The sequence below is a fragment of the Vigna umbellata genome, chromosome 2 (genome assembly GCF_029865625.1).
Source record: "Vigna umbellata cultivar VRB3 chromosome 2, Vumbellata_1.0, whole genome shotgun sequence".
NCBI classification, from domain to species: domain Eukaryota; kingdom Viridiplantae; phylum Streptophyta; class Magnoliopsida; order Fabales; family Fabaceae; genus Vigna; species Vigna umbellata.
The window spans coordinates 23,107,693-23,179,781 of record NC_142166.1 but is presented as its reverse complement, the minus strand read 5'-3'; the positions used below and the strand labels follow the sequence as shown (position 1 = coordinate 23,179,781).

Genomic DNA, 72,089 nt, shown 5'->3' with positions numbered 1-72,089 from the left:
TAATTTGTATGAAATTCATTGGCCATGCCACAAATGTACCTATTGCTTGACCTATTGTCATCATGCCATCATCATCAATTGGTATAGGCAAGGATACATTTGGCTCCAAAGCAATATCTATACTAACTTTGACATGTCCCTTAGGTAGAGGTCTACCATGTAGTGTATCACTTTTAAAATTATGCAATTTTCCATGGGCAACCAAGCAAAGTGATGGTGATAATGTAAACAATTTACAACTTGAGACCCCCTACATTATAAAACATAATTATAAGACAATCTTCAATGTGATTTCTATGAAAGTTTAAAGTAAGCAAATAAAAGTAATAATGAAAGTAATTTAGATAAGTTAATTACCTCGGGAAAACTATTTGATGACAATGTGCAACTCCCTTGGCCACTATTAATATTAGCTTCTTTAGTAGTATTTGGCGTGCCATTTTTTCGAAGAATCTAATTTTTCATTCGTGCAATTCTTTCCGACATGTCTTTCAATTGAGCAATTAATTTATCATGCTCATGGTGTGTATGTGATAACAGTTGAAAAACTGTTATTTTTATACTTAATTTTGACCTTAAAGACAACCTTTATGACTTAGAAATTAGCTTCAATCATGCTTCTGCTTAAGTTTTGGAAATAAGAGAATGGGATGGGTTTTATGCTTCGTTTCCTTGTTTTTGCAGGAATTAAGATGAATTAGATGAAAGAAGTTGAAGTAATAAGGAGCTGGACTCAGCAAAGGAAGTGAAAGTGCACAAAAGAAGAGCCGTAGTCACCGCTGAGCGCCAATTTTACCGCTGAGCGGCATTCTGAAGTCCCACAGTCACCGCTGAGGGCCAAAACTGCAGCTAAACGTTAATTCTGAAGACCCACACTTACCGTTGAGCGGCAAAAGTGCCGCTGAGCGCCATTTATTTGGGCTTAGGCCTATTTTCTGTAATTTTTAGGAAACTATATAAGGGTTTAGTCGAATTAGGGTTAGTATCTTTGGACAGAAAGAGGCGAAATCACACTTTATTCACCCCTTGGAGGAGGATTTTGGATGCTCAAGCTCTATTCTTCAACTTCTAGGGCTCTATCTTTCATTCTTTCATTGTTTTTCATCTAGTTTCACCGTGTCTATGGTGAACTAAACTTTCATTGTTGTTGGGGAACCGATGTAATCCTTTGAAACTCTCATGTATTGAATTGATTCTTTAATTTATATGCTTTCTTTCATTAATTGTTAGGGTTTTTCTTTTATACTCTATGCATGCTTTGTTTAACTCATTCAATTGCATGATCATTGATGTTATTTGTATGTACACATATAAGTACATCTAGAACTGAGGAAATTCTCCCAAGAGCAATATTACTTAGACATAGGGATAGGAGGATTGGTTACCTTTAAGCTTTTGTGCGAATGTAATGCATGATTAATTGCTAGGGAGACAAGACATTGTAAACTAGTGATTAGGAGTAGGCTTTCTTCACCGAGACATCGGATTTAAGGTAAATTAGAAAGTGACATTAACATTAATGAAGAATGATGAATTCTTGAATACATGAGAGTGAATAGGATGAATCGGAAACCCCAACAACATAATCATTCATATTCTACATCAATTGTTTTTGCATCTTTCAATTCCATTGATCAAAACCTTGCGTTCATGTTTATTTTTCGTAATTCAACAACAATGTTTTCGTTTACAAGTCTAATTTAATCAACAAATCACATAATTGTCTAGGCCGTGAGTCGTTTAGGAAACGATAATTGGTCTTACCATTTTATTATTACTGGATACGATTCGGTACACTTGCCGAGTGTTAACAAGTTTTTGGCGCCGGTTCCTTGGACTCGTGGTTTAACTATTCTATTTGTGTGATTATTGTTTAGCTTTGACTTGATTTTTATTTTTTTATCTTTTTATCTTTTATTTTATCTTTTTATCTTTTTATTGTTTTTATCCTTTCATCATTTTATCTTTTCATCTTTTCATCTTTTCATCTTTTTATCTTTCTATCTTTTCATCTTTTTATCTTTTCATCTTTTCATATTTTCATTTTTTATATTTTCATCATTTTATCTTTTTATCTTTTATATCTTTTTGTGCTAACAAATGTTTTCTAGGGTTTTGTGCCTAATGCCCTGTAGGATGCAATTCGGACAAGAATTTAACTATATGGGCACTCAATTCTACCAAGGTAGTCTCAACCATTGAAGGGAATCTCACTCAAGCATGGATCAAAGTCAATTTTGGCAAGCTGCCAGACAATTTGAGAGACTACCAACACAACAATGGCAGCAACAAAGCTCTCTATCAATGGCAAAGCTGGATGACGTCTTCCAACAATTTATGCAAGAGTCCATCTCCACTCAGAAAAGATTGAAGGATCATGTAAAAGGATGGAGATGCAGATTGGTCACTTAATTGAGAGATTGAAAGATTTTGGGGTTGAAACTGAAGTTAACCCTAGGGAGGAATGTCAAGCCATTATCACTGGAAGTGACAAGACTTTAGATGAGAAAGAGATAGAGAGAAAAGAAAAAGAGAGTTGAGTGAGAAAGGTAAAGATGTAGAAAAAGAAAGAGAAGTGGTTGAGAGAGAAGAGAGAAAGAAAATTTGTCTGAAGATTAAGAAAGTGCATGGAAAAAGAGAAGGAAAAAAGAAAGTGAGAGAAAAGAAAAAGAGGATGAGAGGAAAAAAGAAAGAATCATATGAAAAACCCCTTCCTCCTCCAAAGAAGTATCATAGGAAGGAGAAGGAATTTGAGCGCTTTATGGAGATCTTCAAGAAATTGGAGATTAAAGTTCCTATGATTGAAACACTGAAACAGGTTCCTGGTTTTATCAAATTCCTGAAGAAATTCAGCAAAAAGAAGAAAAGATGGAACTTTACCTTTATTGGGTCAAGCTAGTGACGTTAAAAGAGTGCTTGCTGGGAGGCAACCCAGTGATTTTAGAACTTTTAATTTTTGTTTGGTGATGTAATTTTGAACTTTTGGTATTTTTGTTTTAGTTATAAGTTTGTTACAGGGTTTACATCTACTGATGAATGTTAGGTGGAAGAGTATCTACTGAAGGATACTATGTTTGTATATACCCACTGATGGGTGTTGGTAAGAAATATTTGCACTTACTGAAGGGTGCTGGAGGATTTTGGGTCAGGCTCGTGACGTTAAACAAGCGCTACCTGGGAGGCAACCCAGTTGATTGACTTTATTTTGTTGTTTGTGTTGATTTTGATATAGTTGAATTATAGGGATTGAATGTTTGAGTGATGTGAGAAACTAAATGCATTGGGGTAATGAGAGACATTGGTAAAGGACACCTAGGGCAACCTAGGAAGAAGAAGAGTTGGTGTCGCAAATGCCGCTCAGCGGTAATTACCGCTGAGCGCGACCGCTGCAAATTGGGTGGACTGTTTTGTTTTAATTGGGCTCAACGGGATTTGGCCCATTAGGTCTCTTTCATACTCTAGGGCACGTCTTGGCCGCCACTTTCAGATCCCATTCTTCCCACACACTCTCAAGCACTCTCCAAAGAGTTCTCTTCACTTTTCCTTTCTCCCCCCTTCACAAAACCTCCCTTCCATTCACTTTTGCATTAAGTTTCCATCCAAGTTTGGGGTTTGGTGAGAGCATTGTTGTTGGGGGCTGATTTCTTCACATTCCTAGAGCATTTTTCACTCATCTAGCATCTCCACCCAAGTAAGTACAAGCATTTTACATTCTAGGGTTTTTGAAAGCATGAATTGGTATGAATATGGTTGTCTAAGCATGATTCTTGAGGGATTTTAATTTTTATGCATGATTAGATGAATCAATTACTATTTGGAACGATTAAATTGCTTGATCTAGGTCTGGAACTTCGAAGATTTCATTTGGGTGGAGATTAGAACATTTTTAGGGCATTTTGCAAAATCTGCAAAATCGCCGCTCAGTGGAAATTTCCCCTGAGCGCGATTCTGGCAGAATGGTGGTTTTGGTCTTTTTGCTTGCTGGTTTTGCTGCACAGGTTGCGCTGAGGGGCTCTGTTTGCCCTTAGCAGTGATAGGAATCATTTTAAGGAGTTGTTTGTGGTTTACTAATGCTTAATGATGTTTCTTGTGGTTTTGTGAATTGTGTTTGATCTTGGGATGACCTCCTCATCGAGCAAGAGGATCAAGACTTTGGGATCAAAGAGGAAGGATAAGGAATCAGACCGCTCCTATTCCAACAAGTTCCTTTCCCGCAAGCATGAGTGCCACTTCAATGTTGTCCAAGATAGGAGGCTATTAATGGAAAGGAAGGTTGGACTGATACCTGGTTTTGCTCCACAGTTTGGAGAGCAATTGGAGAACAGGAACTGGGGGAGGCTAGGCACTTACCCTACACCAGCTAACATAGTAGTGGTGAAAGAATTCTACACCAACGCAAGGAGGTTGGGTGATCATCCTGCTGAGGATTATTTGAGCAATGTTAGAGGACACGCCATTTGGTATGACCCTGATTCTATCAACATATTTTTAGATACTGAATGGGCTGGTGAGTAGTGTCAGTTTTCTCTAAATATGGAAGAAGAAGCAGACTTTGGTGATGTGGAGAGTGTGCTATGTGTGCCTGGAGGGCACTTTCAGAGAAATAGGAATGATGCAGTTGTGAACATTAGGAGATCTGATTTGACTCCTCTAGCAAAGTATTGGACGACATTTTTTCATGCTAACATCTAGTCGTGCTCACATGTTTCAGATATTACTGTCAGTAGGGCGCTTCTTTTGTACTGTGTGCTCAGAGGGATGAGCATTAACATTGGCCAGGTCATAGCCAATGAGATACAGGTGTGTGCAAATACCATGAACAACAAGGCAACTTTAGGGCATCCCTCTTTGATTACACACATATGTGAGCTAGTTGGAGTAAATATCTCTACACCGTCATTTGAGAGGCCTAGGAAGGCAATTGATAAGGCCTACTACAGACAGTATTGTGGCGGAGATGAGGCAGCTCAGCCAGTACCACCACGTCATCCTCGTAGAGGAAGAGGACCACCACAGACATCTGCACAACCTCATGATGCAGAGCCGTTTCAGATGAGAGATATGTATATGTCTCTTATAGATGCTAGGATGCATTCCATCCACAGAGGGTAGGTGGCCACAACAGAGATGATCATTGGAATGCATGATACACCCCCAGGACATCGGTGGACCATGGATGAGTTCAACAATGTGGTGGCATGGACAGAGGAGCAAGCTTAGGGAGCTGGAGTAGCTGAAGCTCCAGCTATGGATGTTGATGAGGATGATGATGATGAATTTGAAGATGTTGAAGATAAAGGAGAGGAGGAAGATTCAGATGACAACATGGGTTGATGAGGAGCTAAGATAACACCTACTGATGGATGTTATCACTTAGAGCAGGAATTTTTCTATCTTTTGTTTGGTACTGTTGAGCTTATTTGCTTCTGTTATTAGAATAGGTTGTGATGTACTTAGTGAGAAACTTTATCTGCTATGATGGTTTGCTTGTGATTTTTGTATGATGAGTATTCCTTGATGATGCTTGGATATAGATTGATGTTGAGATTGTGCACTATATGTTGATATACAGGTGGTTGTTCACAAGCTATGTGAACAGATCCATGATGTTGTGATTGTGATTATGATGCTGTTAATACCCAATTTCGTCCGGGTAGTTGAAAAATATATATAGAGTTAAGAAGGGGTAATAAAATAAAATAAACGGGCAAAGATAAATTTAATACGAAGTCTCAAAAAATGATTTGTGTTCCGTTTTCCTTTTTTTATTTTTGTTCTTTTATTTCTACTTTGTTTCGTTTTATTCATTTTCTCTCCTGTTTATATTTTATTTTGCTTCATTCTATTTTTTATTTTTACTTCATTTGGTTTTATTTTATTTTGTTTTTTTTTTCTTTTTTCTTTTTTTTATGTTATTCCATTTTGCTTTATTTTATTTTATTTTATTTTTTTATTTTCGTTTTTCAGGGTTTATTTTTATGTATTTTACTTTTTATTTTTTATGTTTTTTTTGTTTCCCTTTTAATTTCGTTTTTTATTTCTATTTTTTTTTTAAAAAAAAAATTTAAGAAAAGGTTATTGTTTTCATAAAAATTTGCACTGCAATGCTGACATATATAAAATAAAATATATAAAAAAAAAGGGAAAAAAGGAAGTCAACTAGGTTCCCTCCTTCTGAAGCCATCCTTTACAGTGATCAAGCATAGAGAATGCTTAAAATGTGCTTACACGGTGGCAGCGTAAAAAGGTATTTGCTTTTCTTGCTGAAAATCCTTAAGCAGCAGGAGCCATACATGGAAGGGGAAAGATTTTTGAAAGAGCACCTGCCAACTGCAAAGTGGAGACATGAAGAAAGAAAAAAGACAAAGAAAATCCTGCGCCAGAGGATATCCGAGAGTTCCCAGGAAGCGCTACAATAGGAAGGAGGGGCTTTGGCTTTAGAAAAGGGGGGGATCAATCACATTGGAGAGGGGATCACTGGTCATCACCACGAGAGAGCAAGAGATTTGAGACTAGAGAGAAAGAAGGAGGACCGACGGTTGTGTGAACCTAGCTGCTCAGTTAACTTTACTTTCCGGCGCCTGCAAGATCATTTTTTGGGTACCAAAAGAGAAGTTCGGTCGAGGAAAGCAAAGGGGATTAGAACCGAAGAGGAAGTACGTCTTGAAGCTGCGAAGGTAAGTTTTCGTACATATAAGCTCTTTAATCATGATATGCTTTCCCTATGCGTGCTGAGTGCTGAGTGCCGAGAGACGAATGATCGATGTTTTGCGTTTGTTTATCTTCCCCTGTTAATCCAAACTGCACCCAAAATGCAGTTTCGGTGCCTGCAAACTTCAGTCTATTTTGCTAACAATAGAAAATAGGCATATACTCCCCAACATCAAAGCTTCAATACCCTTTAAACATCCAGAAAACATGTAATAAAAAATAAAACAGAAGCAGCAGAGATGTCTTCATACAAATTCTCATAAGAAAATAGAAAAGAGAAGTAGTTTTTCTTTCTTGTAAACCATGCACATGTCTGCCACAGCTGCCTTCCGTCTCAAGATCATATTTCACCTATAGTAAACACAATGAACAGACCAAATAATGAATCCCATGCCATTAGGTTCGGAGCTTGTCTTTTGGAACAACTCCCTCTATCTCCTGCTATATCCATTGCATTCAGGGCGAGATTAGCCACTGTCCCTATGTACTTGATCTTTCGCTTTTCCTTCTGATACCGGCACAGTACCCTTTAACCACAAATTCGCAAAAGCCAGTTTCCTGCAAAGACAACACAGCACAATTCACACAACAAAGTCACACCCTCCGAAACCAATTTCTCCGTCACGCACGTCCCAGAAACCTATCCCTTCACCCAATCTCCCACCGTCATCCATCCCTGTTGCTACAACCACCATTCATCTGCAAGAGACAAGAAACTCTTTCCTTCATCACAACCGGACCCATTACAGCGAGAAGATGAAGAAGAGAACCTAAGTGTGGTTTGCAAGGGTTGTTGGCGATGGCAGCCGCGAGAAGAAGAGGGAAAGGGCTTCCTCTGTTTGCAAGCGAGAAGGGAAGGAGGATGTTGACGTGGTGACCGGAGGCATCTCCGGAGACGACCGGTGACGCTAGCGGAGCCCTGGCCGGCGCGGTGGTCGAGCTCGCCCAAGAGGCGATTCACGAAAGAGGAGACGGTCTCTCTTGCGCGCGAGAAGAAGGGGAAGAGAGGAATTGGATTCCGTGGCCGGCGACGATCCTGACGGCGAGCGGCGGCGTTGGCGACGCCCTGGGTCGCGTCTCGCAGTGTCCGGTTTGGCGGAGCCAGCCGTATGCGCACGAAGAAACGGAGAAGAAGGAGAGAACTATCCCTCTCGCGCAGAAAGAGAAGAGGAAAAAGGGAACTCAACGGTGGCTCCGGTGACGACCGACGATGAGCGGCGGTGCCTGCGATGTCTCAGGCCGCAACTCGCGGCGGTCCGCTTGGTGGAGGCGGCAGAGCGCATGTGCAGGGCTAACCCCTTCCTGGGTTACCTCGGTCGGAAGAGAGACTCTAGGTCTCTATGCTAAGTTGAAGTGCAGAGAGAATGGGAGAACCCCTAAGGTTTCTGAGCCAATGAAAAGGCCTTGGGCCGGTTTTTGTTTTTTTTCTCTGACCCAGCCCTCCTTAAAACAAAAAATATATAATAAGAACCTTTTCTCTCTTTCGCGCACCCCTCGTTTCTCACCCGCACACCCTCTATTCATTTTGGTCTGGGCTCAGGCCCATTCTGTTACTAAAAAATAAAAAAAGGGAACTTCTTCCCCGCACCCCCTTTATCTCATTTTCGCACCCCGCTCCGCCTGGGCTTTGGCCCAGTTCGATTTTTTAAAGCACCCTTGTTTCTTACTCAGCACCTCCACACCTTTTTTTTTTTGACTTTATTTACTTATTATTTTACTTTAATTTTAGTTTATCCTTTTACTTTCTACTTTATTTTCATTATTTATTTATTTATCCTTTTATTTCATTTTCGTATTTTATTTTTATTTTTATTTTTATTTTTATTTTTATTTTCATTTTTATTTTTTATTTTATTTTATTTTCTCTCTCTTTTGTTTCCATTTTAAATGCGTTTTTATAAGAAATGATAAAAAATATATTTTAAAGGTTTAGGCACATGTGTGATCGAACGCATCGTCCTTGTGCTAAAACCTTTTCTTCTTCTTTTTTCAAAAAAAAAGAATAATAATAAAATATATTTTAAAGGTTTAGGCACATGTGTGATCGCACGCATCGTCCTTGTGCTAAGACCTTTTTCTTCTTCCCTTCTAAAAAATAGTAAAAATGTTTTTAAAGGTTAAGCACATGTGTGATCGCACGCATCGTCCTTGGGCTAATAACCTTTTCTGCTTATTTTATAAAATTACCAAAAAATAATAATATTTTAAAGGTTAAGCACATGTGTGATCGCACGCATCGTCCTTGTGGTAAAACCTTTTCTTCTTTTCTCCTAAAAAATAATAAAAATGTTTTAAAGGTTAAGCACATGTGTGATCGCACGCATCGTCCTTGTGCTAAAACCTTTTCTTCTTTTCCCCTAAAAAATAATAAAAATGTTTTAAAGGTTTAGGCACATGTGTGATCACACGCATCGTTCTTGTGCCAAAAACCTCTCTGTTCACTTCCCAAAAATCCAAAATCATTTCCAAACAAATTTTCAAACAATTTCCAAACAAATTTCTCAAACAGATTCAAAAGAACTACGTAACCCTGATTTCTCATTCTGAATGAGAATACGTAGGAGCAAGATCAATCCTTGTCGGGCCCAAAAAACTAAAAAATATGTTTTGTTTCTTTAGAGTTTTATTTTAGGGGATAATTAAACATTTTGAAAACCGCATCATATTCGCGTATTTAGTTAAAGGTACTGCCTTAGGGCAGACGTTGTAGGGTGCTAATACCTTCCCTACACGTAACCGACTCCCGAACCCAGAATCTGGTTCTTGTAGACCATGCTTTATCCTTTTATGGTTTTTCCGTAGTTTTCCATAATAAACTATGGTGGCGACTCCAAATCTCTTTTTCAAAAACCGTTTCTTTTTTTGGATCGTCGTCCCGTCGCGATTTTGGTTACGACAGATGCTAAGCAGGATGTGTATGTGGAATGATTGGATAAGCTTATGGGTGAGGTTTTGAAATCCAGAGTTTTTGTGATTGAGTGCTATTACATTGAAAGCATGAATGACTTTGCCCAGGTTTTTATGGTTGAATCACTTGCTTGTATGTGTCATATGATCAAGATCGTTTGTTGGTAACCCTTTATTAGCCAAATGCATGATTTTAGCCCAATTAAAGATAGCACAATGTGTTCTATCCTTTGAACCCTTAGCCTTGAACATGATACAAAATCCTTGTTGAAAATATCTTGTGGTATTGATAAAGGTTCAAGTTTGGGGTTGTTGGGAAGTCTAGAAAGGGAAAATAAAAAGCATTGAGCTAAGCATGTGAAAAGAAAAATAAAAAGGAAAGAAAAGAAAGAAAAAGAAAGGCTCAATGCAAAAGAAAGTTGGGAAGAAGGAAGAATGGTTGTGTTTAGATGATTCACTTAACTCAAGGATTTTGTGATCCAGAAAAACCAATTTTCTTGTTAGCCCAGCCACATTATAAGCCATAGAAAAGTCGTTGTGATGATACTTGCTTGTGAATGTGTTTGATTGTGGTTAAATGAAAGGCAAAGTTGATTCATGTGACATTGTGATAGCAGAGTGAATGAGTGACCTCTTATACACTTGTGTGTTTGAGTGAAACAATTTATCTGGTGAGGAAAGATTCCATGAGCACATGATTACATCTATGCTTAGTTAATTGATCATTCATGAGAATAGCATTTGTTGGATACTATATGATTATGTGAACACCAAAGCAGGTGTTCATCTTGACTAAATTCTTTGTGATGAGCTGATTTGAGTAATTACTTGTCTTGAAAGAAAGAGTTTTGAATGTGGTGAACCATTGTATGGATTGGTGGAAGACTGAGTTACATCTTGTTTGCTTGAGGACAAACAAAGTTCTAAGTTTGGGGTTGTGATAACAGTTGAAAAACTGTTATTTTTATACTTAATTTGGCTTTAAAGACAACCTTTATGACTTAGAAATTAGCTTGGAATCATGCTTCTGCTTAAGTTTTGAAAATAAAAGAGTTGGATGGGTTTTATGCTTGGTTTCCTTGTTTTCGCTGGAATTAAGATGAATTAGATAAAAGAAGTTGAAGTAGTAAGGAGCTGGACTCAGGAAAGGAAGTGAAAGTGCACAAAAGAAGAGCCGCAGTCATTGTTGAGCGCTAATTTTACTGCTGAGCGGCATTCCGAAGTCTCGCAGTCACCGCTGAGGGCCAACACTGTAGCTGAGCGTCAATTCTGAAGACTCACACTTACCGCTGAGCGGAAAAAGTGCCGCTGAGTGCCATTTATTTCGGCTTGGGCCTATTTTTTGTAATTTTTAGGAAACTATATAAGGTTTTAGTCGAATTAGGGTTAGTATCTTTGGACAGAAAGAGGCGAAATCACACTTTCTTCACCCCTTGGAAGAGGATTTTGGATGCTCAAGCTCTATTCTTCAACTTCTAGGGTTCTATCTTTCATTCTTTCATTGTTTTTCATCTAGTTTCACCATGTGTATGGTGAACTAAACTTTCATTGTTGTTGGGGAACCGATGTAATCCTTTGAAACTCTCATGTATTGAATTGATTCTTTAATTTATATGCTTTCTTTCATTAATTGTTAGGGTTTTTCTTCTCTACTCTATGCATTCTTTGTTTAACTCATTCAATTTCATGATCATTGATGTTATTTGTATGGACACATATAAGTACATCTAGAACTGAGGAAATTCTCCTAAGAGCAATATTACCTAGACATAGGGATAGAAGGATTGGTTGCCTTTAAGCTTCTGTGCGAATGTAATGCATGAATAATTGCTAGGGAGACAAGACATTGTAAACTAGTGATTAGGAGTAGGCTTTCTTCACCGAGACATCGAGTTTAAGGTAAATTAGAAAGTGGCATTAACATTAATGAAGAAAGATGAATTCTTGAATACATGAGAGGGGATAGGATGAATCGGAAAACCCAACAACATAATCATTCATATTCTACATCAACCGTTTTACATCTTTCAATTCCATTGATCAAAACCTTGCATTCATGTTTATTTTTCGTAATTCAACAACAATGTTTTTGTTTACAAGTCTTACTTAATCAACAAATCACATAACTATCTAGGCCGTGAGTCGTTTAGGAAACGATACTTGGTCTTACCATTTTATTATTACTTGATATGATTCGGTACACTTGCCGAGTGTTAACAGTATGACGCTTTTTGGACGGGAAATAACCTATATGACCGACTCCAAATCCCATTCCCCTAACACGACCTGGATACTCTGAGAGACATAAAGCTTGACTCAGAATGTCAGAGTAATCATTACTCGTCTCTTCTGAATTAGTTTGTGACAATTGAACCTAGACAAGAACCAAACATATCACATTTATTCTCATTTCACACAGACAAATATAATATGAAAACATATTACTTACACATTTATCCCAAACTTACTGAGTTTCTTCGTTTTCAAATGCCCCACTTTTGTTCACACGATCATGCTTCCACAATTCTTGACGGGGAATGTTATTAACATTTGATCCCAATTCGTTTATCTAATTATTGTCGAAAAGATCAAATTAGTTATAAAATTGTAATAACTGAAAACTAGCCATGCAAGTACGTTTTTATTTTGTTGGGTGAAAAGTGGCTATGCAAGGACTGTAGAGTACACGTGAAATATGAGAGAGAAAGGGAGAAATTAGATGTTGAAATGTGGGTACATGATAGGACTCTTAATAAGGATGGGCTTGTTAATCACCATGAAACAATTATAGAGGGAGCAAGGCCCAAAATATGGAAGGTTTACGTGAGAAGAAAGAAAATGGGGTTAGGAAAAGAAAGGGAAGTTAGTTAGAAAGGGGAATGACGTGTCAGGAATCCAGGGAAGGGGAATTCTGTTATAGGAGAGAGAATAGAGAGTGTGAAAGGGATACGGAGGAGAGGTGGTGAGTTGGTTAGGAGGAGAGTCATCCTCTGGTTAGGAGGTAGCATTGTTGTCCATGCCACCCAAAATGTCTGACCGAGTCGACGCATTGGAGGAAAGATTGTTAGCGATGGAAGTGTCTGTACGTGAGACGTTGGGGGAATTTCGCCAACTAATGTTGGAAGAGCTGACTAAGCTGCGTAACGAGCAAGCGGGAGAGCGTCGAGAATCTCCGTTTTCAGATATGGATTCAGGGGCAGAGTACAGGATGGGAGCAAAGAAGGTGGAATTGCCATCATTTGATGGTACTGACCCTGTGGGATGGATTACCAGGGCAGAGACATATTTTGAAGTGCACGGCTCTACAGAAGAGGTGAAGGTCCGATTGGCAAAACTAAGCATGGAAGGGGCAACCATTCATTAGTTTAATCTTCTACAAGAAGCAGAAGTGGGGTTGTCGTGGGCCAAGTTAAAAAGAGAGTTGATCGGTCGTTATGGTGGTCGTACTAGTGGTAATCCTTTCGAGGAGTTGAAAGATTTGTCGCAGACGGGCAGCGTAGATGAGTATCTAGCGGAGTTCGAATATATCTCCTCTCAAGTTTCTCGTTTACCAGAGGAGCAATATCTGGGTTACTTTATTGGAGGGTTGCGACCGGAGATTCGGCGGAGGGTTCGCACCTTCAACCCAATGAATCGTCTCCAAGCCATGCGCCTAGCTCAAGACGTGGAAGCAGAAGTGCAGGGAGAGGGATTTCAGCGTGGAGGAGGATTACGAGGGTGGAAAAGCAATCGTGATTGGGGTACGGGTCAGGGAGAGAAGTCTGGATCCGGGTCAGGTCAAGGCCCACATTTAGGGAAATTAGGCGTTGGGTTAGGCCCAACCCAGAGCATACCAAATAAACCATTATCGGCAACGGGCTCCAGCCTTCATGAGTCACGCTCGACGACGCAAGGCAGTCGCGTTTCAGGTGATCGTTTTTCGACCGCCGACCGAAACCGCGGTACGAAACATTTGTCGTATGCTGAATTGATGAACAGGAAAGCTCAAGGGCTTTGTTTTCGATGCGGTGAAAAGTATCACCCCTTGCATCGATGCACAGAGCGGCAACTGCGAATGGTGGTGTTAGCGGATGACAAAACAGTAAATGAAGCGGGGGAGGTGATCACGAGTGAGCCGCAAGAAGAGGAAGATGACCATAACTTGGAGTGTGGGTCTATGGGGCTGTTCGCAGAAGTTGAAGTACCATGGGGTGGTCGAAATAACCCTACAACTTAGCGCATAGAGGGTCTTCTCAATGGAGTAACCCTAGGAGTGCTGATTGATAGTGGGGCCAGTCACAATTTCATTTCTCCCCTTGTAGTGGCTGCTCTGGAGTTGAAAGTGGACAAAAGAAAACATATTGGTGTTCGTTTGGGAGATGGACATAGGGTGTCTACAGCGGGGAAATGTGAGAAGTTGGACATCCAATTAGGAGAATTCTCTACTACGGTAGAGCCATATGTGTTGGAATTGGGGGACGTGGAGATGATTTTGGGAGTTTCTTGGTTGCGAACGTTTGGAAAGGTTACTTTTGATTGGCAAGAGATGACGCTAAGTTTTTTTTGGCAGGACAAATATCTGGAGTTACAAGGTCAGAAACTGAGAAAACACGGACAACATATAGTGTTGATGACATCTTTCCAGGGTGTGGTGAAGGAGAATAGTTTGGGAGAAAAGTCCATTTCGAAGCAAAGCTTATCAAAGACACAAGTTGAAGATATACAACAGATTTTAGTGGGTTATGCGACTGTATTCCAAGAGCCACAGGGGCTGCCCCTTATAGAAATGTGGTGCATGTTATTACATTGCAGCCAGAAGCAAAAGCCGTGAGTGTGCGACCATATCGGTATCCACATCACCATAAAGAGGAGATTGAAAAACAGGTTGGAGAGATGTTGACACAAGGAGTTATCAGACCCAGTTCTAGCGCTTTTTCCAGCCCGGTAATTCTTGTTAAGAAGAAAGACGGTTCATGGCGCATGTGCGTGGATTATAGGGAGCTGAATAAAGTCACAATTCCCGACAAATACCCAATTCCAGTGGTAGAGGAGTTATTGGATGAGTTATATGGTGCTACTTATTTTTCTAAACTAGACTTGAAATCTGGGTATCATCAAATACGGATGGCGGAGGAAGATGTTCATAAAACAGCTTTCAGGACACATGAAGGTCACTATGAATTTTTAGTGATGCCCTTTGGTTTGACAAATGCCCCTGCGACTTTCCAGTCTACTATGAATCAGACTTTTAAGCCCTATTTGAGGAAATTTGTACTAGTATTCTTTGACGATATACTAGTTTACAGTAAAGGATGGGATGAACATTTGAAGCACTTAACGAGAGTCTTTGAGTTGCTGTGTGAACAATCTTTCATGGTCAATAGAAAAAAGTGTGTTTTTGGGAGTCGGCAAGTAGAATACTTGGGTCATCTAATTTCTGAGCAAGGAGTTGCAGTAGACCCAGAAAAAATTAAAAGCGTGATAAATTGGCCCATACCTCATAATGTCAAAGGTGTGAGGGGTTTTTTGGGATTAACGGGGTATTATCAAAAATTTATTGCGGGTTATGGTAAGATTGCTCGGCCCCTTACTGAATTGACGAAGAAGGATGGTTTCCATTGGGGTCCAAATGCATTATTGGCCTTTGAGGAATTAAAAAAGGTGATGACTCAAGCTCCCCTATTGGTTTTACCTAACTTTTCTAAACCGTTTGAAATTGAGTGCGACGCTTCAGGGGCAGGGATAGGAGCAGTATTGATGCAAGACCGACAACCGATAGCTTATTTTAGTAAAGCTTTGGCACCAACTAATGTTAACAAGTCAGCCTATGAGAAAGAATTAATGGCATTAGTGTTGGCGGTCCAACATTGGAGACCATACTTGATTGGAAGGAGTTTCAAGGTGTATTCAGATCAGAAGAGTTTAAGACACCTCTTACATCAAAAAATCACCACCGAAGCTCAACAAAATTGGCTGGCAAAGTTGTTAGGATATCAGTTTGAGGTGATTTACAAACCGGGCCCAGAGAATAAAGCTGCTGACTCACTATCAAGAATGTTCGAAGCGGGTGAATTGAGGGAGATTCAGTCTTTTCCATTATGGTTGCAGGAACAACATATCCAAGAGGAAGTGGAAGTAGATCCTTTCTTACAACAAGTGGTGCAGAAGTTACAACAGGAAGATGCATCTATTGCAGATTTCAGTTTGCAAAGAGGAGTATTATTTTACAAAGGACGCTTGGTATTGTCAGCTAAGTCAGATTTAATTCCTACTATCTTAAATGAGTTTCATTCTTCACCAGTAGGGGGTCACTCGGGTTTTTTAAGAACCTACAAACGTATCGCAGCAAATCTGTACTGGACGGGAATGAAGAAGATGATTCAAGAGTTTGTTAAAGCATGTGATGTGTGCCAACGACAGAAATATGAAGCAACGTCTCCAGTTGGATTACTACAGCCCCTGCCTATTCCAAATAGGATTTGGGAAGATATTTCCCTAGACTTCATTACGGGCTTACCAAAATCTAAGGGGTTTCAAGCTATATTTGTAGTGGTGGATCGATTGTCTAAATATGGCCACTTTATTTTACTGAAACATCCTTATACTACAAGGAAGATTGCTGAATTATTTGCTAAGGAGATTGTACGACTTCACGGCCTTCCGCAATCGATTGTTAGTGATCGAGACCCTCTGTTCATGAGTCTTTTTTGGCAGGAATTATTTCGATTACAGGGAATAACTTTAAAAATGAGTTCTTCTTATCATCCTGAGACTGATGGTCAAACGAAAGTGGTAAATCGATGTTTAGAAGCTTATTTACGGTGTTTTGTGTCGGAACAGCCCAAGAACTGGTCATACTAGGTACCTTGGGCAGAATTATGGTATAATACTACTTTTCATGGAGCAACAGGAAAGACCCCTTTTGAAATTGTGTATGGGAGAACACCACCTGCTTTAGTGCGTTTTACACAGGGCGAAACACGTGTGGAAGCTGTAGCCGCTGACTTGGTTGATAGAGATGAAGCTATTCGACAATTGAAATATCATCTGCTGCGAGCCCAGTAGAAAATGAAGAAATTTGCAGACAAAAAGCGGAGATTCATGCAGTTCAAGGTCGGAGAGTGGGTGTTTATTAAATTGCGTCCCCATAGACAAGTAACCATAGCCCAACGTATTAATCAGAAGTTGGCACCTCGGTATTATGGGCCTTTCTTAGTGGTGGAGAAGAAGGGAGAAGTGTCTTATAAGGTGCAGTTGCCGGAATCAGCAAAAGTACACCCGGTTTTTCATGTTTCTCAATTAAAAAAGGCTATTGGTAATCATGCGGTAGAACCCACTTTACCAACAGAGTTGAGTCTTGAAGAGGAAGATCAAGAAGAACCTGAGATAGTGTTAGCAACCAGGGAGATTCCTGAGGGTGGTACTATTACTAAACAATGGTTGGTTAAATGGAAGGGGAGAACAGAGGAGGAGGCAACTTGGGAAGATGAGGGACTATTGCAAAGTCAATTTCCTTATTTTAGCCTTGAGGACAAGGCTGTTGTTGCAGGAGGGAGTAATGATAGGACTCCTAATAAGGATGGGCCTGTTAATCAAAATCAAAAGAGAGTGTTGAAATTAGATGTTGAAATGTGGATTTTAAATAAAAAGAGAGTGTTAGTGGTAAAGTTAGGTGAACCTGGTGGAGATAATGAGTAAGAGTACTTGATGGGTTTATGGGAGAGAGTAGGTTTTGTATTAAATAAAATGGATTAAGGGATTTAATTAGGTTAGGTCACGTAAAGTACCTTTTGTTTTGATTGAATTGAAAAGTAAATAAAAGGAAAGAAATAAAACGTAAAGGTTGATTAAAAGAAAGAAAAGGAAAACTGCAACTTTATAAGGTATCATAATATGTTATATATATATATATATATATATATATATATATATATATATATATATATATATATATATATATATATATAAATTGACAATTAATTAAAAGAAAGAAACTAGGCAGAATGTGGTCCTGCACCAAGAAACATCACAGTTCACGAATTCTATAATGTATCATGTAAATAAGTAATAATATAACCTTTATTAGATGGATAAATTCATCATGTATAATGAAAGACACATTACTACAACATCATCATTATCTAACATACCCAATACCACACCTATATTTCACGCAAATGAGTATAAACAGCCCAACATTGCCTTTAATCACTCAAACATCAAGTCTTGGCAATGTACATACCAAGTCAGCACCTAAAACTTGAACATTTTACATAACTAATATGAAATTATCTTAATTAAAATTCAAAACAGATTCTGAGATTTTAAAATATCATGAAAGTTTTCCCTAGCAGCTGAAAATTACCTATAATTCATTTTTTTTAAACTGCACAGACACCATAACCATGCATATTCCATCATTTTAAAAACATTTGGCAACCCCAAAACACTTAGCCTAAACAAAACAAATAGTATAAAAAAAAACTGGGCAGCAAAGATGTTAATTCAGCAGCTTGCTTAAGTGCCACCATCATTACCCCCCTACATACATCCAACCAGAAAAGTTCTACACTCATAACCCAACTCATTTCCCTGTTTATACTGTGGACAAAAATTTCTAGCAGATCCTAACTCAAATTGAAATGTGCTCACGGCAGAAACAAAACCAGAAACCTTCCAAAAAGACTATCACTTGCCACTCTTAATCCCATCAAAACAGCCACTAAACATGCTTCATCAGTCCCAAAATAGTCCACTAATACCATTAATGTATTAAACATCATAACAGAATTAAAACACACAAGTGATCAACCAAAAAGTCTCCAAGTACTTCATACAATGAACTATCAAACACCACTCTTGTTTATGATAAAACCAATCACATTTTAGTTCTGCATATAAGGAGGGGGACTATAAGCGAGATAAGAGTTAGTTAAGTTTCCTTGGAGCTTTAGATCATTTAACTGAACTAGAGGCAATGGTTTATCGATGTTGGTGGGCCTTACAGGAAGTTATTTATACTTAAGAGAACTCCCTAGGTAATAGAGAGTCTGGTACAGAATCTAAGACTTAATAATTAACGTGACTAGTCCAAAGTACTTGGAATTAGTAAATTTATCTACTGGATTAATGTGGTTGAATTATATGGCAAGTGTTACATCTTTTTATGGTCTATTGATATGTTTGGCAGCAGTATAACCCTGATAAGCAAGTGTTCTACCTTTTAGCCAAGGAACTGAAGGTTTGTTCCGTGAAAGGGTGTGAGAGTGATATTTGTGATGGTTAATAGGTGCTTGTGATCATGTCTAGACTATGACTCAGAAAGAGAATTGTTTAATAGAGGGCATTAGGCAGGGCTGATAATGAACCAGACTCATGGTTGATGGATAATTGTAATAATGAATGCAAGCCCATGATTTGATTCAAAGGAAACACATAGCAGATCATGTTAACCTGTTGATGAATGGTTTCAGTATGGTTTAGTTTTTCTCTACAATCTATAACCTGATGTAGACTTGTAAGCTTAGTGGTGAAACTGAATTAATAGATAGAATGAAATTTTAAGAAGTAGGAATTTATCTTAAAATGATGAAAGCGACATTCTATAATATTGTGTTGTTTTGGGTTGACAAAAATAAATTACAAAACGATTGAATGTACCTTGGTGGAATAGTTTGGGATGGGGATAGCAGTTAAGTTACTCGGAGACCAAAACGTCTAGGTATATGACAATAGCTAAGAAGCAAAGTTAGGCAAGGTATTAATTATGAAACTGGTTTAGGAAGGGAGATCTTTTGTGCGGATACCAAGTACACTGGCGATAATCAAAGAGTTTAAATGACTGATTTGTTCCAAATAGTAACTTTAGGCCAATAAATCCTTCACAAGGTTGTTCCTTGCGTTGACTTAGGGCAGTACAGGGACATCGGAGAAAGTGTTATTGCCGCAGATATTGTCAGTGATTATATTGAGGAGGATATTTCCGAGGAGCATTATAAAGTACATAAAGAACAAGTTCGGCGAGATATTGCAACAGTTACTGAAGTTGAAAATGTTTTGCATGCTCCAGAATCAGAGCAGCTGGTTGAAGCAGGAAGCTTAGATATTGCTACAATTACTGGAGTTGAAAATGTTTTGGATGCTCCAGAACCAGAGGAAGTACTCAATATGGTAGAATCAGAGCAGCTGGCTGAAGTGGGAAACTTGGAAGAAAACCTGGCACAAGAAGTTGAGACTAAATTAAATGTTGAAAATCAACAAAGTTTGAATTCGGAGGTTGCTGAAATTAGTAATGAAGCTTATGACTCAGTTACAAGTCAGGCACAAGAATATGAGGTCAGCAAGCAAAGTTTGGATTCTGTAGGGTAAAAGCAAAATCAAAAGCTCCATGAAGCAACCTCTAGAGTTGCATAAGGTCTCCTTTCCATCTAATAACCAACAGATTTCGCCAGAGAAGTCACGTGGGCCCATAGAAATGGACGTGATTGAAGATTCTTCAGAAACGAGCAGCTTTCAGCAAAGCTCGTTCTACAGTGAAAATGTAGCAAACATGTATGACCAGAGTTATATAGGTTGAATCATTTATCACCTCTACAGAGCTAATAATTATTGTCCTTCAGAACAACAATACAACATCTAGCTATGGTTTATCATTATGTTTCTATTTTATTGGAACTATCATTCAAATAGTTATTTTTGAATGCTGAAATTTGACTCCAAAATCCAAATTCCTTTGACTGAACATGATCTACAACACTCATTAAATTCTCCTTGTCATTTTAAAAAGAACTTTATCATGTGGAGTTATGGTTGACATTTCCCAGCATCACTTCAACCAATTCTTATGCTCAAAACAGGGCCCTTAACCTTCAAATCTAATTAACGAAGTCAAAACTGAAACATATATCAAATTATTGTGGCCGAACAATGGTCACCTCAATAAAATATTTGCCTTTATTTATTTTCACACAACACAATCTTTTTAGTGAGAGGAAGAGATCATATACAATTCATATAATCAACAAAAAATTTGGAAAGGAAAAAATTAGGGTCAAGAAAACAAAAGGGCGAAATTGGCCTTTACAAAATAGAAGGAACGGGATTATGGGTCCTATAATTCAGATAGAAGGAACTAAAATCTGTCAATGTCGCAGTCCAAAGCGCCACTGTTGAAAACGGGAGTGCAATGAAGAAGCGAGCAAAGACGTACACGTCAAATTGACGGAGAACCGCCGAAGGAGCCCTAACGCACTGATGAAACGGAGGAGAAGGAGCCCTAACGCACTGATGAACGGAGGAGAAGGAGCCCTAACGCATTGATGAAACGGAGGAGAAGAGCCCTAACGCACTGATGAATGAGAGGAGCAACGCGAATGAAACGGAGGAGAAGCGCTAAGCAGTGATGAGTCAAATTGCAGGAGTAGTCCTAGTAGCGGGAAGGAAAATTTTTTAATCATAATAGATAACCCGTATCCTAAAAAGCGCTGTCTATTTTGTCTCGATAGGTAATTTAATTAAAAAAACGTATTCATATATAGCACTTTTTAAAGAAGCGTATATTTCAAATTATTAATTAAAAAAATAATATTAAATAATTATAGATAACACTTATTTAAAAAAGTGCTATTTATTGTCACAATTATAGATAACGTTTTTTTAAATATGTTATTTATTGTTCTGTAAACTAATAGATAGCGTTGTTTTAAAAAAAAATGTTATTTATTAAGCGCTGTTTATGATCAATTTTGTAGTAGTGTTGGTTCTAATTGATTGAAGAAATGAACTTATGCATGTATCCAATTCCATCTTCTCGTATTCGGTTACATTAGAGAGAAGAAGTGCAGTAAATGGTTGTATTTGGTTCCCTTTCATATTTCTCTCACATGTATTCGGGTATTCAGTTCCCCTCACATTGATTCGGTTCCATAAGCCTATAAAGATTTCGTTGATGGTTTCCTCCATGCAGTGATGCAATTGCAAGCTTAATAGCGCGCTGTGAACCGTGAGGAAGGGATCCTTGAGATTGAAGCTCCTTATACTAGGAGAGTAAAGTTGGTGGCCAAGAAATTGCTGAGATTTTTTCAATGTTATGAAGAAAGAAAGAGCATCAACATTAAAGATCCAGACTAAGCTTTATTGGGTCAAGCTAGTGACGTTAAAGAAGCGCTTACTAGGAGGCAACCCAGCGTTCTAAACCTTTCTTTTTAATCTTTTGTTTTGTTATTTGTTTTCTTTTTAATCAATTGCTTTGTTTTTTTACTTTGTTTTAATGAACTACACTGCTTTTATTCAACTGTGATGTGTTTTGTGATGAGTATTGCTTTGTGATATTCTAGTGTATTGATTGATGTAGAGATAATGCATGATGTGTTAGCTTAAAAAGTATGAAACAGGTGCTTGAGGTAAAATTTGATTGAGATACTAAGCAGGATGTTTTTCTGAATTCTAGGACTTGAGAGTTTACCTGTGTGAGTTTTGGGCTTCAGAGTTGTTGTGAATAATTGCTATTACTTTGGAATCATGAATGATTTTGCCCAAATTTTCTGTGATTGAACTACTTGCTTGCAGGTTTCATATGATCAAGGCCATCTTTTGTTATCACTTATTTTTTTAGCCTATTCATGAATTTTTCCAAATAAAAAGAGAACAATTTGTTCCGCCCTTTGAACCTTTAGCCTTAAGCATGTTTTTAAAACCCTGTTTTAAATTCTTTACCTTGAGTTGAGTTGAGAATATTTGTGAGGTATTGATAAAGGTTCAAGTTTGGGGTTGCAGGAAAATAAGCAATGAGCAAAAAGAAAAAGAAAAATCAAAAGAAAAGAAAAATGAAAAGAAAAATAAAAAGAAAGAAAAGAAAGCTCACTGCAAGGGAAAAAGGTTGGGAAAGATCTTCTTGAAAAGAGAACCTGTGTGTAATTGTTAATTTCATAAATATCTCTCTTAACTCAAGGACTTTGCATTCCTGAAAAACCATGTTTCTTCTTAGCCCAGCCAAGTTACAAGCCAAGAAAATCCCTTGTGATGAAAACCTGCTTGTGAGTATGTTTGATTATGGTTAAATGAAAGGCAAAGTTAATTTGTGTGACACTATGATAACAGAGTGATTGAGAGATCCCATTATACACCTGTGAGTTGACTGATACACTTTTGAGTGCTTGAGTGAAACACTTTATTTCGTGAGGAGTAGTTCTCTAAATTTCTAATTGCATCTCTGCTTGGTTGATTGTGTAAGATCCTTGAAAATATTTGTAAGTCAGATACTAGATAAAAAAAAAGTAAATAGTGAATAGTAAATTGTGAATAGTAAAAAGTGAATAGTAAAAAAAAATAAAAAAAAACAAAAAAAAATAAAAATTATTTTTGGAAAGGATAAGTGTTCCACGTAGCTTTGAGATCAGAATTCATCAATTTGCAAATAAAAAATTATTTTTGTAATAGTAAAATGAATAAAAAAATGAATAGTTAAAATGAATAGTAAATTTTTTTGCTATAAATAGCCAAAGGGGGGGAGGCTGAAAATTTACACCAAAGAACTTAGAAAAATTTTGAGAGAAGAGAGTTGGAAGAATTTCTAATTGCAAAGGGGATATTCTGGAAGTTTTCAGAGAGCGAGGAGATTAAGTCTGTGATAGAGGTAAGGGAAGCCACTCTTATACTTTGCTTTTCTCTAGTACTAAATTTTGAATATGTAGTATTTTGTTGTTGTATGGTCTTGAATTTTGAATAAGAACATTTATTTGTTTCTTTTGTATTTTTGGAAGGACGAGAAGTTGTCTAACCGGCTCTACCAGATTCAACTTCTTGTTTCCCCAAAGCTTTGGTTGTTTCTTATATCTTTATATTGTATTTTTGGAAGGACGAGAAGTTGTCTAACCGGCTCTGCCAGATTCAACTTCTTGTTTCCCCAAAGCTTTGGTTGTTGCTTATATCTTTATATTGTATTTTTGGAAGGACGAGAAGTTGTCTAACCGGCTCTGCCAGATTCAACTTCTTGTTTCCCCAAAGCTTTGGTTGTTTCTTATATCTTTATATTGTATTTTTGGAAGGACGAGAAGTTGTCTAACCGGCTCTGCCAGATTCAACTTCTTGTTTCCCCACACCTTTTATTTCTTATTTATATTGTATTTTTGGAAGGATGAGAAGTTGTCTAACCGGCTCTGCCAGATTCAACTTCTTGTTTCCCCAGAAATTTTATTGTTTTATCTATTTTTTTTATTGCATCTTTCTGGAAGGATGAGAAGTTGTCTAACCGGCTCTGCCAGATTCAACTTCTTGTTTCCCCTGAATTTTTATATTAATATTATTTTGATGGTAATGGGAGCTAATTATTTTTGTATGAATTTATTTTATAAAATATTTGCATATGAATGTTGAACTAGTGTGCTCTTGTGAAACTATTTATGACTTTTATTATATTGGGTGTGATAACTAAAACTGTGAAATTGTACATGTTGTGATGTGATGAATTTAATCTATTTTGAATGAGTTTGTTGGCTGAAATTGATCTTGTTGGAAGGTCTGGAGTAAGGGTTTTGTAATAGCTGGTATATGGGTATTAAATAGATGTACAGATATTGTTTGAGGTTGCTGTGAGAGGAAGTGAAAATATTAAAATTTGGCATTTCAAATTTAGAGCATAAGAGAACATGGTAGATAATTTAAATAAATCAATTGGTAATTATTGAGGGCCTTTCTTTGTTGGTAGGATAGAGGAACCTTAAAAACCTGAGTTGGCACATCCCTGATCATAGAGCAGCCCTGGTCTGGTCCAGTCAGTTGTGACTAGTCATATGTGATGGCGTCGAAGGTGAGTTTGATGCGTTCAGACATCTGGGTCCTCTCCGGTGACCAATTGGGGTAAAGAAAAATCTCTACTAGAATGAAAATAAAATAAAACAAGTTGATTGTAGATGCATAATATTATCATGGTAAAAACTTCATATATATTTTATTTATCATTACATTGAGCCCAGACTTTAATATGTAGTTCCTAAGATATGTTGATGTATTTTGGCTGATATATGATCTTTGATTGGTGAAAATATGTTGAGTTATACTCATTATGGGCAAATTGAGTTTATAATATGAAGTATGATATCTGACAATATGTTTAATTTATTGACACCAAAACGGGTTATTGTGAATTTATGATTAAAGAATGAACATGATTGAGTTAGGTGGATAAAAAGGGTATAAATTGTTGATTTTATGAAATGTTGGAGTGGATATGAGAAATCATTACTTATGAAATGATGTTTACTACTGGAGTAGTATGTTCGAGTTATACCATGAGAGCTTGATATAAGCAAAGTAACACCAGAGGTTTATGAAAGCAGGCAGAAAGTGGTCTGACCATAAGGCTTTGACATAAATATATGGTTCATAAGTTTTATAGAAGCAGGCAGAGAGAGGTCTGACCATAAGGCTTCAGAAAGTAAGACATAGTATATAGGTGAGGCTTAAGGAAGCAGGCAGAGAGCGGTCTGACCATAAGGCTTCGTGAGTAAGCATGGTACACTTGTAAGGTTTATGGAAATGAGAAAGATGATTTTGATAATGATGAATTAATGACATCGGAATAATGATATTTTATCAATTGCAGAAATACATGATTGGAATATTTTTATTACAAGTTTAATGATTTTATGATATGGTTGGCTTACCCTTATTTGTTTGTACTATGATCATATAACTCATGTTATATGTGAATAGATAATGTTGCAGATGCGGTTGAAAAAGCTTAGAGATGAGAGAGATGCGGGGGAAAACTTTCAGGGATTTTTGTAAAAAGAATAAATTTGTATTGGGAAAATTATGTTGTGTAAGACTTATAAGTTGAAAATTCAAATTTATGTTAAGTGGTGAAGACTATATTGTTTAAAGTTTGTAAGTTTGGTATTGTACTTTGGAGTAATTGAAATAAAGTTTGATTGTTTATATGAGATATCAAATTAATTTAGTCTCTACTATCAGTAATACCCTTTAAAATATTTGGGTGTTACAGATTGATCATTCTTAAGGATAGCATCTGCTGGAAACATATGAGCATCACATTGATTTTAATTGAATTAAGGCATCTGCACATCTTGACTGAGATCTTTATGCTGAATTGATAAAAGTGATTTCTTGTCTTAGAAGGAAAAGTTTTGAAAAATGTTGAGTCATTGTAGTGATTGTTCTGAAGAGTTGAGTTACATTTTGTTTTGCTTGAGGACAAGCAAAGTTCTAAGTTTGGGGTTGTGTTAACGGTTGAAAATATCGTTATTTGTGATGTAATTTTGATACTAAATACACCCTTTTTCACTTAGAAACTTGCTTGAACTCATGCTTTTTCATTAACTTGTGTGAATAAGAGAGTTGAGGTTGAATTTGATAATTTTATAACTAATATCCCTTGTTTTGATAGGTAATGAGAGAATGCGAAAAGCAGAGATGAAGTGCTAAGGAATTATAGCTCAGAAAGGCTTGAAAAACCACCTAAAGGAGGAACCGCATGAAGCTTGGGCGCCCTGTCCACCGCCCGGGCGCCCTAAATGGGGCGCCCGAGCGTCATGCGTCGCAGATCCGGCCCAGTTATTGCTCTGTTACGACTCTTTTGGACCGAGCCCTATTTTTACTCTTTTCCAACTTTACTTAAAGGACCCAGGCGCTCTAGGTTTTGTATCTCTGGCTGGAGCAACACAACAACACACTCTTCTACTCCCTCAAGGCGGATCTGGAGGCGCGAGCTTCCTCTTATACTCTTAGGGTTTCACTATCTCATGCTTTTCCATTATTCATATAGTTTCTCCATGTCTATGGGGAACTAAACTCTATTTGTTGTTGGAGAATGATGTAACCTTGTGAACTCTCATGTATTTGAATTGATTCTTAATTTATACGCTTTTTCATTAATTATTAGGGAACTCATCTGTTTCAATGCTTGCTCTATTTAACTCATTTAGTAGCATGATTTATGAATTGCATGAGTGTCAGGAGGTTCCTTACAATTCAGGTTCTTGTTGAATTCCCCCAAGGATAATATTTCTCAGGGATGAGGGTATGAGTACTTGGTCGTCTTAAGCTCTTGGTCTTCAGACTTAATTTTCTAGAACGCTAGGAATTGCATGAACTAGGAATTAAGGCATGCTTATTGCGCTGAGGGATCGAGTTCTAAGTAATTTAGTGAATGACGTTAATATTAATGTAAAAAGAAGAATTCTTATATACATGAGAGTAAACTTGGTGAAATCAAACCCTAACAACATATTCATCTCATATTAAACAAAATTCGTTCATCTCTTTGTTACTCTACTATTGATCAATTTGCATTCATATTTAATTTTATGTTTTTGCATTTGAAACCAACAATCTCGTTATATTTAAGTCTTAATTAATCGAGTCATCACACAACTGTTTAGTGTCGAGAGTCTTCTGAGATACGATACTTGGTCTTATCATTTTATATTACTTGTGTGATTCGGTACACATGCCGATTCATCAACAAGATTTTGGCGCCGTTTGTCGGAGACTCACGGTTTAAACTATTCTATTTGTGTGATTCTTGATTAACTTTGACTTTATTTTTATTTTTATTCTATTTTAATTTTTGTGTTTTGTTTTGTTTATTTTTATTATTTTTGTGCTAATAGTGTTTTCTAGGGTTTTATGTTTAGTTTATGCAGGATACAATTAGAACAAGGAGCAATAGAAGTGTTGAACCTCTTCTTGAAATACTTGAGACTAGTAGGAGGCCAAGAAGAAGCAAATTGTCTAGAGAACCTTCTCTAGAGAGAATTTCACAGGCCTTACAATCTGATCAGGAAAGCATGGACAACAATGGTGCTAGGCGTACTTTGGCAGATTATGCAACAATGGTTGGCCCTCATCATTTTAACAGCATTGCAAAGCCGAGGGTCAATGTCGCATGGAGATGAAGCCTGCGTTGATCCATCTAGTGAAGAGAAACCAATTCAATGGATTGTCAAATGAAAGTCCATGTGAGCATCTGACAACTTTTAATGAGATCTGTAATACTGTAAAGCTTAATGGAGTGCCTGATGATGCCATTAGACTGAGCTTGTTTCCTTTCTCATTGGGAGGCAATACTAAACTGTGGTTGAATTCTTTTCCTGAGAATAGTTTTACTGAGTGGGAAGACATGGTTGCAAAATTCTTGAATAAATACTTCCCACAATCAAATATCAACAAAGGGAAGCAAGAAATCTCTTCTTTCAGACAAGGCATGGAGGAGACATTAGGGCAAGCATGGGATAAATACAAGGGCTTGCTGAGAAAGACACCTACTCATGGTTTTGATGAAGCAACAGTAGTCATTCGTTTCCCTGGAGGTCTTGACTCACAGACCAAATTGATGTTAGATGCCTCAGCTGGAGGCAATATCAGGTGCAAGACTCCAGAGGAAGCCTATGAATTAATTGAAAACATGGCTACTAGTGACAATGAGATACACAATGAAAGAGGAACTTCATCTCAACCTAAGGAAGTGTTACAATTATAGTCTTATGATGCCTTTCTTGCTCAGAACAAGATTACAACTCAACAATTAGAGTTGTTGACAAAAAAGCTTTCTCAGCCACCAAAGGAGTGTCGGAATGTCTCACAAGTTCAACAGAAACTTTGTGAACAATGTGGTGGTGATCATATCAATGGTCAATGTGTTGTGCCTGAGAATATAAATGAAGGAGTTAACTACATGGGCAACCAATTTTGTCCCAATAATTATAATCAAGGGTGGAAATCTCATCCTAGCAATGGACAAAGTCAGTTTGGGCAAACTGGTGGGCAGTTCAATAGAACACCACAACAGCAACAACAACAGTGGCAACAACAACCCTCCCTATCTGACAAAACTACAAAGCTTGAGGAGACTCTCCAATAATTCATAAAGGCCAATCTTTCCACTCAGAAAAGCACTGAAGCTGCTATAAGAAATCTGGAGATGCAGGTTGGTCAAATGGCAAAGAAGTTGGAAGACATGCCTATCAGAAGTTTTGGGGCTAATACTGAAGTTAACCCCAAAGAAGAATGTAAGGCTATTGTGAGTATGAAAGATGAGAGAGAGAAAGAAAAAGAAAATTTGAGTGAGAAAGAAAAAGAAGAGAGTGAGAGAAAAGAAAAAGATGAGAAAAATTAGAGAGAAAAGAAAAAGAAAATTTGAGTGAGAAAGAAAAAAGATAGGAGATTGAGAGGAAGAAAAATGAAGAGGTTGAGAGAGAAAAAGAAAAATTAGAGAAAAAGCTCAATCACCCTAAAGAATGCCCCAGAAAAGAAAAAGAAAAACAATTAGGGTACTTTGAGGAAATTTCTAGAGAATTGGGGATTATAATTCCTATGACTGAAGCATTGCAACAAATTCTTGAAAATGCTGAGTTTTTGAAGAAACTCCTCAAAAGAAAAGAATATTTAAAAGAGGAGACAATGGAGGTACAGGAAGAGTGCAGTGTGATCTTACAAAAGAGATTTCCTCCTAAGGTTGAAGATCCAGGAAGTTTCACCATTCCCCGTACTGTTGGGAATCATAAAATAGGGAACCTAATCAATTTAGGGTCCAGTATTAATTTGATGCCCTTATTTGTTCTGGAAATGATTGGTGGTCTTGAAGTCAAACCTGCAAGGATAAATCTGCTTATGGCTGATGGATCCACTAAAAAGCCCTATGGTATGGTGGAAGATTTAATGATTCAAATTGAAAATCTCAGATTCCTGGTAGATTTATTGATAATGGAGATGGGGGAAAATTTGGAGATCCCTAGTATTCTTGGAAGGCCATTCATGAAAACGGCCAATGTAATCATTATTGTTGATGATGGAACTATAACACTTAAAGACCAAGAAGAGGAGGTGATTTTCAATGTCTTCAATGCTGAGCAGCCAATCCAGGTGAAGAAGACTAGTGTCAGGACTTCAAGTGGAGGTACACCAAAGACCAGTACAAAAGCTGCTAAACCAGGTAAAAAAGGTAAAAAGGGTTTTCTGTCACAGGTTAAGGAAGAAGAAAAGGACAACAAAGGATCAGGTGTTCACCTAGATTCACTAGAGGAACATGAAGGACTGAGACCAGGGATACTAGTGAGATTCAACAAAAAGCTTTGGGTTGTGAAAGAACTCAGAGCTGATGGACTAATAGAGATTGAATCTCCAATTTCAAGGAGAACTAAAAAGGTGAACAGGAAGCTGCTGAAGATCAATTGGTGTGGAGAAGGAAAAGATGACACAAGATCAAAGATGTGACATGAGCTTTGGGTCAAGCTAGTGACGTTAAAGAAGCGCTTGATGGGTGGCAACCCAGTGTTTTACAACCTTTTATTGTGTTAGTTTTTGTTTGTGTGTGATTTCAATATGCTTAGTCTGAATGTTTGACGGGTGAAAAGAGATGAATTGATTGAATTAAGAGTTGTTGTGAGGACTAGGGAAAAGAAACTGAAAAATTCTAAGTTGAATCTGAGAACTCAAGGCCAGGACCACCCAAAACAAGCTAAAAAGCAAAGAGGAAAAGTGTCGCCCACCGCTTGAGCGCCCTCTAAGGGGCACCCGAGCGGCGCGACTGTAGACTTGGTTTTTAAGTTTGGGCTTGAGCAGGATTTCGGCCCACTTCATTCTTTTTACACTCTAGGGCTCGTCCAAGCCCCCTCAATCAAATTCTCCTCACTCTAGCCTCCCTAAACACCTCTCCCAAGTCCTCTCTTCATGCAACAAATGACGAAAATACCAAGAAAAGAGACTAAACTCAACTCACAAATAGAGAAACTAATTAGTCCAAATTGAAGAACTTGCCATAAGGATCAATCCTACGATCTTGGTTTTTCAATCAAACGAAAAGAGATGAAGACCTGTTAGAAAGAAGTTAAAGAACTCTAAAATAGTTATTTCTAGAGAGATTATATATCTTAAAATAATGAAACTAGTTTATAACAAAATTATTTATATTAAAAATTTCTAATATGAAAATAATCAATTTTCACTAATTTTAAATCATCGTGATTTCTAAAATGTCATTAGTAGATTTTTACTTGATTGATTATGATCTTAGTATTAGTATTATGATGACATCATAATCCATTATAACTTTTATTTTACATTCATATAATACATCTAAAAATTAAAAAAGCTCAACCATCTTTCAAGAGGTCATTTAATATAGCAATGTCCAAATCTTAATATTTATGACAAGCATTATTAAAACTTAAAAAAATTCATACTTGTGTAAGAGATGAAGCTTGTAAGGACTTAAATGAACTCACGCAATCTCATAATAGAAGGCACATTAAACAAGTTAATAAGTGACAATTCTTTTAAGAAAATAAAGTTGGTGACAAGATGTTTAAATTTCATAATTATAATGTAACATTTATTAAAATGAAAAAAATAAAAATAAAAATTAAACCAAAAATATCCTACAGTAGTCTTCTGTAAATAGATTTGATTATCAATAAGAAATGCATTTATAATTTCTAAACTAACTATTTTCCAATTGACGTTTATTTATAATCAGGGCATGGCGATGACCATATATATATATACATAAGAATGAGAGATATTTTGTTTTAAAATACATATTTTTTATGTGTTATTATATCTTCTGAGTATACAAAACAACATTTCAAGATACCTATAAGTGAAAAACAAATGCAATTAGCTTTTCTTATTTGAGAGACAAACGAAATTCTTCTAAGGAACCCTAAAACCCTTCAAAGTTACATGATATCCTATTTACACCTAAGAACAACACAAACATTATCAAAACACAGTATTAGAACCACTGATCAACAAGGACTCGTATAAATGACTAAAAAGACATGCAAGTGAAAGAATACTCACATGCAACAAATGACGAAAATACTAAGAAAAGAGACTAAACTCAACTCACAAATAGAGAAACTGATTAGTCCAAATTGAAGAACTTGCCATAAGGATCAATCCTACGATCTTGGTTTTTCAATCAAACGAACAAAGATGAAGAACTATTAGAAAGAAGTTAAAGAACTCTAAAATAGTTATTTCTAGAGAGATTATATATCTTAAAAGAATAAAACTAGTTTATAACAAAATTATTTATATTAAAAATTTCTAATATGAAAATAATCAATTTTCACTATTTTTAAGTCATCGTGATTTCTAAAATGTCATTCGTAGATTTTTACTTGATTGATTATGATCTTAGTATTAGTATTATGATGACATCATAATCCATTATAACTTTTATTTTACATTCATATAATGCATCTAAAAAATAAAAAAAACTCTACCATATTTCAAGAGGTCATTTAATATAGAAATGTCCAAATCTTAATATTTAAAACAAGCATTATTAAAACTTAAACAAATTCATACTTGTGTAAGAGATGAAGCTTGTAAGACATAAATGAACTCATACAATCTCATAATAGAAGAAACAAAAGCTCATTAAACAAGTTAATAAGTGACAATTTTTTTAAGAAAATAAAGTTGGTAACAAGATGTTTAAATTTCATAATTATGTTGTAACATTTATTAAAATGAAAAAAATAAAAATAAAAATTAAACCAAAACTATCCTACAGTAGTCTTCTGTAAATAGATTTGATTATCAATAAAAAGTGCATCTATAATTTCTAAACTAATTATTTTCCAATTGACGTTTATTTATAATCAGGACATGGCGATGACCATATATATATATATATATATAAAAGAATGAGAGATATTTTGTTTTAAAATACATATTTTTTATGTGTTATTATATCTTCTGAGTATACAAAACAACTTTTCAAGATACCTATAAGTGAAAAACAAATGCAATTAACTTTTCTTATTTGAGAGACAAACAAACTTCCTCTAAGGAACCCTAAAACCCTTCAAGGTTACATGATATCCTATCTACACCTAAGAACAACACAAACATGATCAGAGCACACTATTAGAACCACTGATAAAAAAGGACTCATATAAATGACTAAAAAGACATGCAAGTGAAAGAAGACTCATATGCAACAAATGATGAAAATACTAAGAAAAGAGACTAAACTCAACTCACAAATAGGGAAACTGATTAGTCCAAATTGAAGAACTTGTCATAAGGATCAATCCTTCGATCTTGGTTTTTCAATATAAACGAACAAAGATGAAGAACTATTAGAAAGAAGTTAAAGAACTCTAAAATAGTTATTTCTAGAGAGATTATATATCTTAAAAGAACGAAATTGGTTTATAACAAAATTATTTATATTAAAAATTTCTAATATGAAAATAATCAATTTTCTCTATTTTTAAATCATCGTGATTTCTAAAATGTCATTCGTAGATTTTTACTTGATTGATTATGATCTTAGTATTAGTATTATGATGACATCATAATCCATTATAACTTTTATTTTACATTCATATAATGCATCTAAAAAATAAAAAAGCTTAACCATCTTTCAAGAGGTCATTTAATATAACAATGTCTGAATCTTAATATTTAAAACAAGCATTATTAAAACTTAAACAAATTCATACTTGTGTAAGAGATGAAACTTGTAAGGACTTAAATGAACTCGTCAATCTCATAATAGAAGAAACAACAGCTCATTAAACAAGTTAATAAGTGACAATTTTCTTATGAAAATAAAGTTAATAGCAAGATGTTTAAATTTGATAATTATGTTGTAACATTTATTAGAATGAAAAAAATAAAATAAAAAATTAAACCAAAAATATCCTACACTAGTCTTTTGTAAATAGATTTGATTATCAATAAGAAGTGCATCTATAATTTCTAAACTAATTATTTTCCAATTGACGTTTATTTATAATAAGGGAACATAGTGATATATATATATGTGTATATATGTATATATATATGTGTATATATATATGTATATATATGTGTATATATATATGTATATATATGTGTATATATATATGTATATATATGTGTATATGTATATGTATATATATGTGTATATGTATATGTATATATATGTGTATATGTATATGTATGTATATGTGTATATGTATGTGTATGTATATGTGTATATGTATGTGTGTGTATATGTATGTGTACGTATATGTATGTATACGTATGTATATATGTATGTATACATATGTATATATGTATGTATACATATGTATATATGTATGTATACATATGTATATATGTATATATACATATGTATATATATATATATATATATATAAATAAAGAATGAGATATATTTTGTTTTAAAATATATATTTTTTTTGTGTTATTATATCTTCTGAGTATTATTATAAGTTTTTTTTTCATAATCCTAAAATTATAACACATTAGCAATTGACCATTTTTTATAATTTAGTCTGATTCATTGTTCTTTTATTTTTTTTAAAGAAACATAGAGGTAACAAGTGTATTTCTTTCCTGGTAATAATAATAATAATAATATGTTATTATTATGTTTGAAAAATAAAATTTTATTTCATAATATTAATATAACATTGATTTTATTTAACGGTTATTAAAAGATATCAAATAAGGATGATTTTTTTTGTACCTAACAGTTGTATAACATTCGACACGTGTGAACTTTTATAAAATAAAGAAATTACAGTAGGAGAAATAAAAGAAAAATTACTTAAATATTGCAGAAAAAACTTTTTCATAAATCACCTCCAACAATTAGTGTCAATGAATGGCCATCTTGTGTTGTAGACAATACTCGAAGATTGTGACTTTAGCTGTTATTTTTCTTTTATTCTGACTGTTAAAAGTGTTAGTAGAAGAATTTATTTTATAGTAAATATGTTCTCTATTGTATATTATCATAACATTTTGGAAAAACATAATTCTTTTGTAAATCTTGGCTGATGAAACCATGATATGTGAGAAGTTGGAATGAAATAATAATTGATGAGGATAAGAGCAACGATTGAAATGACACACTGAAACAGGTATACACAGTTAAACCAATGCTTTCCTCTTTTACTCAAACCAATTTATGTCCAACTGTTTTAGTTTTGTAAGCCACTTTTGTGTGTCTTGAGAAATACATGGTGTCTTCATCTCACCATCTGCATGATCACTCTTCGTATCCTTAACAAGGTTCTCATGTCTGTTCCTTTGTCTTACCTTCAACGACAGAAGCCGAGAAACCTCGTGTAGTCCACCCCACTTTTCCAGTGCACGCGCAATATCGTACCGCCCTGTTCCAAATTTCATGTCTACCAAGTCAATTTTGCATCTTTTATAAGAAAGCTGTATTTTGTTGCAGACAGAAACTCAAAATTCAGAACAACAACATCTGAACCTACCTGCACGTTCAAATGACTTTCTACTGGGCATAAATGAAGGGTCTATTCCCCAGCTCCTTTGAAACCTACTTATCTGCATCAACATGTCAATAACGTCATTTATGTATCAATTTTCTTACACTGAAGATTTTATTGTGAAATCATTAGCATTTCTACTGCGGGGTAAACAAGTGCAATGTGATACAGAGTGAACAAGGAAATGAATGTATTTGAGATAGGAACGAGCTTTTGCTGCCTACCTCTTCCTGTAAATTTTCAAGATTGTCCCAGTAACCCTTTGGTTTGCGGTGTTTGTAAGCCAAAGAAAGGTTCAATACGGTTGCAACCTTTCTGAATCCACCCATGCGAGTTATAGCCTTCTCAATATCCACTCTTCCATTTAAACGAAGTTGCTTCCTCATTGGCATGAATCCTTCCTGTCCGTGTTCTGCGATGAATTGCAGGAGTTCAGATTTTAGTACTTCAATATTCCTCTGTAAGCCTGGCACTTTAGGTCTTTGCTGAGATGAACATTGATCGCAATTGGGAACTTCCTCGGCTGAACCAGGGCTGTCATCATTTTGAAAGCTTGATGAAACAATTTGCTGCCCTGAATTTGTATTCTGCTCACAAAATTCTGCAGATTTTAATGCATTCCTGTTCTCAATGTAGTCTCTTATTGCAGACAAGTTTGATGGGAGATCTTCATAAATGACCTGAAATGACATTGTGCAAAAAATTCACTACATTTCAGGGTGCAAATGGAGAGTTAGGACAGATCAGAAGATTAAAATTTCACTCATATTTAACAGTGTTTAGTCAGCTAAGGAATTAATAGACAAAACCTCCTCCATGATGGCTTCTGAAAGGAAAGTATCCTTGCGCATTTTTGACTCCACAGAGTACTTTAGCAAGGTGTGATGATTTCCTAGTTGCTCAAAAATCCATTTTCCCCGGAAAGAATCAAAGTCCCCTTCAACTTGTTCAAAACTGATCTCCTGTTCTAAATATTCACACAACTCCAGCACAACACGAGCATGAAGCACCATATAAAGTAGGCCCTTACACCCTTCCTGCATGTTGATTAAACCAGGATATCACAAAAATTATAGATAAAAACACAGTACATGTTCATTCTTGCATCAGTGTTTGTGCTAATGGATACAAGTTTGTTTAACCGGTTGCAGATAACGATGGTAAAGCACTAGCTGTTAAGAAACAATTCAGGATATAAACAGATAGATATGATGTTCTCTTTTTAAGACTTTACTTCTTTAACATTGTCCTATACCTGAAGAACACGGACTTTATTGTTATCTCGTGATACAACCTTACTGATTGCTAGATTTGGAACTATCCTGCAACATATTATGTGGAATCAAATTAGAAGAATGAAACAATAGAACTGGGAATTTCTTATTCAATGTTCCAATAAATCTAGAGTAACTCGGGAAGTGGCTTACTCAGGAAGAGTCTCATAGGCAGTTAGAATATTCCATACTTCACGAACAGGAGCTTTAACTGTTATGCTTGCAACAACACAGCGATGAACACCTCCATTTTCCTTCATACCAAAATCACTTTATTACTAAGTAAGTATGACTAATTGCTGTAAAAAACAGGTAATGGTCTGAATCCAGGTCAACTCATAATAATTAGTACATAAATATACCATAAGGCCATCAAATCTGCGGAGATGAACTTCATCTACCATCCGAGGCCTGTCAAGTCTGCAAAACTTTCCAAATACACCCCAGTTGCTTCTCACCTTACTCGAAGATGTGAGTATCGAACTGGACACAGAGGAGGCAATTTCCTTTTTGTTCTCTGCAGGAGGCAACTTATCACTTTGACACAAAGAGCCATTTATATTTTCAACACTTTCACACAAAGAACCATTTATCTTTTTAACAGATGACCCGTTAATGGCCATATAAGTTTTATGCAACTGATTTTCTGACACTGAAAGTTTCTGATATCCCATAAAATTCTTTTCAGCTCTGTATGCCAAAGCTCGAAGATTCACAGGAAGATCAGATCTGATAATCCTTTCCAAAAAAATAGCTGGGAAATTCAATCTTGGTATTACATTGACTTCATACGATAAAATAGCAGTTGATGACCTGCATAAACCAGAATTCGTGTAAACTAGAAATGTAATATAGCAATGTGATTAATTTCAATAAGAACAGCCCATATGTTATTAACAAATGAAAATACTTATCCCATAGAAACCCACAAGAATTGATACACTACTATGAGTGAAATAATTTAGGATGGCAATTGGAAAAGCTTTATTGTCTTGCAGGTAGAATTATTATTGCATATGGAAAGTTAGCCAAGTTATTGCATTCTCTTTCTAACATATAAGTATACTTTGACCATTTTGATTCATTAAGACGAAAGACGACAACGATAGCCTTATACAAACAGGTAAATTCGGCTACATGGATCACATGATTTAATTGGAATTGGTGAAAATAGAAGTGAATGCCTTCTTATCATTTGTAAGAAATACCGTATCTTACTATATCATAATACCATACAGAGATTGCTGTCATTCGTTCTTTTCTTGTGTGTGGGTTGTTTACAGTTGATGCAGGCTTAACTAAAATTAATCTTTTCATCAATCAGAATCAGAACTTCATTAAACAAAGTTTGATAGTTTGAGATTGATATGACATATCATGCTAAAGATATACATATTAGTATCTTTTTGATTGATGTAAAAAACTGCTTTGCAAAAATGGCTTCATGAAATAGATTACATACCTTGTTCCAGATTTTACGGACCATTTGCCATCAAACTTCTTAAAGTCTCCATCAACCATGGAAAAGTGCAGTTCTCGATCCCATTCCTGAAGAATTAAAACGAACAAATATAGCAGTATTAATTTAACTAATTATTCACTTCTCTAACTTTTTCCTATTGACTGACTAACCTGTCAACTAAACTAGCACAACCACTGCTAATGGAAACTAAACTATTTTTACATATGATCTTGCACAAGGCTCATGTGGCAAATTGTATGAGACAACATGGGTTGGAGTATGAGAGATTAAGGGTATCTTTGATTCTCTTCTCACTTTCCGGTTTTAAAAAATGTTTCTAAAGCAATTCCCCACTATTCAACAATCAATTTCTCATTCAAAATCTACTTAAGTTTTGCAAATTATTTCCAAAACAAGTGCTTTAAAACCTAAAGAAACAAAAAATTGCTAGAGGATGATTTCTACTCCTCTTCTGTTCTCATCATGTTCACCTTCTCCTGCTCTCTATGTCTTGTACCATCATCTACCAGTTCTCTCAACAATATCATACACCAGCCTTTTGAAAACAAAAAAAAAAAAACATAAATAAAAAGAGAAATCAAATACACCCAAAAGTTTCAATTTCATTCCAATCAAGTAAGGCTAGTAGCTGGCTACAGTGCCCAGTTCATATAGCATATGCGTTAAAAGACACTCACTGAATTGATGACTTCTCGAAGATCCAAGACAACACGAGCTTCTATATGCCAATACATAGCCCTTTGGAATCCCCTTTGCTCTAACCATATCCTTCCTGGGTATGGACAAGGAATTCTCCCACTAACAGAAAAAAAACGTGCCTTGTAAACTGTACCTTTAACTTAATCATCGCCAATACAAAGTAAAAGCACTTTTCTTTAAATGTGAATAGAAGCATTAACATTTGCATTACCTCCATACGAGATTTGGGATGAAATCAGCGAGACGCTCGTAATCAGTGAGAGCATCCCAAACGGATTCAGTGTCAGCATCGACTGTGATTTGGGCATTGACTCTGCGTTCCCTCCACGAAACCACTTGGACCTCACATAGCACTTCACGGTCACCCTCTTCCTCTTGCTGCTGAAAGCTTCCATCTTTGGCGTTGAAGTTGCACGTGATCTTCTGGGTGGTCCTAGTTGACGACGAGGAAAGTGCAACAGCAATACCTCGAGAGTTCAGTGTGAGAGACAGAAACCCTACTGTCGTGTGTGTGGCTGGTTTTGAGAGAAAGCAGAAAGGGTGAGTTGCAATGCTGGAGGTGGAAGCGATCATGACTGGTGGGACTAACCAAATGAATGTTCCATTGGGTGGTTTGAGTACACATGGAAATGGAAGCTAAGGGATGTTGTTGGTGACAGTTCAAGAAGATACTTCTTGCGTCGTAGCCACCAGTTTTGTTTTTGTCGTTTAGTGGGGCTCGTGAATTTGTGGCTCCGACACGACACTTGATGATGCGGTTGTTTTCGTCATTTCATCAGATTCTTTTGAATAGGAAAACTACTAGGTGGGACCATCTTCTATAATCAAAACAAAGAGGTAATGTAATCATGTTCTTCTGTAGCATTACCTCCTTTTATAAATTTAATTATTTTAATATTGTGAAAAATATTGAACATCAATTAAAAGTTTATTACAATATTTTGAAAATTATCTCCAAAATGCTGTCCTGAACCGTATAAAATGTTTTCAGATTTTAAGGGAAACAAAATAAATGACAAATTTATCATCAAAAGATAGTTGTGTTTCGTGTAGATTTTTTTCTCCTGACAAATTTATCTTCAAAAGATAGTAGTGTTTCGTGTAGATTTTTTTCTCCAAGTAATCCCGTTTAAAAAAAATCAAATAAACCTTTTGGAACATTATTTCGCTAACTAGATTTATTCAAATATTATTCTGGTACATGAATTAGACTTTAGAAAATTATGTTTTAGTGTTGATAGTATTTAAAATGATTAAATTTGATTATTTTAATATTAATAAGTTTAAATTTTTATAAATAAATTTCATTATTTAAAATTACATTTTTCTCTTTAGAAATTCTTTTCTGTTTTTTTTTCTTTTCTCTAGATTTATTTACTTTTGTCTATTTGTTTGAAATTGGAGATCAATTCTTCTGGCAAATTTTCCATTTTGATTGATTTGAATAAATTAACTTTTTTTATCTATTTTTTAGGTTTAAGTTAGTTCTTCCTTTGCATGTGGATAAAATTTTGCTTGCATGTTTCTTTAAAGTCCTCTATAAGATTTTATGTTGATCAGTGGTTCTAATGACATACTCAAATCATGTTTATGTTGTTCCTAAGGGCAGATAAGGTATTTTGTGCTTTTAAGGGCATCATAAGAATTTTTGAGCTATTTGGACTATTATCAAGGTAAGGGAAGCTAGTTACTTTGGTGTGTGTGAGTTTAATAAATATGATGTCTTGTCTGTTGATAAATCTGACTGATGTGTATGAATGAATTAATTTGTATGGTTTGAATGATTGTTTCGTATTTGATTGTTGCTTGAGTTTGTGTGATTGAGAGAAATTGGAATCTAAGAAATTGAGTAAATTGGTACAAGTTTTAATATGTAAAAATTGTTTTGAACCAACTCACTGAGAAAGAAGTACCAATTTGAACAATTGATCAAGTCCAAGTTCACTTGAAATCAAAAATTATTTTTGTTGTCTAGCGTTGAGTGATAGATTTGTCAAGGAACATTTTAGCTCCAGTACGTTGAACAACATAAGAGTATTGCTGAATGTCCGCTTTTGTGAATGGTTTGACGCTAAGTGACACTAGGGTATTATTGACTGCCATTTTTTTGTATTGCAGGTCTAGAGGGTTTTATCTCTAGTACGTTGAGCGCACATTTTTGTGAGAAGCATGGCACTGAGCGCTAGGATTGTCGCTAAACACAACTTGTAGCAAAAGGTTTGGCGCTGAGCGCCACCTCTAAGCGCCCGTTTAAATGTTGGATTTTGTTTTTCTTATTTGGCTATTTGAGGTCTATTTAATTGGACTTTATGTATCTTTATGAGTATTATAGTGTCTTCATTGAGATGATGATATTGTTGTAGACATATGTAGTGGTGATTGTTGAAGGAATTTCAAGGAGAAATTCCTTGTTGTTATAACTATCAGTGTATGCATTAACATATGGGAGATCAGTCAGGAGGTATTATGATATTCTACCAACCATTTAACTTATATAGAAAAGAATTGTTAGGGGAGGGAAAGAATGGCAGGAGGTCCTAACCACTATACTATTTTGGTCCAAAGCGAAAGGGACTAACTTTGTGTGTGGTAGGATGATAACTCCTATGTTTATGATTCTATAGAGTATAAATATTACTACAAGTGCACGCCTACAATTAAGCTCAATGTCAAAGGCAAATATCTAGAAATTTGAGTCTAGTGTCAAGTGTTTGTGTGAATATATGACTTGTTGTACGACTATATATGTTTAGTTTATAATTAATATATTTTAACTAATGTAGGATAACTCTTTTGTGCACTAGCTTATTGACGAAGGAAGGTACCATGTGAATCCAACCAATGATTGTGACATGCCACTTTGTTGTAGTTTTTAAGTAATTAATTTGTTTACTTAATGGCCAAATCCTTTGCAAATTGTTGACCAAATTATGTATTGGGTTAATCAATTAATGAGCTTTATTTTGTTTTCATTTCAAGTTGTAGTAAAGACCCAATTTGTCACTTAGTCATTAGTTTTTGGAAAACAAAAAGGATGCATAGTTGATTGTTATTTTGGTGACTTTTGGTTTACAATCACCCAATTAACTCTTTTGTAATTGTGATGGCTAAAGCTTTTAAAAGCTTAACCACTTTCATAAAAATACAAGTGAAAATTGTCATAGCGACTACAGTGGAATGGTTAGTGTGGATAACAAAACCAAGAGGGGGGTGAATTGGTCTTTAATAAAAACGTGTGCCTTTTAAAATTTCTACTCAATTAAACTTACTAAGAAATAATAATAACAAATAAAGAGAGTAAGGTTGAGAGAAATTGGCACAGATGATTTTATCCTAGTTTGGATCTTACCAATCCTACGTCCAGTCGCCTATCTCAAAGCAAGATAAATAGTTCACTACTCACAAAACAATTACAAATTACAATCACAGAGATATCATTTGTAACAGTTTAGAAAACACTTATCTTGATGTCACAAGAGATGAACCTACACCTCCTTTGAGTCTTCACAAAGGATGAAACACTTCCTTCGAATACTTTGTTACCAACGAGGAGCATTGGTACTTTGAAGATAAATTATTTTGATGATGCTGCAGAGATAAACTCGAAGAATCTAGTTATAATTGTTTTAAAAGCACTTTTGTAATTTGCAAATGTATTAGGAAAGTTTTTAAACATGTAAAACTTAGAAATCTTGTATCTTTAAGATAGTTACACATATAATCGATTATGTGATGGAATAATAGATTATCATGAGCTTTCTTAAAACACCATTTCACTCTGGAATAATCGATTATTACCTCAAATAATCGATTATCACTGGTCCTGATGAAAACTGCCCAAGTCACTGGAATAATCGATTGTTCCTCAGAATAATCGATTATCACTTTTTGAAAAACCCTGTAATGGACTTGAATAATCGATTATCACTAACAATAATCGATTATCACTAGCAGTTGTAATGTGTCTTTTCAATTTCTGACCAGTTGGCTATATATAGTTGTTTTAAAACCCTTAGTGAGGAAACCTGAGCTTTTTGAGAGCATAGTGTAAACTGAGGAAATTCAAAAAAGCTAGTTCATTACATTGCCTGGTCTTTTAGGAATAGGAGAAACTCGCACTTTGTGTGTCAAAGGTCGGAGCGATTCTCTTCAAGTTGGCAAAGCTGCTATCTTCCAATTCGTTGGTCGAAGGAAGATTGTTTCTGCACTGTTGCGGTTCGTTGGTCGAAGGAAAGTGTAGGTTGTTTGCTTTCGATTCGTTGGTCGAAGGAAGCTCCCTTCCAGTTTGTTCATCGAAGGAAGGTTTCATCTTTACATTCACTTCATTGTAATCTGTTAAACTATTTTTAGTGAAAACGTTAATCACTTTTTATAGTGATTAACAACTGGACGTAGAATCTTTTGATTCGAACCAGGATAAAAATTATGTGTGTTAATTTTTCTACTCCCTACACTCTTTATATTTTCCGCACATCAACTGTTCGATAAAATCTCTCTAAGAAAATAAATTTTATAAAAATGGACTATCGTAACTTGATTTGTGACCGTAACACGCTTTCCGCTTATTTTATTCCGTTGCGCAACTCGACGATACCAGTTGTTCTAACCAACAATTGGTATCAGAGCTTGTTTTGATATTTTTTCAAACTTTTGCGAAAATGGTCGGTCATCAAACTCAAGTTTATGCAAAAGGTTCTTCCATCAACAGACCACCACTTTTTACTAGTGATAACTATGCATTCTGGAAAGTCAGAATGGAAATATTTATGGGGTTTGTTGACAGAGGCATATGGGAAGTTGTACAAAATGGTCCTTATATTCCAAAAAGTATTGTTGATGGTGTAGAAGTAGAAAAACCAAACTTTAACTAGACTGTTGAGGAAAATAGAAGAGCCCAATTTGATATTAAGGCTCGTAATATTTATTTCATCTGCAGTTGTACTTGATGAATTCTATAGAATTTCAGTTTGTAAGACAACACAGGAGATGTGGGAGGTCCTCAAAGTCACACATGCAGGTACAAATGACGTGAAACGTGAAAGGAAGAACACACTCATCCAGGAGTATGAGATGTTCAGAATGCAGCCTGGAGAAACAATTTCAGATGTTCAAAAGCGTTGCACTCACATTGTGAACCACTTGACAGGGTTGGGTAAGACTTTTGATACTGATGAATTGAATGTGAAAATATTAAAATCATTGGACAGGTATTGGCAACCAAAGGTGACTGCCATCTCGAAGTCTCAAAACCTCACTCAGATGTCAATGGCGATTCTCTTTGGAAAGCTTTGTGAGCACGAGCTTGAGTTGAACAAATTAACTACAGGAGAGGATCAAGGAAAAAAAAGACGCTTGCCTTCAAATCTGAAATTTCTATGGGAAAAAGTTCCAGAAAAATTGAAGATGATGATTCCGATGATGAAGAAAACATGAGCCTCATGATAAAGAAGTTTGCAAAATTCATGAGAGCAAAAGGAAAAGATAAGTACCATGGAGAAAGAAAAGATAATCAAGGTTCTTCTTCAAGCGTCAAGTGTTATGGATGCGGAGAAAGAGGACACGTGAAGACTGACTGTCCTAAAAACAAGAAAAGTGAAGAAAAGAAAGAAAGAAGATTTCCCAAGAAGAAGAAAGCTTACATAGCATGGGAAGAAAACACTTCTAGTTCTTCAAGCGCTAGTGAACCAGATGAGGAAGCAAATCTGTGTTTAATGGCAGACTCAGAAGATACTGGAAGCCAAGTAAGTGATTCTAGTTTTGAGTCAAGTGATGAATTTGATCTACAAAAGGATTTTCTTGAATTATTAAATGAATATGAAAAACTAGATGCTGCTCACAAAATTTTGAAAAATGAGTTTAGGGATTTGCAAATTAAATATGAAAAAGCATTAGATGAAGAAGTGGTATTAAGAAAAAAAGTTAGTAATCTAGAAACTAAAGTGTCTGAGTCTAATGCAAATGAATAACCTGTTGAATGTTTATCTTGTAAGAGTCATATGTTTGATATTGACATTCTTGAAAATCTACTTGCAAAGGCATCCAAGTCTAACTCAAATGCTAAAACTACCTTTAAAAGAAGCAATAATGGTAATAAGAACATGCATCATCATAAAAAGTCTAAAGTTTAGAGAACTCGTAGAGTTTAGGTTGAAAAAGGGACTTTTGTGAAAAATAAGGTGCATGATGTTTGTTGTTTTTATTGCATGAAGAATGGTCATACATCAAACAAATGCAACATTAAACATTTTGGAATTCCAAATGGAAAATATGCATGGGTTAAAGTTGTAAAATAATGCTTGCTTGCATATACTAACCCCAAGGACCCATAATGAGATTGGGGACCTAAATTCTTGCTTAATTTTTTTTATAGGAACCTACAAAGTCAAAGAAGTCATTGTGGTATCTTGATAGTGGATGTTCAAGACACATGACCGGTGACAAAAAGAGGTTCATCTCTTTTGAGAAAAAGAAGCAAGGATTTATAACATATGGGGATAACAACAAAGGGAGAATAATTGGAACTGGAAACATTGGAGGAGGAAATACCTTGACTATAAAAGATGTATTATATGTTGAAGGTCTCAAACACAACCTCCTGAGCATAAGTCAGCTTTGCGACAAAGGTCTCAAGGTAACATTTTAAAGTGATAAATGTACCGTTTATTTTAAGAATTCTTCTGATGTTTCTCTGCAAGGTGTTATGCATAATAACATTTATTTGATTAACATTGAAAGTGCATCTAGTCATTGCATAACATGTTTAGTTGCAAAAGAGGAAAATCCTTGGTTATGGCAGAAAAGAGTTGCACACATTCATATGCAACATTTGAACAAATTGATCTCAAAAGATCTTGTGATTGGTTTACCTAAATTGAAGTTTGAAAAAGATAAATTATGTTCTACATGTCAAAAGGGAAAACAAACCAAATCATCTTTTTCATCCAAAAGCATGATTTCTACAACAAAACCTTTAGAACTTTTGCATATGGACTTGTTTGGTCCATCTAGAATTAAAAGTTTCGGTGGAAACTACTATGCTCTTGTGATTGTTTATGATTACACTAGGTTTACTTGGATTCTTTTTAACCTTGAAAAGTGAAGCTTTTAAAGCATTCAAATCATTTGCAAAATGTGTTCAAAATGAAAAGGATTTGAAAATCAAAAAATTGAGGAGTGATCACAGTGGTGAATTTCAAAATGAACCTTTTGAAAAGTTTTGTGATGAGTATGGAATAACTCATAATTTTTCTGCTCCTAGAACTCCTCAACAAAATAGGGTTGTTGAAAGGTAAAATAGGTCATTAGAAGAATTAACTAGAACTCTCTTGAATGAATCAAATGTACCTAAATATTTTTGGGCTGATGCAGTTAGTACTGCTTGTTATATGCTAAACAGAATGCTTATTAGGTCTGTTCTTAAGTTAACTCCTTATGTACTGTTTAAAGGAAGAAAACCAAATGTGTCTCACTTAAAAATCTTTGGATGCAAATGCTTTGTTTTGAATAATGGTAAGGATAATCTAGGCAAATTTGAAGCTAAATCTGATGAAGCAATCTTCTTAGGTTACTCTTTAACTAGCAAAGCATATAGAGTGTTCAATAGAAGAACCTTAATAATTGAAGAGTCAATGCATGTTGTCTTTGATGAAATTGTGGACCTTGAGGTGAACCCTCTTGAGTCAAATAAACAAATTACAGGTGATGAGGATTATTTAAGGGAAGCTCTTGAAGAGTTGTATCTAAATGAAAACAATCATAGAGAAACTCAAAATCAAGGAGTGGATCCCAAAAGCTACATTCAACCTCGTGGTCTCTTCCTAGACAACATCATTGGAGACATCTCAAAAGGGGTAACTACTAGACACAATCTAAACAATTTTTGCCTAAATGTAGCTTTTGTGTCTCAGATAGAACCCAAGAATATAAAAGAAGCTCTTCAAGATGATAAGTGGTGCATTGCTATGCAAGATGAGCTAAATCAATTTGAAAGGAATGACGTCTGGGAACTCATTCCTAGAAAAGAAGACTATCAAGTCATAGGAACAAAATGGGTTTTCAGAAACAAGCTTGATGAAGATGGAAACATCACAAAGAATAAAGTAAGACTAGTTTCAAAGGGATACTGTCAAGAGGAAGGTATAGATTACGATGAAACTTATGCACCAGTAGCCAGGTTAGAAGCAATTAGACTTTTACTTGCTTATGCATCTTTGATGAGATTTAAACTATATCAAATGGATGTTAAAAGTGCATTTTTGAATGGTTTTATAAAAGAGGAGGTATATGTTAGTCAACCTCTTGGATTTGAAGATTTCAAATTTCCTGATCATGTATATAAACTGAAAAAGGCATCGTATGGCCTTAAACAGGCACCTAGGTCTTGGTATGAAAGACTTAGTACCTTCTTGATTGAGAATGATTTTTCTAGAGGAAAGGTTGATTCAACCTTATTCATTAAGAAAGTAGGAAAACACATCTTGATTGTTCAAGTGTATGTAGATGATATTATCTTTGGATCTACAGATGATTCATTGTGTGAGGGATTTGGAAATATAATGCAAGGTGAGTTTGAGATGTCTATGATGGGTGAGCTTAATTTCTTCTTAGGACTACAAATAAAGCAAATGGATAAGGGAACTTTTGTTTCCCAAACTAAATATTGTAGAGAAGTGTTTAAGAAGTTTGGAATGGATACTTGTAAGGAAGCCAATACCCCTATGACAACTTCTTGCTACTTAGAGAAGAATGAATTTGGTGAAGAAGTAAATCAAACTATGTTTAGAGGAATGATAGGATCTCTATTGTATTTAACTGCTAATAGACCAGACATTATGCAAAGTGTATGTGTGTGTGCTAGGTACCAAGAAAATCCTAAGGAATCTCATTTAACAGCTGTCAAAAGGATTCTGAAATACCTTAAAGGAACCACCTCTTTTGGACTTTGGTATCCCTCCGATGCTACACCTAGCTTAATAGGATATTCTGATGCGGATTATGGTGGCTGTAAAATTGATAGGTAAAGTACTAGTGGAACTTGTCATTTTCTGGGTTGTTCCTTAGTGTCCTGGCACTCAAAGAAACAAGCGTGTGTAGCCTTGTCTATCACTGAAGCTGAATATATTGCTGCTGACAATTGTTGTGCCAAAATTCTCTGGATGAAACAATAATTCAAGGATTTTGATATCTTCCTTGATCACATTCCTCTGAAATGTGACAACACTAGTGCTATAAACCTAACCAAGAACCCTATCCTGCACTCAAGAACTAAGCATATTGAGATTAGACATAATTTTTTAAGAGACCATATTCAAAAGGGAGATTGCCAAATAGAATACATTGATACCTTGCATCAATTAACAAACATATTTACAAAAGCATTGCCTAAGGATAGATTCTATGAACTCAGACGAGAATTAGGAGTGTTAGACATGTCTTAGAATTAAGAATTTTGCAATTTTTGGATTTTTCGTAACTTCAGCGTATTTAATCGAATATCTAAACAGACAATCGATTATTCTTGGCTTTTGAGAAAAGTCTCCTAATCGCAAATAATCGATTATCCTATGGAATAATTGATTATCCTAACTCAAACCCAAAACTGGGCATTTATGAACAAATAATCGATTATCTTCATCCATAATCGATTATCATGCAATTTCTGGAAATTAACTTATGAACAGATAATCGATTATCACTTACAATAATCAATTATAATGCGTGCAAAGCTCAAAATAGAGTCGTTACAACGACTATAAACGGCTATAAACGGCCATAAACGAGTAGTTTTCAAATCCTTCCTATAAATAGCCCCTTATAATCGATTAGCAGTCACACTTTTGCACCCAAAACACTGCTCAACTCAAATCTGCACCAGACTTTTCCTCTCTTTTCATCTATATTCACACATCCCAATCTCAATGGCTGATTCAAGAAGATCACGCAGAAGGCCAGCTGGTGCTTCTTCTTTCAGACCCCATGCCCCTCGACCAACAATCATTAATGGTTGGATCTCCGATAAAGAGAAACACGCCGAATACGTTCACCTCTAGCAAGAACGTCAGATAATGGCGGTCAAATTCATCCAACTTGATTTCTACAGGTTCTGTGGGTTCCGGTTTCCAGATTTATTTGGCGCTCATGGTCTTATGCATCTCGTAGAACAAAAGGGATGCATATACCCTGATCTCATTCGTGTCTTCTATTTCAATTTGTGTTACCGTGATGGGATCTTCACAACAAAAGTAAAGGGGGTGCCAATTATATTGGATGATGATATCTGGACAAATGTTGCACATCTAACTATCTGGGATGATGTTGTCAAAGTTCATCTTGGAGACCCAGATTTCAACCGCCTTCTTGCTTTTCAATCTTTTCTGAGACACCCTCAACAACAAAGACATCGTCGTCAACTGGTAGTGGGCGGATTCAAGGTGGAAGAACGCCTAATTCATTATCTAATTGTATGGCTTCTATGCCCCGTACCACCAATCACGCTCAATGCTCTGAGCAAGATCTTCTTCTATTGTATGGGATTCTAAATCACATACACATTGATTGGCCTGCACTTATCTCCGACACTATGCTGAAGGCTAAGAAGTATAATGCTTATCATCTTCCCTATGCACTTCTCATTTCTCGAATTCTTGAATACAAAGGAGTAAATGTGGAAGTTGAACTCACTCAAGCCATCCAAGCCATTGGAACTGAAATTGGGGAGACAACATTTCGCCAAATAGGATTTGTTGCTCATGGATGTGTGATCCTTCACAAGGATGATGATCACCAAGATGTTTAGAATGACGATATGGACGCTCATATGGCTGAACCAGTATAAGCTGTTGCTCCTACTGATGCTGGTCCTTTCCAAATTCCTTCATCTTCCACCCTATCCATGGCGGAACATTTTGCCAAGTTGTCCAAACAACTAGAGGACATGAGTCTTGCTCAACAAGCTCATTTTGATCAAATCTTTGAGTGGCAGCAAACTCATGAAGAATATGTGATTGACCAGTTCAACGACTTTGACACTCGTCTTAGGAACGATGAAAATTGCCTCAATCTTCAACCTCCAGAAAGACCACCCAGTCCAGAGTTTTAGTATTACGATTTTATGTTAGTTTGCTTGCTTGATTGTTTGTTTTGACTTCATATGATGTTTCTAAATGCTCATGTCTTTCTTTATGATGGAATTTGTAATCCCTCTTTCCATGAATACAATGCCTTCTTGTTCTAGTGCATACATTCTTTTAGTAAGGGGGAGATCATATTAAGGGGGAGCATTTTTATTCATCTTTTTGCTTATGATAAAAAAGGGGGAGAAGAATCAACTCCTAGTGCAGTTGCTGCTAACCCATTTTTTGTTGTCTGTTAGTGTGTACTTTATACAGATAGCCCAAAGTTGCTTTTAAACAAGTGATTTTTGATCATCATCAAAAAGGGGGAGATTGTTACCAATGAGGAGCATTGGTACTTTGAAGATAAATTATTTTGATGATGCTGTAAGAGATAAACTTGAAGAATCTAGTTATAATTGTTTTAAAAGCACTTTTGTAATTTTCAAATGTATTAGGAAAGTTTTTAAACATGTAAAACTTAGAAATGTCGTATCTTTAAGATAGTTACGCATGTAATTGATTATGTGATGGAATAATCGATTATCATGAGCTTTCTTGAAAAACCATTTCGCTCTAAAATAATCGATTATTACCTCAAATAATCGATTATCACTCGTCCTGATGAGAACTGCCCAAGTCACTGGAATAATTCATTGTTCCTCAGAATAATCGATTATCACTTTTTGAAAAACCCTGTAACGGACTTGAATAATCGATTATCACTAACAATAATCGATTATTACTGGCAGTTGTAATGTGTCTTTTCAACTGCAGACCAGTTGGCTATATATAGTTGTTTTAAAACCCTTAGTGAGGGAACCTGAGCTTTTTGAGAGTACAGTGTAAACTGAGGAAATTCCAAAAAGCTAGTTCATTGAATTGCCTAATCTTGTGAATAGGAGAAGCTACGCTTTGTGTGTCAAAGGTCAGAGCGATTCTCTTCAAGTTAGCAAAGCTGCTATCTTCCAGTTCGTTGGTCGAAGGAAGATTGTTTCTGCACTGTTCCAATTCGTTGGTCGAAGGAAAGCATAGGTTGTTCACTTCCGATTCGTTGGTCGAAGGAAGCTCCCTTCCGATTGGTTATCCTGCAAAACAATTTAAATTTTTTGATGTTGGTACCCATTTGAATTTGGGTCCTTGCTTGTCAGTTGCAGAAAGTTGTTCCTCGGGAACCCATTTGTATTTTCCCTTTGGAATACCAACATTTCTAAAATAGCAGTTTCTTACTGTGTGACCAAGTGTATTGTAGTAAAAACATGCATTAGTAGTAGGTTTACTCAGATCAATAAATTTCTTTGAGTTTATCCTATTACTTTTAGCCTTATAACCAATACCTTGTCTGTAGATAGCTTTTCCAGATGATCTCAACACAACATCAAGAATTTCTTTGCCTTGAGTGAATTTTGCCAATGTGCTGGTTAAGTACTGAATTTTTTCAACATGTAGAGGACAATTATCATACTCTTTCTCAACAACTTGTAATTCGGTCTTTACTATCTTTGCAAATTTCAGAGCTTCTTCAAGATCTTTTTCAAGCTTTTCATTATCCTGCACAAGATTATCAATTTTGTATTCATAATCTCTTCTCTCAGATGATAATCGATTCACTTTGTACTGAAGTCGCATGGCCTCTACATGAATTTCCTGAAATGCATCAAGTAGCATGTAGTACTTGACTTCTATTGGTTCATTTTTGAATTCATGATTACTATCATCCTCTGATTGTACAGAGCCTGCCATGAAGCATAGATTTAACTCCTCTTCAGCACTATTGTCATCATCACTTAAAGAGTCCTCATCACTATTTTCCCAAGCAATAAAAGCTTTCCTCTGGTTCCTGTTCTTGTTCTGAGGATACTTGGAGAATTCTTTCTGCTTGTTCTTTAAGTCTGGACAGTCAGGCTTGATATGACCATCCTTTCCACATTCATAGCATTGAACAACGTTGCTTCTTGAACTCTTCTTTCCTCCTCTTGGGAAAGCTGCATTGTTAGTTGTAGAATTTTTCTTTTTCATGAATCTGCTAAATTTTTTTACCATCATATTCATCATATCTTTTTCTGGTATATCTGCATCTGATTCAATTTCAAGTTCATGAATCTTTGTAGCTTTCTTGCTTGTGGCTTTTAGAGCAATCGATTTCTTCTCTTCAATTTCTTTTTCCTCCTTTAGCCTTCCCAGCTCCAACTCATGTTCTCTGAGTTTTCTAAACAATGTGGCCATGTTCATGCTGGTCAAGTCTCTTGACAAAAATTGCAATAACCTTGGGTTGCCAGCTTCTATTCAGACTTTTCAATATCTTGATATTGATCTCTTCTTTGTCTAACACTTTTCCTAGAACCATCAGGTGGTTGACTATGTGAGTAAATCTTTTCTGTACTTCATATATAGTGTCTCCAACCTTCATCCTGAATAGTTCATACTCATGTATCAGCGAGTTCTTTCTAGCTCTCTTTACTTCTTCTGTGCCTTCAGGCGTGACCTCAAAACGTCCCACATTTCCTTTGTTGTCTTGCATTGTGAAATCCTGAAAAATTCATCCATAGTTAGTGTAGAAGCAATTACATTTCATGCTTTGACATCATATTGGGCTCTACGATTTTCATCCTGAGTCCACTCAGAAAAAATTTTCAAAACAGTTTTTCCGTTAACAACATGAGTTGGCTCAAATGGACTGTTTAGGGTTGCATCCCAAGCACCTTTATCCACGGATTCAAGAAAGATTTGCATCCAGATTTTCCAAAAAGCATAGTTTTCACCAGCAAATAGTGGTGGTCTATTTATTGATGCACCTTCACCAAAGGTTTGAGAACTAAAAGCCATTTTCTAGGAACAGTTGATTTAACAGAAAACGTAATCGACTAGTTTTTCAAATATCTTATGAAAACTAGCTCTGGTGCCCATTGTTGAAAATAGAATGGCTTAGTTTTCAACACCAAGAAGGGGGTGAATTAGTGAAATACAAAAACAATGTTTTCTTTAAATCTTTTTCGCAAAGTAGATGTCTTTAAAAGCTTTCTTGAAACGCAAGGAAAAAACTTTGTAGTGCAGCAGAATATAGTCGAATGAGTAAAAAATAAAGTCGACTGAATGTAACAGAGTAGGGATAGAAAATCAAACACTGGGTTTTTATACTGGTTCGGGCAAGCCTACATCCACTGTTCTTTCACCACAAGCAGCAAATGCACTATAATGATCAAGGTTTTTACAAAAAATCTTTTATAGAGACCTCCACGTCAAAAATATAAAACACCTCTCTAACCCTCTAATCAAAATATAGGCATATAACACACAAAGACCAACAACAAGATGTCCCCTCTCCTGTCGTCTTTAACCAGTTTGAACAATCCTCAAAGTCCAAAACGTCGCACGTTTTCTTCCTATAGTCACAACAGGGCAACCACAATCTTCATAAGATTGAGAGAAACTGATCACGAAACAGACACCTCAAGTGCATGTTGATCAGACAGTAAGAGCACACAGATTCTTGCTCATCAAGCAATCACCAAACATGAACACCACGGTCTTCTTGATGAATTCTTGGAGCTTTCACACTTTCTGCAAGAGATCAATAATCTGAAAGAAATCAATCAAATCGTTAGAATCACAAAAGTTATAGAATTCACATTCGAGTCTATTTATAGTTTTCATAATTCTGATACTCTCAAGTCGACTTAGCTACTAATGCAATCGAATACAACACTTCAGTCAAAGTAGTTAGCAGCAATAAATGCAGTTAATTGAATGGACAATTAATGTAGTCGAATCATAATAAATGCTTGGTCAACATATTTAAAAATATAGTCGTTGTAACATTTAATTCAAGCATTAACATAATTTCAAAACTGTAACAGACTTAGTCGAATGCAGGTTGCATGTAATCGACTATACAACACAATTAAACAAAGTTTTGAAAAACTTTCTCTTCAAAAATTCTCACATCACACTTTGAAAAAGTTTGTGCAAAGCCACGAGTTTTAATCGACTTACTTCATAATGAAGTCGACTTAAAAATGTTGTTTTGCCACATATTATAAGTTCAACAAAAGAGCATGTGGTTTTCCTTTTCTAAAATATATGTCATACATTCACAGATAAGATCTCATGTAAAACACAGTGAATTGCAGCAATGACAGAATCAACACAAACATGTTCTCAAATAATCATAAACATGAAAGTTATGAACATGTAACATATAACAACACATGTTGTTATTAATACTATTGTCATCATAAAAAACTAGAAGTTCTTTGAGATTGTAAGGTTTGGCTAAACCAGTGCTCCCCTTATCAACAATCTCAACAAATAACAACAGGGAACTCAAACCAATCTTCACGAGATTGCAGAATCTGATCACGCAGTAACACCCAAGTGTGCATATTTGATCAGTCTTCGAAACACAACAGTCTTGCTCTTCAAGAAATCACAAGTTGTTGATCACCACGGTCAATCTTGTTTCTTGGAGCTTTTCCTCTCTTTATGTAAGATCACAACTTTCTTTAAATGATATGAAATATTTAGAATCACAAAAAGTTCTTACAGAATTCAAAACTACGTCAATTTATAGTATAACACATATCAGACGCATTTTAATCAATTGAGCTACTAACGAAATCGAATATAACAATCAGTTATAACAGAATTAGCAGCAGTCAAACAAATAATTGAATGTACAATTAATGCAATCGACTATCATTTAATGTTTGGTCAACATATTTAAAAATATGACCGTTATGTTAGTTGTTACCAACATTTAACAGATTTTCAAAACATCAACTAACTAATTCGAATACATAGTGCATGCATTCGATTAAGTGAAATCTATTTGCACAATTTTGTAAACTTTTCTCTTTGAAAAAATCACAGCACAGTTCAAAAAAGTTTGTGCAAACACACGAGTTTCAATCGATTCACCCCATAATGTAATCGACTTAAAACTGTTGTTTTGCCACACATTTAAAGTTCAACCATAGTGCTTGTGATTTTTCTTTTCCCGAAAACATATGTCATGCATACACATATAAAATCACATATTTCACATAGTGGTATGTAATGAACAACACAAACATAGCGCAAACATGTTCTCAGATATGCTTTATCAGGTTTAACACATTAAAGAAAAACATATGACATGTAAACATAGAACATGTATTATAGAATATTCATGTGTTATTAATTATGTGTTGTCATCATCAAAAACTCAGATATTACTGAGATTGTAGGTTAAGCTAAACCTGTGCTCCCCCTATCAACAATCTCAACAAATAATTACCCACGAACACCATCCTATTCATGTAAATCCTCCTTAATTACTCTAAAGATATGCTAGATTGTGTTAATAGGTATATTTTTAACACTTTTGGGTCATGATATATATAGTGTATAGCCAATATTTGACATATTTTAAGATAGACAATTTTTCCTAGGATTCTTCTTCTTGCACCCTATCAAATTTCTTTCTACACTCCATATATTTCCAGAAGGGGTATTTCTGCCTCCACCACCACCCCTTGCTCCCTCCACCACCCCATTCATGTTTTACCCCTCCCTCCACCTCCCCATTCCTGTTTTACCCTTACTAAAATTTTACTTTTAGGGTTAATATTTTTTAACCTCTACCCACTCCAATCCTCTACATGAATGTATGCAGCAACGACTCTTCTTCCTCTTTAACGTTCGACTTCGTCCCCTCATTGTTTCATTGTGCTCTTCTTCCTCTTTCACGTTCCACTTCTTCCTCTCATTCTTTAATTGTGGTAGAATTGTGGTGTGAGGGTGTGGTGGAGTTTCATTAAGTGGTGTGCTTAGTGGGAGATTGCAGGTGGTGGTGGAAGGAATTGATCCAGCGGTGCCAAAGATCGGTCTGTGGTGGTGGTGTGATGGTGCTTGAGGTGTAGTGGAAAAAGGGGTGAAGGTGGAGTGCATAAATTCATCGTGAAGATGCGTAATAAACCCTAAAATAAACATGTAATCTTTAAACGAATATGAGCATCTGTCAGCGAATGTCAACATCCGTTTAAGGTAAAACGGATGTCGATATCCGTTTTGCCTTAAGCGAATGTTGACATCTGCAGACGGATGCTCACATCCGTTTAAAGATTACATGTTTATTTTAGGGTTTATTTTTATTAGTTTAATTTTTTATATTAATTTTGGAGATATTTTAACAATGTAATTTATATGCTTTGATGTATTATTTTTGAATATATTTTTGATGTATTTTAATAATGTATTTTTGAAGATCTTTATTGTCATTAGTTTATATTTATATTTTTGTATTTTGCACGTTATATATAACTAGTTTTTAAATTTAATGTTTTTGTATAATATATATTTTTATATATGATTTTTGTATTCTTTAACAATTTTATAATTATATAAAAAATTACTTATTAGTTTAATTATATGAAATATATAATTTTATTATATTAATATTTTTATATTTGTGTGATTAATTATTAATTATGTTAATAAGACTGATTATAATTTTATAGGTGATTATTATTTAAAATGGATGAATATCTTCATATAGATTCTCAAGTTGGTTCTGGTTTGATATCCGATTTCTCTTCATTCATTAGCGAAGTTGTAGAGGGAGATTTGACAAATAAATTTACCACAAATGAAATATTTCGTTCACGGGAGCACTTAATTGATTGGGTAAGAGGCATGGCTTATGATTTAGGATTTGTTGTGGTAATAGTAAGATATGATATAGCTACTGGTGTACGGGGAAGAAAAACGTTCGTCATACTTGGATGTAAAAGAGGAGGGGAATATCGAAAATACAAAGTTGATGCGGTGCCTAGTGTATACGACACTCGTAAATGTGAGTGTCCGTTTAGATTAAAGGGTAAACCATGTTCAGATGGGGATGGATGGGTGTTGAAGGTGATGTGTGGACATCACAACCATGAGTTGGCTGAAACTTTAGTTGGGCACCCTGATGCTGGCAGGTTAAATATGAGTGAGCAATCATTACTGGTTGATATGACAAAGAGTAATGTTACACCTGCAAATATTTTATTAACCCTCAAACAAAATAATGATCGAAATGTCACAATGATTAAACAAATCTACAACGCATGGCAAGCGTATAAACGATCATTGAGAGGGTCCAGAACTGGACTACAACAGTTTATGATGTTGTTTGACCGGGATAAGTACATTCATTGGAGTAGGTGTGCCTACGATTCAGAGGTTGTTACTGCCTTGTTTTGGACACATCCTGATGCGGTGAAATTGTTAAACTCATTTAATGTTGTATTTTTGATGGATTCCACATATAAAACAAACAGATATAGACTTCCGTTGCTTGAGATTGTGGGCATGATGTCTGTAGGGTTAACCTTCTCAGCAACATTTGCTTTCTTGTCTACTGAAAGGCAGAGTAATTTCACACGGGCTTTGGAAAAGCTGAAAGGTTTATTTTTAACATCTGAGGGTGGTCCTAAAGTCATTGTCACTAACCGAGACTTGGCTTTGATGAATGCCATTGCAAATGTATTCCCTGAGTCATATCAAATGTTATGTCAGTTCCACATCCTTAAAAATGTAAAGTTAAATGCAAAATATCAATTCATTATACTAAGGCTTGGGATGTGTTGATGGATGCATGGGAAAATGTGATGGATTATGCTGATGAGAGCTTGTTTGTTGAGTATGTGAATGGTGTTCAATACGCGAGCAATTCATGGCCTTTGTTCTTTTAATATGTGAATCAGACTTGGACTATTCTGTATAGTACATACTTTGTAAAGTTCTGGACGAACATAGTAATGTATTTAGGGAACACAACCACAAATAGGTATGTTGTAATGTTATTTTATTTGTTTGTTTTGTAGATAAATATTTATTTGCACTTGTTGATGGTTTTTTTTATTTCAGGGTTGAGTCTTCTCATTGGAGTCTGAAGAAAGTTTTGGGCAATAATATGGGTGATTTGTGTTCTTGTTGGGATAGTATTCATAACGTTGTTATCCTACAACAGAACAAGATTAAGGCTTCATTTGAAAGAAGTCTGTTGCTCACAAGTGACCCTTTTAAAGGATACAGATATAGAAAACTTATTAGGCGTGTCTCTCGATATGCATTGGATCTCATTGTTGAGGAATTGGAAAGAGTGCAATAGATAGGATTGGACTCATCAAAGTGTGGATGCATATTGAGACGTACATTTGGTGTCCCTTGTGCATGTGAATTAGCACGGTATGATGCTGGATTGATCCCTCTGGGTGAATTTCATATCATGTGGCGAAGATTGCATTTCTCAAATGTTGAATTAAATGAAACCGAGCCCCAGTTATCCATTAAAGATAAGTTGAAACAAGTAGAAGAACGACTCAATGAGGTTGACATTGGAGGTAAAGTCACCATCAAGTAGAAGTTAATTGATATTAGTTGTCCTACATTGACATCAATGGTCCCTCCATTACATAAAGTCAAGACAAAGGGTGCACAAAAAAGTAAAGTTCAACGAAGAGAAAGGTCTACTACGCGAGATCCATCATATTTTGAGTATGTCGACGCCTTTCATTCAACCATAGAATCTTCATCTGTGAAAAGTAAATTGCAATCAAAGCCAAATGCAATGAAGAAAAAGAGAGTTCCAATGATAGACCAGTTTCATTCTATTACTCATCCCTTCATTGTGGATGTTGTTGATGTTGTGGCTAATGGTCACTATGGATATAGATGCATTGCTGCGTCATTGGGACTTAGAGAAGATTCATGGCCCGTTATTAGAAATGATCTGTACAAAGAACTCAGTCAATGGCATGATGAATACGCAAGCCTAGTAGGAGGGTATGATAGACTAGAAGAACTGAGGAACTCTTTGTTGGTGCAGTCACAGTCGACGGTAAGTGTTTCCTGTTTTATGTATTTTATTTATTATATTTATTTTATCTAACAACTTGTTTTATTCATAACAGGTTAACAGGAAGAAGTGGATGACATTACTAGACATTGGTTATGCAATTGCTAACTGATATAATGTCATCTTAGTGTGTATGTCATCATCTCAAAATTATAGTATCTTCCCACTACGTTGCACACCTCCTTTTGATATAACTCAACATCGCTTAATTTGTATAAGACATGTTCATGGATGTCATTTCGTGCAAGTAATTGTATTATTTTGTGATTTCATTTGAAAATTACTTATCACTCAATTAACTATTGTAATTTGTATAATGCAGGTTAAGTTACAAGAAGGTTTGCCTTTGCCCATGGTGAATATCATCTCCTCAACCCACTGTTATCCTGAGGCACGAGTGTGGTCATCTATTTATACTAGTAGGATGCAAACATTTGCATAGTTGATGGGCGTAACGACAACTTATGTTGACTTAGGTGATTCGTGATATTTATGAAGATATGTAAAAATACACTATTACTTTTTGTTAAGGTGTAAATTCAATTTTAATTTTTTTGAATCAATAATTTTTTGTGTGTCCCACTTGCCTCTTATTTCGTCCCCCTTTACATTGTGAATCAATAATTCTGTTTTGAATTCCAGGCAACTGACTATGATGGAACATAATTAATACCATTATCTTTTCCTTTTTGGTGTTTTCGAGTTCGGTCTTTGGAGACGCTCTTATTCCTATAATTTCTATTTCTTTTTTGTTTTCGCTTGTGTTCGGTCTTTTTTTATTTACCTATCACAACTCTTTTCAATTTATCAAGATCGTTTGTATTTCTTGTTTGCCTATATCAAGGTAATTTCATTGTGTTTACCTATTAATGCTTGTCACAGCCACCACATTCTGTTTTGTGTTCATCTTTATGTTTTGGAACCCAAATGAAATTAAAGTTTATATATATTTTTCTATATTTTAATATGATAATACGTAAACATTAATTGTTCATATTATTCTAATTGACTAGGTAGCTAATGGAACTTAAAGCAATAGTCCTGATCCTTTACAACTTTTGAGTTGGCACGTGCCTGTATCCTCTTATTACGAGCTCAATATAAACCTCGATAATATATGTTTAATTGTCGGAAACTTAATAAATTTTATATTGAAGAAATACAAAAAAGTTAAACAAAATGACTTTTAAAGTTATTCGTAAGTTTAATTTATACTTTATTATTGTTGTGTTTTTTCAGTTAACCATTTTTTGAAGATCTATACGGGGTATTAGAAGTGATCTTGTATTAGATAAATATAATATGGATTTTGCATTTACTCAAGCAAATATAATAACTCTAAGTCTTATATTTAGTAGACAAGAGAAAGTTGAACAAAATATTTGTTTTTGAGATAATATCAATTCTCGTGCCCCAGATGCATGCCCACATTTCATATACATGTCAAGTAGAGAAGTTGCCAAAAAATTGTCCCTATTGGTATCAGTTCTTAAAGAAAACCCATGTATTTCTTTTCCATGTCGTAACATAGATGAAGCTGCACACGCTGACAAAATGGTAGTAACAATTTTCAAACACGGAGCCACACTCATTTACATAATGAAAAAATGAAATACAAAGTCCTATCAATTAGACGTCGACCGTCTACCACGCACATGCCTTTGCGCTCTCCTAGTCGGGGAATATTCATCGATGCCCTCATTACCAATCTGAAGCAGGTCCACCGACCCCAGATGTGCAACAGTACCCTCGGTCACAATTCGACACGATATCAATAACTGTAACATTCTCGCCATTCGCCTAAATCTAGCTTGCATTATAATTATATCAAACAAATAAATAAACATGGTTAAGAAAATTTAATAACATAAGTAATGAAAAATAACATACCACGACGCCAGATGGTGAAGGTGGAGAGGATCTACGATGGGGTCGTGGCTCCTGTGGAACATCGGGGCGCTGTGTAGGCGTAAGAGCCGGTCTCGCGTCAGTTGGAGCAGGATAATATAGGGATGTGAAACCCTCCTAAACCACTGTATGTATCCACCGACACATTCAAAAGGGTATGATGCTTGTCTCACATTCATAATAACGTGATCCATGAAGTGCAACCATGCATAATCAACAGCGACTACATCTGCATCTACAACGGTAGTGATTGGTCATGGAATCTCCTGGTAAAACCCAAATTGCCTCATTACACGCTCAAGCAAATGACGGGAAATGGTGTCACCAATCTGAATCCATCCAAAATACATACAGATGTCGAAGAATGGATGAATGCCTTGATGTCCCTCATATGGATGTCATACAACTCCACTGTATGTTAGACCATCCAACTACGACCAAATCTCTGCAAGAGTCGAACTCTGCCGAGGGCTCTGCCACCTAGCCGCATGTGGTGTGGTGTCATCATAAAAAGACACCAACCACCTCTTTCCCATGCTAGGGAAATTCTTGTATATCCAACTCTAAATATGCAATTATTCAATTAAATATCTTTCGTCTTTAAACATAGAAATAAGTACATCAAATAAATGTGAAGGGTATATGTTTGTACTTGAAACAGAGTCAGATATCCAGCCATCTGCTTCGTGGAAGCCAGACTCGCATCCCCGAGCTGCTCGTACAAATGGGCGAGTGCAACAACAGCCCAGGCATAACTGCCACACACGTGTACGTCTCTAAATAATAGTAGGTAAGACACGCGTATAGAAGTGGCACTTTAATTTGCAAAAATCGTGCATCCTACTAGATGCAATAGATATGCTCTAGCAGCATAGTCCCAATGTTGCGACTAACACCTCTGAGCATATATCTCTCTGAACCAACTAAGTCTGACTTTTGGACTACGTGCATCCTCCATCTTAGCACCAGCTACGCCACCATGAACACCGAGTAGGTCTACAAGGGTTGTACGAGTTTCCTCAAACTCCAACTCCTCCAAATCACATAACTGCTCCATCATCGGGAGGTGAAGTAAAGTGGAGACATTGTTAAGAGTGATCGACATCTCCCCTACAGGGAGATGGAAACTACTTGTCTCAAAGTGTCATATCTCTATGAAATCGAGCAACAAGCCCTTAGCAACGTAATCATAGCAAATCTCTGTGAGAGGCATCAAAGAGGAATTCAACACAATGTGTTGAATTCCCTTGGCACATGATCCTAACTTATTAACTTTTTTACAATGGGAGATCAACTTCAACATCTCCCGTTGATCCTACACAACAATATTTAATATACATTGTATTCGAAAAAAAATTAATAATTAAAATTTAAGTTATGCACTCACCCGGCCCTGCGAAATACCCTAACCAACATGTTGAGCATAATGCATCAGCAATGAAGCATCACGTGGACCTCCAGGAAATCCACCAACATCTTCCTCCTGTATGTCAGGAACATCGGCATGTTCCTCCTCCTCATCATCGTCGTCAACGGCCTCAAATGCCTCCTCCTAAACAGGACCCTCATAGGCCTGATATGCCTCCTCCTCAAACGCTCAGTCCTCAGCTATAGGGTCATTGATAACGGTTAAATATACCATTATCTGTGATATAATTTTGATACTAAACGCACCCTTTGTAACTTAGAAGCTTGCTTGAACTCATGTATTTAGTACAATTTTGTGAATAAGTGAGTAGGGGGTATACTTGATGATTTTATCACTAAATTCCCTTGATTTTGTAGGTTATTGGAATGATTTAAAAGAAGAGCAAAAGTATCAAGAAGTTGGAATTGCAGAGGGACAGTTAAAACATCAAAAAAGGAGCACAGGAGGTCACCAGAGCGCCTGAGCGCCAGTTTGTGTGGTGTAGGGCGCCTGAGCGCCAGCTTTGTACCCAGGGCGCCTGAGCGCCAGCTTTGTACCCAGGGCGCCTGAGCGCCAGCTTTGTACCCAGGGCGCCTGAGCGCCAGCTTTGTACCCAGGGCGCTTGAGCGCCCTAGTCAGGGGGCCTGAGCGCCCCAGTCAGGGCGCTTGAGCGTGTTACCAATAAGGAGTATTGGTAAATCTTGAAGAAATTTGTTTTGATGATGCTACAAGAAGTTTTAGTTGCAGAAGATATTAGAATTAGTTAAAAGCAATTTGTAGAAATTAAATGTAGTAGGAAAGTCTTGTAAACCTTGTAAACTTGCATTTTTAACTACAATAATCGATTATGATTAAGCAATAAGGAGGTCACCAGAGCGCCTGAGCGCCAGTTTGTGTGGTGTAGGGCGCCTGAGCGCCAGCTTTGTACCCAGGGCGCCTGAGCGCCAGCTTTGTACCCAGGGCGCCTGAGCGCCAGCTTTGTACCCAGGGCGCCTGAGCGCCAGCTTTGTACCCAGGGCGCTTGAGCGCCCTAGTCAGGGGGCCTGAGCGCCCCAGTCAGGGCGCTTGAGCGTGTTACCAATAAGGAGTATTGGTAAATCTTGAAGAAATTTGTTTTGATGATGCTACAAGAAGTTTTAGTTGCAGAAGATATTAGAATTAGTTAAAAGCAATTTGTAGAAATTAAATGTAGTAGGAAAGTCTTGTAAACCTTGTAAACTTGCATTTTTAACTACAATAATCGATTATGATTAAGCAATAATCGATTATCACAAGTCATACTTGAATAATCGATTATCACTTCATATAATCGATTATCATATTTTTGAAAACCTATAACGGACTTGAATAATCGATTATCACTTACAATAATCGATTATTCATGGCAGTTGGGAGCTGACCTTTGGCACTCAGTGTACTTGGCTATATATTTTGTTTTGGAGAAATTAGAAAGTAACGTTTTTGAACTGAGAAAGCTTAGAACACTGTGTGTCAGAGGAACGTTCACTACAGGAAAAATGCAATTTACAGACGGGCTTTTACCGAAGGCTTTGAAGCCCTCGGTACTGAGTTAATTACCGAAGGCTTGTAAGCCGTCGGTATCGTCCTGGGTAATTTAAGTCCCAATTTGTGTTTTTCGATCCCCAATCTAATTCTCTTGTGCTTCGTCGCTTTCGTGCTTTCTTCACACAATCCCCTCCCTTTCTTCAGCCGTCAGTTTCTCGGTCAGTCAGCGGTGGTGGTCCGTCAAGGTGGTAAGTGGTGTGTTGATCAGTCGTCGTTGACGGTGCGTGGTGGTTTTCGGAGTGTTGGATTAGGGTTCGTCGTCGGTCTGTTGCTTCGTTGAGGGTGGTGGTGTGGAGGTTGAGGGACTTTGTTGGAGGGGCCGCTGTGGGGTGTTGTCGTTGTCGTGGTCGTGAAGCGATATTCTGATAAAGGTAAGTTCCACAAAATTTCGTTCACACCGTCATGTTGATATTGCTGCCTTCATCTACTTTTCATTCATTTGTTCATTCACTTGTTAGTATATGATTGAAGGAACTTGGTTGAGGGAGTTGGCTGGAGTGGCCGTTGTGGGGTTGCGTCTTTGTCGTGGTGCATAAAGGTTGCCATCGTGAAGGGCTATCTCGGTTGAGGTAAGTTGTGCATTTAAAAATTGATTATGAGTTACAATGCTCTCTTGAATCTGTTTGATGTTAGTGTATGTTGTTGTTTGCTGTCTTGAATCTGTTTGATGTTAGTGTATGTTGTTGTTTGATTGAGAAAGATTGGTTTGTAATTGGAATAAGGGGCAAGGCACTGGCATGCCAGTGAGAAGTTTAAATTAGTACTAATAACAAGTCTGAATGGTTGCTCAATGGTGGGTTGAATACTCTAGACGTCTAAGTGTACTGAATGCCATTATTATTTTGACTGTAATTGTTATGTCTCTTAGTTGATTCCGCATTGAGACAGCTAAAATTGACAACAAAATTTGGTTTCTGGTTTTAATATAAAATCTCTGATGGCTGCTTAGTATTGTGTTCACTAATTTCATTTATATTTTTACCCAAAGTTAATTAGCTTCCTTTTAAAACCATCTACTGAATTAATAAAACTTTCTTTTTGTATGAATGGTTCTAACACGACCTCTTGATAGATTTATATTACAAGATATGAGGTTGATTTGATTCATTTTTGGACAAGTGTAAGTTTATAGTCCTTGAAAAGGATGAAATTTAATTCTGCTCTTCAAAGTAGTAATCTCTTTTTGGATCAACATCTTATGTGTTTTTTATGAGCATAGGGTCTTGGGTATTCCTTCTATCCGACATTAGTTTTTGTTTATTTGTTATGCATGAAGGTAATGATTTCAAATTTCTGGGGCACTGAGCAATATGTTAGTATGACTGTACTGGAACATCTGCATCTTTTTGGGGTGTCTTGGTCTTAAGTTTTTTATATATTTCTTACAAATCTGCCTTCTTAGGAGTTAAACCTCGAAGGTTTCCCCTATATCTCCATTTATTTTCCGAGAAAATCTTTCTCTTAAATTATATACATATTCCTCTTTAATCTTCCTTCTAAACTTAAACGTTGCACTATTCTCCTATATCTGAATTTTATGTGCTGGGAATTTCTATCCATCTTGCAAGGGAAAAAATAAATTTCTCAACGAGTGGCAAATAAAATGCAGCAATTATAATATTTAAGAGAATTTTAAAAAGTGTTTCCTTGGCCACATCGCTTCTGTCATCCTGATGGTCCAAACCATGAGGGAGAGTCACCATCTTTACCAGTGCCTCCTCCTTGTTAACATTGTTATTCATCTTGCAATTCACCAAATTAACATTGTTATTGATCTTTGATGGGTATGTCTGTTGAGCAGAAGCTGAATCTTGGTATAAATGGCACTTTAGAATAGCTGTAGGAGCATACACCATTAGCATGTTTGAACCATTATATTGATCCCTTCAAAACAACCAATAAAAAAAGGTTGGTTCAAGAAAAATAAAGACAAGAGGAAGAAAATAAAGAAAAGGGATTTGGAGAGGGAGAGTAATACCTGGTGGAGGGTAAGCATAAACTTCACTGAAACACCAAAAATTAGAAATAGAAAATGAGAATAGAGAATTATGAAAAAATATATCATTTTCCTGGTCAGCTCATGAGTGCTAAAATTATGTTAAATTAAGATTTTTTTAAAATAATCACTAACGATGTGGTATTATGGACAGAGTATGTTGATTTGAGAAGAGGAACCTCTGACCTCTCTCTCGTTCTCAGCCACCAACACCTGTTTTTTTGTTATTCTTTTTTGCTTCCTTTAAATATTTATAAATGTATCTTATATTATTTATGTCCAAGTCCAACAGATAAGCCTCCCTCTTCTTTCTTACACACACTGCGCACCTTTTCTCTTCTCTATTGCTTCGTTTTTGTCAACAAATACTTACACATTACAAACCAATCTCTGTCATGTCAGTGCTCTCACTTCTCTTTTTTCTCTGTTTCATATTTTACCAATTAGCTTCATAATAATATCGTATTGATCCGTATATTTAGTTACTCACTCTCGTAATCTCGAAATTGGCATCTAGATCTAGAAAATGTAGTCGTATTGTCTATATTTTCAACTGTGGACTTCTATTTAGTTACTCACTCTTGTAATCTTGAAATTGGCATCTAGTTACATTGTTTTATATTTCAACTATAATTACATTATCTATACATTAATGGATGTTCTATGGATTAATTGATGTTCAATGTATTCCTGATAATTGATTGCATCTTTGAGATGCACATTATGCATGTTTGTATGTGCTTGAAAACTTATAGGCAGGTCTGTTTGTAATTGAAATTTGATATACAGGTTTGGGTTGCACAAGAAATGCCATTTCTGTGAAAGCTGCTCTGCAATTTACCGAAGGCTTTTGCCCTTCGGTAAATGCCCAATGTTGGTCATTACCGAAGGCTTCTGCCCTTCGGTAAATACCCTCGTTTGGTCATTACCGAAGGCTTCAGCCCTTCGGTAATTACCGAAGGCTTTTGGCCCTCGGTAATTACCGAAGGGCGAAAGCCCTCGGTAATTGTTAGCGACAAGGGATTTACCGAAGGATTTTTGGCCGTCGATAAGCCTTCGGTAAACACCCATTATCGACGGCCTGTGGCTTTTACCGAGGGCTTCTGGCCTTCGGTAATGCCCTACTTTTTTGTAGTGGTTCTTAGAGAGCTTTTTGTTCATTGTTCCCTTGCTTGGTCTTGTGAAAGGAGAGGCTCGCGTATCGTGTGTGTCGATAGTCGAAGCAGACTCTCTTCAAGTTAGCAAGGTGCTCTGCCTGGTCTTGTGAAAGGAGAAGCTTGTGAATCGTTGGTCGATTGCTGAAGCGGTTCTCTTCAAGTTGGTAGAGTGGTTCTATTCATTTTATTCTTGTTCATTATCTTGTAATCTGTTAAACAATTTTTTAGTGAAAAAGGTTAATCACTATTTATAGTGATTAACGACTAGACGTAGAATCTTTTGATTCGAACCAGGATAAAAATTCTATGTTGATCTTCTTATTCCCTACACTCATTTTATTTTACGTATATCAACTGTTTGATAAATTTTCTCTAAGAAAATTGCTTTTCTAAAACGGACTATCAAAACTTGATTTGTGACCGTAACACGCTTTCCAAATATTTTATTCCGCTGCGCGACTCTATAACGGTACCGATTGTTCCGACAGAGCGCGCCAGTTTTGTCTTGTACCATGCCTGGGCGCCCCACTTAGGGCGCTGAGCACCAGCGAAGTGGACTTGGACCCATTTTTTGTTATTTTTATGTTCTATTTAAGGACTTGGACGTCTTAGGGATTGTGTCTTTTGATGACTTAAGCATAGAAACACACATTTTACCCCTTTGGGGGAAAATTTGGGGATGTGACAACTCTCCTCTTCTCTTTCTTGGGGGCAGATTTGGGGATGTGACAACTCTCATTTTCTCTTTCTAGGGTTTATCTATCTCTTCCATTCTTTCATTCCATTGTTCACCTAGTTTCTCCATGACGATGGGGAACTAAAACTCTTTTATTGTTGACGGATATCAACATCTGTTTTAGGGCCAAACAGATATGCAACATCTGTTCATGGCCTGTTACCTTCTTCCTCCTCTGAACACACGCACACACAAAGAAAACAAAAAGCACAAGAGAAAACACAATACATTTACAAAAAAATATTATAAACATATCATGCAAATGAAGCAAGAAACGAAGAAACGAAGACCCAAAGAACTAACCTCTCGTAGACCCAAGACGCAGAAACAAAGCACCACACACACCGTCGCACCGCTACACCGCCGAATGACCACCGCAAACTCCCTGCACCGCCGCACCAGAAAAAGCCACACCACCGCACCATGAAACCAAACGGATATAGAGAACGAATCTAGTGAGAGTGGGGGGTGGGAATCTGGAAAGAGAAAAAGTGAGACTTGGGAGAGTTGGGGGTGGGGCTGCGCGAATGAAAATGGTAAGGAATATGAAAAAGAACCAAACGGATATGGAGAAGCAAAGTAAGAGTTGGAAGATGAGAAGAAACAGATATGGAGTTCGGGTGGGAATCTGGAAAGAGAGAAGGAGAGTTGGGAGGTGGGGTTGTGCGAGTGAAAAGTGAAAATGGGTAGAAATATATAATTTCATATTAAAGTAAATAAATAGAGTTAAAAGTAAAAAATGTTATTTTTGTAATTAAAATTTTTTTACAGAAAGTTGGAGAGGTGAAAGGAACAAGGGGTGGTGGTGGAGGGAGCAACACCCTTCCAGAAGTTTTTATCCGAAAAAGGGATGGGATGAGTGTGTTCCGAGATTTTTTTTTTTTTGGAACTGATTTATTGTGTTTCGGAAATCAAAATGCAGTTTGATGGGTGCATAAGGAAATTTAATAAGTGCAAGTGGAATCACTTCATATTTTTCTTTCTAGTTAGAAATGTGCTTCCGCTTTTCTTCTTGCACCTCCTTTTTTTTATGCACCAAAACTTGGTATCTCCTTCTCCATCTTGAAGCTTCTTCCTATACCAAATTACTCTGAAAGCACCTTCTCCACACCCCTGAACTTTCTCATAACACCTCCACATTCCATGTCCCAGCATTTCCTTCCATCTCCATCTTCAAGCTCCTTCCTCGACCAAATTATTCTCACAACACCTTCATGAATTGGGTGTTATGGATTCAAAAATACTTTCCAAAACATCTAAATCAAAATATATTAATATATTTTGAATTGGGTGTTCTGAAAAACATTTCTAAATCTAGAAATTCCTTTCCAAACAATAAATCTAGAATATAAAAATATTTTCTGAATTAAATGTTTTAAAAATATTTTTAATTATGAAAATATTTTTAGAGTATTCAATAAAAAAATATTTCGAAAGATATTTATAGATCTGAAGAATAAACGATGCGAAATATGTTTTTTATATATTTTGAATTGAGTATTTCTAAATTTAAAAAATTCATTTCGAATACTCAAGATGAATTAAAAAAAAAGAAGAGAATTTTAATATTTTGGGGATTAAAGGTTTTCTGGGGTACAAGAAGGAAAAAAGGGATGTAGGTAGAAAAGGCCACATCCTTTTAAGATGCAACTGTTGGCCCGTACCTAGGATCGTCCTTAGAGCAAACTATCCATTGCTAAAAGGGTTATTTTCTTCTACACCTCTTTATTCTTCCTCTACCCTAGATCTGAAAGTACAAAAATATTCTCGGCAGTGATCCAAGGAGAATACCATGTAAATTGAATTAGTGCAAGTCATTGCGGGAGAAGAACTTTAGGGAAAGATGTGTGGTCCTTGTGTTCAAGAGTTTAGGTAAAAGCTGAAAAGGGTGTTCAAGAGTTTGCATGCAGAACCAAGAATAAACATCCTTAAACAATATATTCAACTAGTTATTTAACATATTTTTCTTCGTTTTTAAAATAGTGAGTAGTGATATAAATTATTTAGAAAGGACTAATATTCAGAAAGTGATAATAAGATTTGGTATTGAAGAAAATAGGCAGAAGAAGTAACTAATAGCGAAAGTTTGATCTGAAAGCAGTAAGAAATCTTGCGGATCGTGTGTGTAGTCAACTAAACTGAAAGAGGAAAAGGTGGAAGATCTTCCATGTCTTCGGGATCATGTACCTACCAATTTACCATGTTCTGTCAATTTTAAATATTAACTTTTGCTTTTAATGTTTTCATCACGTCAACCATTTCACTCTATTCTCTTTCTTCTCTCTTTCTTTAGTCTCTTTGTACAAACATGAACAAAACTTCAATATAAATTCTCAGGTGCTGGTATTGTTAGTCTGACAATTTGAATTTCATTGAAGATTCATGGTGTGAAAGTAGTAATTGTAAAAGAAAGAGATTGAAGGTATGAGTCATAGTTTTGAACGTTAGATAAGAAATGGAACTGATGGTACGTAAGAAAAAAATGCAGATGAGATTGATAAGAAATAATGCATACAAACGGGGCCCATCACTTCCTCAAAACTGTGCTGAGAGAAGACACATACTTGTGTGCTTACCACTCAAGTAATCTAATTGTCTCTTTCCGATCAACCTTTTCTCTCTCATCTTCTTCCCTTTCTGTCTGTTTCACACTCTTTGCACCATCAAAATACATACACACTTCAAATCAAATGCTTAGGTGAAACACACTCTCTCCTGTTAGTTTCTCATTGAATTCAACTTTCAATTTTATTCCCAGCTCTTTCTTCGATTATTATTAGTAACAACTATCATATATGATTCATAATATTTCATTTCAAAGTATTTAAACTTAACTTTGTAGAAAAATAACTCCACTAAACTTGTAATATATTCCTAATCATAATTAATAGTAGCTCCAAACACACGATAATAGTTTGTCTCTGTTTAAAACGAAAAAGTTATCCTATAAATATACCGATCATATAGATTGATTAGATTATATTAAATCGATTGTCGAAATTAGTATAAAATTGATTGATGTCGATCAAATTCAGTTAGTTATTCAATTAAATTAAACAAGTTAGTAATAAAGTTTAATAGAATGGTGTCATGATTAGTTCGACTCTAATCAAATATCCGTGGAAAAATCTATAAACAAAAGTCTAAGGTATGATTGTCCATGTACATGCATCGTCACATTTAAGACTCTTCCGATCGACCACCTACTGGCTTTAGCATCAAAGTACCTTCTACAGGTATCATTCAAGTGGTTTCGGACGTATAAGAGATCTGAGAGATAGACAAGAGATAGGAGTGACGTAGGACAAGTTATTCTAGAATTGACACTATTCGTCTGACCCATACCGAAATATTTTGGCATCGACTGTGGGGCCGAGAAAGCATTTCTTTTACTCCCATTGTAACTACAAAGAACAAGATGAGCAATGTAGTAGTGGAAGAAGTAAACCTATTCGCCTCATTCGGCCTCGACCTCGGCGTCAAATTCTGTCGACTTTTCAGTCTTGACAACTCGGCCTCATCCGATGTATCGACCTCAACCTCTTAGCCTCGAACTTTGTTGACTTTTTAGTCTCAATAGATTGGCCTCGTTCGACTTCAACCAGTCAGCCTAAACCACTGGTGTCATTCGACCTTGATCTCTAGGCCTCGTGCGACGTCAACTTGTCATCCTCGTATGTCCTAGTGGTCCCAACCTCAGCCTCAAATCCTCTGTCGACTTTTCAATCTCAACAACTTGGCTTCGTTCAGCCTCAACCTGTTGGCTTCATTCAACCTCGACCTCTTGGCCTCAAATTTTGTCGACTTTTTTAGTCTTGAGAGCTCGGCCTCGTTCAACATTAACCTGTTGGCCTTGTTCGTCCTAGCGGTCTCAACCTCTCGGCCTTGTTTGACCTCGACCTCTCATCCTCAAATCATTTGTCGACTTCAGTCTTGACAACTCGACCATTCAGCTATCCTCCCAACCTCGTTTGGCCTTAAATAACGTTGTCATTGACACGATCAAATTAATACTACAAAACTATAACAACTTTAGTATTGCTAATATAGTAGCCAACAAAATAGAAAGAATAAATTCAACCTTAAATGGTTTTCTATGTACAAAAGACTTGGAAAACTAAACAGACAAAAGATAAAAGCGATTGTAGGATAAACTATCTAGGAATTGATACCACTCGTCCGAGCATACAAAAATAATAAGTTTTACATGTTCAATGTTATAAAAGGTTGGTAGCATTTTCTTCCAAAACTATATACTATTGTTGTGTCCATCAATCAAAGACTTAGAAAGAACACAACCTTATCTTGAACACTATGACACATATACCAAATGTAAATAAGATATTTTAGTTGGAAAAAAGGAAAATATTCAAGACAATGGACACAATGTTAAATTTTTGAAAGATTCAAGTTTGACACATTGTTAAATATTTGAAAGATTCAAGTGCAACACTATAATGGTTAACAATTTAGTCAAGTATCAAAGAATTAAAACTAATTTTAATTATAGGATATCATCAACTTTTTATACTTTAGTTTTATCGCTGATATATTAGTTAGTTAGTGAGAGTTAGGAAGATTAAAGCATAAACACCATTCAACACATGATTTACATTACATTATGTTTGGGTGGGAAAGAGGTGAAAACAATAGGTAAAAAATAAAAGGAAAATAAAGATTATTTGATTGAGAGTAAAGAGACGGAAAATAAAAGAATCATGTAATTAATAGGTTGTTTATATGAGAAAAAAAAATTAATAACTTTTTATTTATAATTATCATAAATATCTTGTATACTATTTTTGTACTTTATAACATATATGTTAATTATGTTTTTATCTCTAAAGTATAATATGATTTTAGAATTTCTCTATTTCAAAGTTTGATCTTCTTTGATCATCACACTTAAGAAATGCATAAACCAAATTTCCTCAATTAACATTATATTTTTTTTTTAGGTTTAATATATCATTTGGTCCCTACTTTTGGGGGTTTTGTTCAAAATGGTCCC

General features: G+C 35.9%; 3 protein-coding genes across 4 annotated transcripts; 2 read left to right on the top strand and 1 right to left on the bottom strand.

The window, feature by feature from the left end:
• Positions 1 to 34,487: 34,487 nt before the first annotated feature.
• Positions 34,488 to 38,960, bottom strand: LOC124846236 (uncharacterized). Of its 2 annotated transcripts, XM_088106443.1 has the most exons (11): positions 38,527 to 38,670; positions 38,294 to 38,414; positions 38,087 to 38,151; positions 37,596 to 37,681; positions 36,496 to 36,946; positions 36,287 to 36,387; positions 36,115 to 36,181; positions 35,669 to 35,896; positions 35,084 to 35,539; positions 34,845 to 34,917; positions 34,488 to 34,736 (listed from the first exon to the last, which is right to left on the bottom strand). In XM_088106443.1, exons 1-11 carry the CDS (start codon positions 38,530 to 38,532, stop codon positions 34,516 to 34,518), a joined length of 1,875 nt encoding a protein of 624 aa, XP_087962569.1. In that variant the 5' UTR covers positions 38,533 to 38,670; the 3' UTR covers positions 34,488 to 34,515. The 2 variants fall into 2 exon arrangements, with proteins under 2 accessions (XP_087962569.1, XP_047179412.2); XM_047323456.2 differs by lacking the exon at positions 38,087 to 38,151 and having other exon boundaries at positions 38,527 to 38,960.
• A 16,979-nt stretch (positions 38,961 to 55,939) lies between these two features.
• Positions 55,940 to 57,560, top strand: LOC148203645 (uncharacterized). Its single transcript, XM_088107695.1, has 3 exons — positions 55,940 to 56,932; positions 57,022 to 57,089; positions 57,317 to 57,560. The coding sequence occupies exons 1-3, from the start codon at positions 55,940 to 55,942 to the stop codon at positions 57,558 to 57,560; spliced, it is 1,305 nt and encodes a 434-aa protein (XP_087963821.1).
• Positions 57,561 to 57,848: 288 nt separating this feature from the next.
• On the top strand, positions 57,849 to 58,419 carry LOC148203644 (uncharacterized). Its single transcript, XM_088107694.1, has 2 exons — positions 57,849 to 58,289; positions 58,363 to 58,419. Exons 1-2 carry the CDS (start codon positions 57,849 to 57,851, stop codon positions 58,417 to 58,419), a joined length of 498 nt encoding a protein of 165 aa, XP_087963820.1.
• Positions 58,420 to 72,089: the final 13,670 nt, after the last annotated feature.

Excerpts from the sequence above, each read along its gene's own strand:
- LOC124846236 (XM_047323456.2), bottom strand. The coding sequence starts at position 38,888 with ATGATCGCTTCCACCTCCAGCATTGCAACTCACCCTTTCTGCTTTCTC. Across the intron at positions 36,388-36,495 it reads GCAGATTTGATGGCCTTATG|GAAAATGGAGGTGTTCATCG; the intron begins GTATATTTATGT and ends TTTGGTATGAAG. Across the intron at positions 34,918-35,083 it reads TTGAAAATTTACAGGAAGAG|ATAAGTAGGTTTCAAAGGAG; the intron begins GTAGGCAGCAAA and ends ATGTTGATGCAG.
- LOC148203645 (XM_088107695.1), top strand. The coding sequence starts at position 55,940 with ATGGATGAATATCTTCATATAGATTCTCAAGTTGGTTCTGGTTTGATA. Across the intron at positions 56,933-57,021 it reads TGATGAATGCCATTGCAAAT|GCTTGGGATGTGTTGATGGA; the intron begins GTATTCCCTGAG and ends CATTATACTAAG. Across the intron at positions 57,090-57,316 it reads GATGAGAGCTTGTTTGTTGA|GGTTGAGTCTTCTCATTGGA; the intron begins GTATGTGAATGG and ends TTTTTATTTCAG.
- LOC148203644 (XM_088107694.1), top strand. The coding sequence starts at position 57,849 with ATGGTCCCTCCATTACATAAAGTCAAGACAAAGGGTGCACAAAAAAGT. Across the intron at positions 58,290-58,362 it reads TGGTGCAGTCACAGTCGACG|GTTAACAGGAAGAAGTGGAT; the intron begins GTAAGTGTTTCC and ends TATTCATAACAG.